We start from the raw sequence: 70,672 nt of genomic DNA, 5'->3' as shown, positions 1-70,672 counted from the left end.
GCAAGAGTGCTTGCCTTGTATATATGAAGCCCTGGGTTTGATTCCTCAGCACCACATATATATAGAAAAAGGCCAGAAGTGGCGCTGTGGCTCAAGTGGCAGAGTGCTAGCCTTGAGCAAAAAGAAGCCAGGGGCAGTGCCCAGACCCTGAGTTGAAGCCCCAGGACTGGCAAAAAACAAACCATTTACACATCTAATATAGGTTTATAAAGCAGGAGAAATAGCTTCTCAGACCAAAGTGCTATTAGCAACTATATTCAGGAGGCTGTTGAGATTTCATAATCTAAAACTTTTTAACTATCATTGTCATTATTATTATCACTTTCTTTTTAAAGCACAGTCATTGCTTCTCCGACTGGGGAACTCTAGATATCTTCCTATAGTGTCAATTTTTTCCCCTAAATATTTGGAAAGAGGTTTCATTATTTTTTATAATCTTAAAAAGTACTATTTTTTTGTATCCACAAGCAAAATCAGAGTGCTTTTAAAGATGAGTTTATACCCTGCCTCCTATGAGGGGATTTCAGTAGTATCCTCGATGTATGAAACATCAGCCGTGATGTCTGAGGGTGTGGCCAGGTCTGTACTGACAGTGAACATCAATTCAGAACCTTGGCTCATTCTCTTGAGTTCCAGCTTTGGAAATAATGTAATTCTTTGCTTCCTGTCTACACTGATGAGGAAGCATGTCAAGGATAAGACTTTTGGACTGATTTTTAATTTTACATTGTTTAACAACTACAGGGATGTTGCAATCAAAGAAGCTTACTGATTTACAACTAAAAATACAGAACATATGTTAAAAAAAAAAAACCCAACACCTGGAATTCATGAAGCCAAAGATTAGAACTCAACCCACTAAAAGTATTGCAAACAGTAATTAGGAGTGATTTTATTTTTTCACTATCCTACACTATCCCTGTTCTTTATCACCCTTTTACTTGAACTGGTAAGTATATGGTATCTTTCTTAGTCATTCATTACATTATTTTCTCTGGATCCCAAACCCAATAAGGGATTCTTTCTTGACACCAAAGAGATCCTTTCAGTAATGTCATATGCGGATAAATACAAACTGCCCAGCAACAAGAATGGCTTGTCAAATAGAAAGTCAATGGCCATTCTTTGGTTAAATAACACCTATAAAGAATAAAATGAAGTTACCAATGAAATTATATGAGTCAAATTTACAAAACATTTTTTTGAACAAAGGTTCAATTTCATAAGGCCATACAAGGAAAATTTGGTCTATAAATTCAGTTGTCATCTAATATTTAATAACTAAATATAGTTAAATATGACTTCAAATAAAAGATGATCCTAGGTAGTTGAAGGACTATTCCCATGAATCCCACAATTTGATGAGACCATCCCAACCACATGTGATAACCTTTGAAGTTTCATGTGGATGCCATACTGGACCTATGCACAACTTGTCATGAGCTTTAAAATGACTGTGCAGTTTTGTGGTCTTCCAGTCCCAGATATATAATTTTTCATTTCTATCTCCTGAAATCACATAGCTTATGCCTGGTGGAAAGTCTACCTGACAAGCATAGCCTGCAACCATATGGCCCTTAAAATTTTTTCTTCTTATTTAACCTGAATCCGTTCTGTGCTCTGAAAATTAAGATTTGGTTGTCCATTGATTGGCATGATAACTATTTTTCATTTGGAGACAAAGTCACTACGGGCATGGAATGCATGCTGGGTTCTGCTAAGTACTTGAAATCCACAGGGATATCCCACTCCCAAACTCTAAGGCTCTTATCATCAGATGTGCTCACAAACCTCCTATTCTCATCCACAAAAACAATGGTGTTGACGGTTCTCAAATGCCGATCATATTCCTGCACAATTTTTTCCACTTTGAATGTCCCATTGTACAATCTTTTTATCAGACATCCCAGCCACAAAGAGATTTTGCTTATCTTCATCAATTGAATTTGACACAATAGGGCACTTTTCGGTTTGTAAATCTTGACAAACATTGTCCTGTCTCCTTGTCCCAGAGTTTAAGATACCTGTCATAGGCTGAACTAAGAAACTGTGTTCCTGCAGTGATGAAGCAGATGTCTCTAACAACTTTTCTGTGACCAATAAATGTTCACAGACAGCGCCAGTCTTCATAAACTTCCCATAGCTTAATTTTACAGTCCTTGGAACAAGACAGCAGTAAATGGCCAGAGAGAGGAAACAATCTGACTGCATTGACTCCCTTTGTGTGTCCAGACCACACATGAATTTGTTTTTTGGGAAGGTAACACTCTTCAGGTAGTAAGGATGACCATAGATTAACACCAGCATCTTGAGGTACATGAAGGTAGGACCTGCCTTGATACTCATACATTTCTTTAACATGTAGGATTGTTTTCCCCTCCCCAGGTTTCTCATCTTGCCTTTTTTCTGCCTCTTTGCTGTAATTTCATCCAATTCTTTTTGTTCTTCTTCTGAAGGTTTATCTCCATCTTTTTCATCCATGTATTTTGCCCATGGTCCCAAGAAACCATCAATATTAGATGCATCATTTTCTTTGAACTTTTTCCTCTTTTCTGTTTTCTTCTGGCCAGTTTCAAAGACAGTTAAACCTTGATTTTTTTCAGCCTCTTCTACAGAGCCAATATATTTAGCAGACACTTGGTGATTATCTAATGAAGGGTCTAATGCAAAACCATATGTAGCAAAAGTTCTTCTTTACTATTCGAACATGAAATCATTGATGTGAGCTGGTTCAGCATATCCAGACAGCATATTTCTAGGGGCAGCCATTTGCTGTGTTTTAAAGGGATTTTCTGGTCCAAACTCAGGAGCAAGCATGGTCTCATAGGTAGGATTATATTGAACTTCTTTCACAGCAGGGTTAAGGTGAACTCCAGTCTCCAAATCTTCCTTAACTGCCACCTCTGGAGCTGAGTCCACTACCACTGCCAGAGAAGGCTTGGGTGAATGAGATTTAGTCAGGTGCATGAGGGACTTGGTGGCTGGCAGCAGACACCTACCGCCTTAACTGTCTTGAGTCTGACTCAGACCCCGAGCCTGAACCACAGGAAGCGACTAAAGCTGCCACGGCAGCAGACATGATGGTGACTGTACCTCCACTCGTGCGTTTTTAAAATAAACTATTAATATGATTTTTTTAAGTAAATAGGTCTTTAGACACTGAGCCAGGAAAAGCGGGACACAGCCCGAGGCCCAGGATGCATTTGTTTCTTTTTCATCTTCCATTACAACTGATGTGGTTTGTTTGCTGCTGGAGACAGGATCTCCCTGTGCAGCCCAGGTTGGCCTCAGACTCTGAATCCGAATCCTTCCCTCTGAGCCTTTTGAGCATGGGGATTACAGACATGTGCTAATGTAATGACCTGGGAAGCAAGAAAATCTCCTGAGGCATGGTTAAAGATGACAAATGAGTTTTATTAGTCGGTCTGCAACTGCCTTGCCCCAGGCTACCCCGGAACTAGGAGCAGCTGCAGCCTCCAAGGGGGCTGAGGGATTTTTTTGTTTGTTTCCTTTCCACAGGCTTCTCCTTTTTCTTTTTACCTTTCCACAGCTTCTCCTTCCGCAGGCCTCTTGTTCTCCACAGACCTCGCGGATTTCCACAGGCCTCGATTCTCTGCAGGCCTGGGACTCAGGCCTCTCTGCCCCGTGGGCTCGGGGCTCGGGCCTCTCCAGTAAGTAGGCCCATGGACTCAGCCCTCTCCACTCCGCAGGCCCATGGACTCAGGCCTCTCTGCACTGCAGACCTCAGCTGGGGCAGATCCCCTTCCACACCGGCTACCCCAGCATGGGTGGGGTGGGGGAGTGGTAGTGACAGCATAGGGAGGGACTTCCTGGTGGGACTTCTGGCCCCTCAGGTTATCACTCTACATCTCCCAGCTTAACCATGGTGGGTGCCAAGTGTGTGTATAACATGTGCTGTGTGCCCAGGTATATCTGATTACTGTCCCCAGGAGCACCAGGTGCCCGAGGGAAGCCCAACAGCCTTCCTGGGCCCCTGCCCACTCCATCAATGGCTTTGAGCTGTCAGTAGAGGCTGGAGGAGGAGGTAGGTGGTGAGGCCTGGCTGAGGGGAGCTGCTGGCAAGTCACGGAGCGATGGCCTTTAGAAAAGGCCAGTGGTTCTTTGAGTATATGGATGTTTGTAGGAGACAATGAGAGATAGACCCAGAGACAGACAGGGAGATGGAAGGAGGCACAGGGAGACTGAGAGAGCTCACACAAAGGAACTGAGTTGAAACCTGGTGGCTCTGCCATGGGTTCCGGCTGTGGTGTGATTCACTGGCCAGGCAAGCCCGGGAGCATGGAGGGGATGGTGCACACAGATCTGAAGTGTACAAGCAAACCAGGACCCAAGACAAGCCCCTTCCAAAGACAGGAGGATAGGCCATCATCCTAGAAGAAGGGAAAGGAGAAAGGTTGAGGGAGAGGGACCTGGAGGAGATGCCTGGAAAGGAGGTGGCCCGTCAGTTTGCTTTCGTGGTTTGGAAACGCTGCTGATCTTCCCAACAGACTTATTTCCAAGAAGCCCAGCCGCTTCCTGCACACTGGGGCTGTGGGTGTCTTGCTTGGTTTCCAGCCGGGCTCTAAGCCCAGGACCCACCGCCAGCCCTGGATGATGTGTGGTCCCTTTCCCTGCCCGCCCAGATTAACCACCCATGCATGGCCTCCTTCGTAGGAGGAACTTCCAACTTGGCAACAGCCTCCCTGGCCCCTAGACACCTCCATATCTGCCCTAAACCTGTCCTCAGCTCTGAGGCAGGGCCTCAACCAACACCCCAGTTTTGGGATCCGAGAGGGGCCTGGCCCACTGTGGGGAGGGCTCAGAGTCACCGTGGCATGAGAAAGTTGTCACTGACGTCAGCAAGAGCACACACACATGCATGCACACAAACACACAATATACACATTCAGGCAAATGGGTACACATGGGAGCATACACACATGCATGCATACACAATGCATATGCATGTGTGCGTTCACGTGCATACATATGCATGCACACAAATATGCACACACATACATGCACACATGTGAATATCTGGACTGTGCATAGGATGGCAGTGTGCTGGTAACTGCATCATGTAGAGCCCAAGGAATCCCCCACCATCCCAGACAGAAAAGCTGTGCCTCAAGTTGGCATAGTCTGAAGGAAATCTGAAAGGAGGAACTTGTCAAAGACAAAATACAGAACATTCGGGCAACCTGGAAGATTCTTGGTGCTTGGTAGGAAGTCTGAAGTCAACATTCAGAGAAGCGCATGGGAGCACAGCTCACATGTCTGCCTGCGGGACAGGTGCTCAGTCCATGCCATGGGATGTGATTCAGCCTGGTGCTGGCCAATCACAAGGCTGAGATCCGAGGATGGGGGTTCAAAGCCAGCCCAGACAGGAAAGTCCCTGAGACTCTTATCTCCAATGAACTACCAAAACACTGGAAGTGACACTGTGGCTCACAGGGTAGAGCCCCAGGCTTGAGCAAAACATGCTGAGGGAAAGCGCCCAGGCCCTGAATTCAGGCCCCAGTACTGACACTAAAAAATAAGAGAAAGAGAGAGAGACAGACAGACAGACAGACAGAGACAGAGATACAGAGACAGAGACAGAGAGACAGAGACAGAGAGACAGGGAGACAGAGAGAGAGACAGAGACAGAGAGAGAAAAGATCTGCAGTAGCTTCAAAAATATAGAAATAAACAAAAATCATTTCTAAACAATATCATGATGATGATAAGAAGTAGACTCATGAAATCCAAAAAAGATAAAGAGAAAGGAAATGAAAACCACAAGAGGAGGCCTTTTTTTTTCTTTCTTTTTTGAGGGTAATGATAAGGACTGAATATTCTCCTAAATCGGAAATTAAAAGTAGAGGGCGCAGAAAGTAAGAGCAAGAGCAGAGGAGCATCAGGAGTTGTCTAGCTTGGGCTGGGTGTGCAGCACGGCCAGGTGTCTAGCATGGCCAGATGTCCACTGCTGTCCAAGTGTGATTTCACTAATATCCACAACAACAAGCCCTAAGTGGGCAATGGCTGTGCTCAGCCACTTTTGAGGTCCTGGCGAGGGTTTCCAAGCACCGAGTTCTGTCTGTCGGTGGTTTCCCAGCGCCAAGACTCCACGTCCATCAGGGATGATGGACAGTAGGCAATCTCCCATCGAGGGCCTCCCGCCAGTCCCGGCTGGCCAGCCCAGAAGGATTTGCTAACCAAACACAAGTGCACTCAACCACACAAAAAGAAATATTTGTTCTCGAGATAACCAGAATGTCACGGGGGACTCAAGTGTCATCAAGGGCACTTAGGAGAAAAAAATGGTCCAAGTGAGAAAACAGAAGTGCATTACCTGAACAAAACTGCTTATGGATGACTTAGTGAGGGCAGGGGGGAGATATTTACCAAACAGAGGAACAACTCAACCACGCCCTGCTCCGTGCTGTGCTGGGCTTCAGGATTTGAGTCTAAGTGGAATGGAGCAGGCCCTGCTTGGGGGTGACTTTCTAGAAAAGCATTTTTAAAACCTGTGAGAGTATATGTCTACCTGACCTAGAGAAGAGATAGAAAAACAGGACGTAAGATATCACAAGAAATGTACACACTGCCCTACTATGTAACTGTACCCTTTTTGCACAACACCTTGTCAAAAAAATTGTGTTCAATTAATAAACAAATAATTTTTTTTGTTTTTTTTGTTTTTGTTTTTGGCCAGTCCTGGGGCTTGGACTCAGGGCCTGAGCACTGTCCCTGGCTTCTTTTTGCTCAAGGCTAGCACTCTGCCACTTGAGCCACAGCGCCGCTTCTGGCCATTTTCTGTATATGTGGTGCTGGGGAATCGAACCCAGGGCCTCATGTATATGAGGCAGGCACTCTTGCCGCTAGGCCATATCCCCAGCCCCAACAAATAAATTTTTAAAAAAATAAAAATAATAATAAGGGCTGGGGATATAGCCTAGTGGCAAGAGTGCCTGCCTCGGATACACGAGGCCCTAGGTTCGATTCCCTAGCACCACATATACAGAAAACGGCCAGAAGCGGCGCTGTGGCTCAAGTGGCAGAGTGCTAGCCTTGAGCGGGAAGAAGCCAGGGACAGTGCTCAGGCCCTGAGGTCCAAGGCCCAGGACTGGCCAAAAAATAAAAATAAAAATAAATTAAAAAAAAAATAATAATAATAAAAAAAAAACCTGTGAGAGGTTTGAAGTGTCTCTTCTGTGTGTCCAAAACATCTGTCTGAGATATTTCTCCACAAAGTTAAATTCTGGGCCCCTGTAACCATGTGCTCACTCAGAGGTGTTTGTGTCCTGTAACCATGTGCTCACTCAGGGGTGTTTGTGTGTGTGTATGTGTACATGTGTGCGTGTTTGTGCAACTGTTAAATGTGAAGCAAATTAGCAACTGTGGCAAACTTCATTTGAATGACTTGTGATAAACTGTGTGTGTGTGTGTGTGTGTGTGTGTGTGTGTGTGTGTGTATGGTTGTGGGGTTTGAACTCAGGGCCTGGGTGCTGTCTCTGAGCTCTTTTGCTTAAGGCTAGCAAGCTATCATTTTGAACCACAGCCCTACTTCCAGTTTTTAAGTAGTTAGAAATAAGAGTCTCACAGGGACTTTTCTGCCTGGACTGGCTGTGATCCTCTGAGCTCAGCCTCCTGAGTAGCTAGGATGGCAAGCATAAGCCACTTGTGCTGGGCTGTGATAAACCCTTATCAAATGATTTATCACCTCATCCATTCCTTCCATTGGGGCAGTCCCTAAGTACCAAAACCAAGATGTATTTTTCTTTTTCTTTTCTTTTCTTCTTCTGTTGACTGGTGCTCTACTACTTGAGCCACAGCTCTACTTCTGGTTTTCCGGTGATTAACTGGAGATCAGAGTCTCACAGACTTTCCTGCCCCGGCCAGCTTTGAACCTTGATCCTCTCAGCCTCCTGGGCTTAAAGGTGTGAGCCACCGGATCCTGGCATAGTTTCTTCTCCAGTTCATTCCCTGGATAAAGTACTTGAAATTGCTTTTTTGAGATAGGGTCTCACTCTATAGCTCTGGGCTGGCCTGAAACTCACAATTTTCCTGCCTCCACTTCCAGAGTTCTGGGATTACAGGTGTGCACCACTGTGCCCCGGTCAGAGGGCATTTAAATTGTGATAAAATAAGCCTTTCTAATCCACCACTGGGGAGAGGCAGGCAAAGCCACACTGTTGTGCAATCACCAGCACCAACCATCCAGCTCCAGATTTTCTTTCTTTCTTTTTTTTGCTTGCAAAACTGAAAAGAAAGAATCTGTTCCTATGGAGGAGTCATTCCTCTTTTCTGCCCTCAGGCCCCAAAACCCATCCTTCTACTTTCTGTACCTCTGCCTCCAGGTACCGGTACCTCACACAAGTAGAACCACATAGTTCCTTTCACCTCACTTAGCATACCGTCTCCAAGTCCCTCTTGGCGGCACTATGTCAGGATCTCTGCCCTTTTTAGGGCTGTGTAATTTTCTGTTGTCTGGACTGACACAGATGGCCCATCCATTTGCTTGGGGATGGACACAGGGCCCCTCCACCTTGGAACAACGCTGCTGTGTTTCCTCCGGTCTTCCCCGCCATTCTTTCTGGGATCCATCCAGAAGCTGCCATGCTGTGCACTACTTGAGTGCTAGTATTTGTATAATTTTTTCCTCTTTTTTTAGACTTATTAATTCCATAGAATTCAAATATGCCCGAAAGGAAGTACTCTGCCAAAGTTAGACTTCACTCTGGAAGAAAGAACTGCAGGCGTTTCAAAATGTAGAAATAAATAAAATATTATTGCTCAGAATCGTGCTGATAAGAAGCAGCAGCGTGAACTCCAAAAAGATAAAGAGAGAGGAAATGAAAACCACCACAGGAGACATTTTGGAGGGGGGGGGGCGCCGAGAGGGGCACTAATGATAAGAACCAAGATTCTTCCAAATAGGAAATTAAAAGCACACTGTTAATGCATCCTTGGGCACACGTTCTTTTCTGTGTCTTCCTTTGCACCAAGGAAGGTTGTGAGGCATGGAATGTGTCTAGCCCCTTGCCGGCCAGGGGCAATTCTCAGCAACTCCCATTGCTTCTGCCCCTCCTGAGCCAGCCAAGCATGAGCTGGGCCACAGCCTTGATTTCCTTGCCATGAAAGAGAAACGGGGTGTCCAAGCAGAAATGGATGGAGGATGAACTGAGCACACACTTGTGAGAAGCCCCAGGGCTCACAAGATAATAATAATAGTAATAATAATAATATCTCAACATTGTCAACCACAGGGGAACAAAGACCAAGGCTTTCCTTACACTGACTGATGTCCTGGCCAGCCCTCCCCACCCCTCCTCCCTTCCCATCAGCCCAGCAGATAGCTAGCCCATAGCTAGTTCACCTGTAAGGCCTGGAACATTCCAGTAAATGCCCCCATGACCTCTCTGTTCCCTTGGCAACTGAGAAGCTGCTGGAGAAGGAACAAAGCAGGGCTAGGCTGAGAGAAGGGGAGAAGCCTCATGCCTTCCTCTCCAACCAAGCCCTCACCTCCCATACCCACCCCACAGCCTCCCCTCCCATCAGACTTCCATGTAGGAAGTGTGGCTGGGGACAGGGAGCCAGGCAGCCATGTTTTCATGGTGAGCACTCCCTGTTGTATCAGTGAGGAAATTCAGGGTTAGAGGCACAGGAGTGAAAAATGTCCTCACAGCAATGGGGACACAGCTGTAGTTCCACAGACATGGCTGCTCAGGGCATAGTGATCAAACAGGGGCCAGAGGGCCATGGAAGGTGCTAGAAACAAGCACTCAACTCATTCCAAAACCAGGGCTGAGGATTCTTACCCCACAGCATGGGAGAGGGCCCAGCTGGGCCAAACCGGGTGTCCTGTCCCACGTCTCCAGAGTATGGGCTGGCTATGCTGTTCCTCAAGGGTCAGCTCCCTCCCTCTCTTCCTCCCTCCCTCCTGCTCTGAATTCACGGGGCCTGTGAGCACAGAGGGGCCTCCAGCTGGGCCCCAGCTAGCAGGTCATCACTCAGGGAGACTCCGTGATGGGCAGAGGCCGTAGGGCTATGCTTGGCATCTGGAGGATGACCACTCGTTCTCTGAATTGATTCGCTTTTCTTCAGGGCCTGCATGCCAGCCTCGTCCTCTCTCCCATGCATGCTGGGCCCTGCCGTGGAGCACGTGCCTCCCCCTACACCACCACCGGGAATAGGAAACGCGGATCGGTGGGCTCTCAAAAAGCTGAACATCGGGTGTGAAAGAAATCCACTGCTACTAAGACTCGTTGGGGGAACTGCCAAGCACACGGACTCACACCTGCAATCCCCACCACGAGAGAGGCCATAGGCGGGAGGACCAAGGTCCAAGGTCAGCCCAAGGTGAAAATGGAGACTTAGCCCACAAATATCAAAAGGAAAAGGGCTTGGTTCAAGCCTGGAAATGGTGAGACCTCGAGTTCAAACCCTGCTGCCCCTCTTCACACACATACACACACACACACACACACACACAAAATCTAGTGCATAATTTAGTAAAAACATTGCAGCAAGCAGGCTCAAAGAAAGACTGATACTAAACACAGAGGGTACAAATGGGTCAAAAAAATTTAAATAGGGATGCAGGCCAAGGCTATGCTGCGTGCATGCGCACCCCCATCTGCACATGCAGGAAGTAAGCAGCAAGAAGTAGACGGAGCCTGGGGCTCCAAGACTGGGTGCCTGACCCATGCCAGCCAAGAAGAGTGGCCACAGCCAACGGAGACCCTCAGAACCAGAGGAACGCGCACCATGTGACACGCACAGGGCACAAAGGACACACACAATGAGACACACGTGTCATACACAGAATGTACCCCCACACACATATGTGATGCTCACAACACACACAGCAGTGTCCCTCACCCCCACCTGGGGCAGCTAGGACTTTTGGGGAAGACTTTGGACAAGCATGGAACTACCTATACACACCCTACTCCAATTTTTTTTTTTTTTTTGCCAGTCCTGGGGCTTGAACTCAGGGCCTGGGCACTGTCCTTGAGCTTCTTTTGTTCAAGGTTAGCACTCTACCACTAAGCCACATTCCCAGCCCTCCAACTCCCATTTTTGAGTCAAAACAGTTCAACAGGCCCATCCATCCACCCGCCCATCCACCCATCCATCCATCCATCCATCCATCCATCCAGCCAGCCAGCCAGCTTTATCGCAGAAATCCAATGCAAGCCACGGACCCAATTTAACATTCTGTAATGGTTGCACCAAGAAACACAAAAGGAAACGGATGGCTTTAGCAATTCATTTCATGAAACCCAGCATATGTATATAAGGTGTGTTTTTGTTTGTGTTTCTCCCCTCACGTTGTGGCACGTTTTAAGGACTCGCTGGCCACAGGGGGCTGGCAGCCAGCAGTTCAGTTGGGGGGAATGGGGAGCCCCGTGGGACCACACAGCCCTCCCACCCCCCACCCTACCCCAGCCCACTGCCCCCAAGGTTGTCTTGTTAAAATAAACCCCATATCTATTCTGAATTAAAGAGAAGCGTTTAAGATTAAAGTATTTTCTACACAGAGCCAACTGGCCTTGAATTGAAAAAAAAAAAAAAAGCTGAGCTAATTTTTTCTGGCATTTTTCTCCATTGCTTCATGTGGAATCTGTTAGCACAATCCTCTGGGGCCTGCACACATTCCGCGACTCCATGAGCCTGTCCTTCCAGGCCCTCCCGCACCCTGTCCCATCGAGGCTCTCCCAGCCCAGAAGTCTCTGGAACCTGCCCCCAGAAAGGAGGCCCAAGAGCAAGAAAGCTGGTGGGAGGACTTTCTCACTCGAGGGGAATGGGACAGAATGGCTGAATCCATGAATGAGTTCACTTAGGAGACTAAGAACAAGCTAGCAAATGGGTTGGTTCCAACGGCTTTGCTGTTCTAGCCACTTGAGAAAATTGGAAACTACTTGTCTTGCTTTCAAATAAAGACAAAGCTAATGTTTAACAATTTTTTTTGTTGTTAACAAGCCACAAACGAAGTTTCCAACACTCCCAGTCTTTGTGACCCAAAGCAGAAGAAACAAAAGGGAGGTCTCTCCTCTCCGTTCCCTTCTTCCCTTCCCTGATCTGATTTCTATGTTCCCTTCCTTCCTTTCCTTTCCTTGTTTGCCTTGCCTTGCATCTGCTTTCCTTCCTTCCTTCCTTCCTTCCTTCCTTCCTTCCTTCCTTCCTTCCTTCCTTCCTCCTTCCTTCCTTCTCTCCTTCCTCTCCCTCCCTCCCTCCCTCCCTCCCGCCCACCCGCCTGCCCTCCCTTCCTTCTTTTCCTCCTTCCTTTTCTCTCTCTTTCTCCCTTTCGTCCTTTGTTTGGATATGTACTCATTTTGGGGGGTAGGGGCACTGGGATTTGAATTCAGGTTCTCACATCTGGTACACGGGTGACTTCGCAGACCTTCTGTCAGGACATGGCTCTTTTTTTCCTCCTTTTACAAGGTCTTAATGAATTTCATGATGGCAATTCTGTATTTGCGTGCGATTCATCCCTGCTGCCCTCTCTTTTCCTCTTTCACCTTGCCATGGGTTCCTTTCCTAGAATGGATTTATCAGCACAAAACTTTACTGGAAATCCAGAAGCATCATCAGAATTAAAACAATGCTGTGCTTTCCTGTACTAGACTGTACAGTGACCCCCAAATTCATATCCTTATGAAATTCAGAAAGGAGCCCCACTTGGGATGAGCATGGTGGTACATGCCTATAATCCTAGTTACGTTGGATGAGTAGGCAGAAGGCTCACCTTCGGCAAAACCCAAGATCCTATCCAAAATAACTGAAGCAGGAAAGGGCTGGGGGTGTGGCTCAAGTGGTAGAGCACCTGTCTAGTGAGTACAAGCCCCGAGTTCAATCACCAGGACCAAAAAGAAAGGATGAGCTGGGGCCTGCCTGTCATCCTAGCCATTCAGGAGGTTGAGAGCTGAGGAGTGCAGTTCAAAGCCAGCCCAGGCAGGAAAGTCTGTGAGAATATCTCTAATTAACCAGCAAAAACCTATGCCCAGGGGTGTGGTTCAAGCAGGGGAGTGTCAAAGAAAACAACAACCTAGGCCCTGGGTGCAAGCCCCAGTACTGGTACAAAAAGAAAGGAAGAGAGAGAGGGAGGGAGGGAGGAAGGGACAGGGGAGGGAAGAAGGAAGGAAGGAAGGAAGGAAGGAAAGAAGGAAGGAAGGAAGAAAGGGAGACCCAGTGACATCTGGTAGCTAGAGGAGGTGATTTGCAAGTCTCTGTCCATTTACCCAAGAACAAAGCAAAACCAAACAGACTGCCATGGACACAGGAGGGGGTACCCTGCCAGGGGCAAGGAGTGGAAGGGTCGTTCTTTACCAGGTTTCCTCTTTACCTTCGTGGACAAACCACAACCTGGCAATGAACTGAGGACGGTCAGGCCTAGCACAGTGAGAAATAAGAGCAAATGCTGCTTTTGATTCTTCCCCGCCCCCCCAAAAAAAATAAAGAAGAAAATAAGGTTCCTGTAAGCAGAAAGGAGTCGCTGAGGTATGCCGTACAGATGTAAATCTGTCTCTCTCAGGAGGTGGCTACCTCCCAGGGCTGACCCTTCTCCTGCTCTAGTGCATGGCTCTCTCCGAGGGGAGTCCAGCTCTTTAGCCCAGGGAAGATTCCCCTGGGGGGCTTGAGGTGCCCCGTATGCCTCGAGAATTGGGTTGTGCGTTCCCATCTCCACTTCATTGTCCTCCTCTGAGCGAGCCTACCCTTGGTGGTGGGGGGATGGGAGGGGAGGCGGGCACAGCAGGAGGATAGGAAGGGTGCCTCCTGCCTGGCAGGGGGCTCCTAGCACCAAAGGCACCATGGGACCATGGGACAGAGGATGGAACTCCATTCCTGGTGCCCAGCATTGTTGAGCTCCCCAGATGAGTGAGGCCTTTCCCACACCGTCAGTGACTCATGAGCAGCCAAAGTCCGGGTGCAGTGGCTCATACCTGTAATCCCAGTATGCGGTACATGACGTGGGATGTCAATCCTTGGGGGAGGAGAAAAAGTCAAGACTGTGTCCAAAAACAAATAATTAGCACAAAAAGGCCCCAAGGACGCGGTTCCAGGAGCAAGGTGCAAGGGTCGGAGTGCAAACTCAGATACTGGCCATAAAACCAGGGAAGAAAAGATCAGCTGGAAAATTTCTAGAAAGGGTTCAGTTTTAATTCATCCTGAGGAGCATTAATGAAGGTTTGCAGAGTCCTGTTCCATCCTGCCCCAGGAGGAGGCCCATTGCTGTTGTCCAAACATCCCATGCCCCTTCCTCTCAGAGGGTAGCCAGGGCCAAGCTGGGACCGCAGAGCTTGCGCCACCCACCGCCTGATTTGGTGCAGAAACAGATCAAAGCTTGGGGTGCGAGTGGCATGGAGCCGGGTGACAAGATAGCAGGGGGATCTGGGGGGAGTTCGGGGTGAGCCTGGAGTCTGCCGAGGACTCCTGGAACTCACAGAAGCAGCTTCCTAGCTCAGTGCAGAGACAATGAGGAAGGCAGCCCTCGGGCCACATGTGTGTGCTGGCTCCCGAATCATCCAGGGGCCTCCGCCGCATAATCAAAGGCCGTAGCTTGCCACGCGCCCCAAGACCCATCACTCCTCCCTGAGACCTCTGTCTCCCCTCCTGCCTCCTTCCTGGGCTCTTCCACGCCCAGGCCTTGCATGAGTTGCTTGATCACTCACCATGCCATGCCATGCCACATGCCACACACCACATGCTGGCTGCGTCCACTGGCAGAGCGGGCACCCAGGGCTTTGTGGGAAGTGGCAGCATTTGGGCAGGAACCCAAGGCACAGTGGGAACAAGAGAGGCCAAGATGGGACCCATGCTACCAGAGGGTGTTACATATGTTATATTTGCATTTTTAAATCCTTTTCTGTCAGTCGCAGGGCTTGAACTCAGTCAGGGCCTAAGCACTGTCCCTGAGCTTTTTACCCAAGGCTGGTGCTCTATCTCTTGAGCCACAGCCACTTACAGCTTTTTCTGAATGGTTTATTGGAGATAAGAGTCTCACAGACTTTCCTGCACAGGCTGGCTTCAAACCACAATCCCTAAGCATCAGCCTCCTGAGTAGCTAGGATGACAGGTGTAAGCCCCTGCCTCCTAGCTCCAACCATTTTTTTTTTTTTTGCACCATGTTCGTTTTCCAGTGGGTCACTTTGGGCCAGGCTTGGACCCTAACCTTGCACACTTCTTGCATGGGAAGGGGTGGGGGATGAGGAGGCTCTTCTGTGTACCATACTTGGTTTGTTTGCCGAGGTGAGGATATCCTAATTCTTCCCCTAGCTTGGCCCTGAACCCTGATCTTGGCCTTCTGAGTCGCCAGGATTATGGGCATAAGCCGTCAGACCCGGGGTGCCCAGTGTTTTCCAAGTTCAAGTCCATGCCATTTGCATGGCCCTCCCCAACATGTCACAACTCTGCCCCATGCTCCTCTCCAATTGTGAGGATGTGTTTGCTACTGGTCCTGCAGAGCCAAATGCCCACCATTTTACAGGACCACCACACAGAGGACCAATCCTTAATCCCCTCCAGTATGGGTGACAGGCGTGCCAACTCCACCCTCACCAACCCCAGCATTCATAACCATTTTAACCTGGAGTCAGAGCCACAAGTGGTGTGGCTCATGCCTGCCATCCTAGCTACTCAGGAGGCTGAGATATGAGGATCCAGATTCGAAGCCAGCCGGGGCAGGAAAGTGCAGGAGACTCTTATCTACATTAAGCTGTTAGAAAAGCTGGAGGTGGAGCTGAGACCCAAGTGGTAGAACATTAACCTTGAGTGAAAGAGCTCAGGGACACCGAGGGTCCATCTGCAGGTGAAGCCCCACGGTGTGGACAACCACACTGCCCTCCCTGACCACCCAAGGGCTCAGCCTCTCTCTGTGTCTCTGTGGCCTTTCCTCTTCCTAGCCTCAGGGCACTGACCTGGTCAGTGGCACGGATCTCTGCAGATCCGGTGCCATCGAAACAGGATGTGACAAGATGGCAGCCCCAGAGGGTGGCGGTGCGCCGGGCGTGCGGGGCCAGGCATGAGGTGTGCCAGGCTGCTGGAGCTGGGGGTGAAAGCCTCCCATCCATCTGGAACCTGGTGGTGGTGAACACTGACCACATTGTGCTCCTTCCCAGAAGCCGCCCCGTTGCCGGGCGACCCGGCAGTGTATATAGGACTTGGCAGCTGGCCCGGCCTTGGAGCTCAGAGGAAAATTCCAGGGTGGGATTCGAGCAGGGAGCGGGGCGCACAGCATGTTAACCCCTTCCTCCAGCCCCTCTGAGGGGAGGTGACCCTGGCCAAGGGCTCTGGCCTCCGGCCATCCACAGCTCTCCTGGCCAAGTGCATGATGGGGATGTAGAAGTCCTGAGCCTCGAGACAACCTTAGGGTTTCTGGAACTTTCTGAGCCAGGCTTTGGGTTTCCAGGGCTTCGGGACAGGATCTCCACGCGGGGATGCTGTAGTGTGGAGGTTGCTGGTTTGCCTCCTCCTGGTGCAGAGGACGTGTGAGGGGAAGAGGGGTGGCAGCAGCAGTGGTTGGCTCCTGTGGACCAGCCAGGGTGCGGAGGAGTTGCAGGGGGAGCAGGGAGGGCAGGGGGAGCAGGGGGAGCCACCAGACCTTCCCTCCCTCACTTCCCCAGGCTCGCTGACAGTGCTCATCCTCCCTTGGAGCCAGGTTCAATGTCCACCTGTCAGAGAGGCCCGGACTCCAGTGGGGACCCAGCCGTGGAGGCCACAGGTTGCCATGCATCACCCCTCATCACCTGGCTACAGCATCCCCTGGCTACAGCCCTCCCCGCACATTCTGCACAGCAGCTACGTCCGGGCCTCTGTGGCTGGCCCCTGGACCAGCTGACCCCCAACACTCTGGGCTCTTCCAAGATCCACCCCAACTCCACATGCCCACTAAGGAAATTGCCAGTCCAGAGACGCATCCAACCCATGCCTGCACGCTGGGCACAAATCTAACACAGTGTGTGGTGGGGACAGGACTACCAGGGAGGTCAAGCACGGGAGTCCGTGGTGACTCAGCTCAACCCCAGTCTCAGTCCCATCACAGGGGTTCTCTCCCGTCTAAGTGTCAAATGCTTAATACTGGTGGATGTCAGGGTTCTCACGCTCTTCTGCAACCCATACATCTGTTTCCTTTTAAGTGATTATTATTATTTTATTGCTATTATAAAGGTGATGTACAGAGGTGGTTACAGTTCCACAAGTCAGATAATAGGTACATTTCATCTTTGCACTCTCCCAGTTTTTCCCTCCCACCCCCTATACAACAAGTTGTATAGTCTTATGATTTTTTTCGTGATTTGAAGCTAACCCAGGCATTTATGATTACTTTTTTCCTATTCTATTAACTTCTTTCTTTTAAAAAAATTTTTTGTTGTCAAGGTGATGTACAGAGGGGTTACAGTCACTACCTTACGTGGTAAGTCTTGCGATTATTTGAATTCATTACTTTGGCCAGGCACCGGTGCCTCATGCCTGCCATCCTAGCTACTCAGGAGGCTGAGATCTGAGGATCCAGGCTCAAAGCCAGTCCAGGCAGAAAAGTCCCTATGAGACTCTTATCTCCAATAAACCACTCAAAAACCAGAAGGGGTGCTATGGCTCAAAGTGGTAGAACGCTAGCCTTGAGCACAAAGAGGTGCAGAACAGCACCCAGACCCTGAGTTCAAGCCACACAACTGACCCCCCCCCCGGTTTTTTTCATTACTTTGGCAGTCCTGGGGTTTGAACCTGGATCCTCGAGATTACAGTCCACTGAGCCACGTTTCCAGCCCTGAGTTTCGCTTCTAGTTTTTGAAATAGGGTCTTGGGTCCTTCCCAAACATGTGCCTTGGGCACTGTCCTGACTAAGCTATCCTCAAACTTCAAATATCCCAATCAACAACCCCCCCCCCCCGCGTCCCTGCCCCAACCAGATAGCTAGGATTACAGGCATGAACTGCTGGTGTCTGGCTGAACTGGTTTTGTAGGAGACAGAGCTCATGCGGGCTCTGCGGGTGAACACTGTTTTTCTTTTTACTACATTGAAGGACACATCAGTGGAGGAACCCAGTGCATCTCAATCAGTGTGGATGAACACAATTTAATCTCTGACACACAGTCCAGTGTGCTGGGCAGGCAGGCCCCGGGGCCCACAGTGGGCACAGAGGCCCTCAGCTCCAGCCTGGGCCAGCCGCCCATGGTGGGCAGGCTCATCCTCGTCCATGGGCACAGTGGGACCCTCGATTCCTTTTGGCTTTGGGGTCCAGTTTTTGGTGCACACAGACGGAACGTGGGGGCTTCTTGCTTTGTGAAGGAGCCCTCAGCAAGCCCGGTTTCTCTCCTCCGCTCCCAGCCTTTCCTTCCCCACCTGACATCTCACATACATTCGTGGCATTCATGCCTTTGGCTGGCAGGCTTGTGGCCATGAGTCCTACCCATGGTTTTGTTTTCTTTCCCCCCAGTCATTTTAGACTTGAGTCTTAATGCCGTGTGCATGTGTACGTGTGTGTGTGTGTGTGTGTGTGTGTGTGTGCATATGCATGGGCTTGTGTGCTTTAAACACCGGTGTTCAAATGCACAGCAGGACAGGGGAGGAGCCCCTCCTCCCCTCAGCCTCCTGGGCTTCTTTTGCTGGAATTCCACAAGAGCTGCTGAGTGGGAGAAGAGCCCTGCATTCTGTTTCTTTTATGCGCGGGGATCCACGAGGGACCTACGTGGGGCTGAGACACCTTTACACCTTAGACAGCACAGGTCTGTGACTTGGCTACAGCACCTGGGGTCCCCAGGCCGGGCAGCCGAGGCCTGATGTCAGCAGAGGCCACTGAGGCCTCAGCGGGCATGTACCGGGGCTGCTGTGACCCGGTCCCTGTGTCTGGAGTCACGGCTCCTCCTGGCCTTGGGGTTCCTGGCGTCTGGGGTCATGACTCCCCTTGCCTTGATATGGAGGGATGTTCCCTTCCTCAGGAATGTTTATGGCAGTGATAGCTCGTAGGAGGCCCAGGCCTGAGGGCCCTCCTGACGCCCAGTGACCCAGCCGTGGGGGCGCCAGGTCATCTACACACAGAGCGATGGAATCTGATGTGGCATGTCTTCAGCTTTTCCACCTTTGTACTTAAAATCTTTTTTCATTTTGTAAGCCTGGTGCTGACAGCTCACTCCTGTAATCCCAGCTACTTACTCAGGAGGCTGCAATCTGAAGCTTTCAATACAAAGCCAGCCTGGGCAGGAAAATGTATGAGACTCTTATCTCCAAAGGAACCATCAAAAAGCCAGATGTAGGGCTGTGGATCAAGTAGTAGAGCACCAAGCTTGATTGAAAAAAAGCTCAGGGATAGAGCCCAGGACCAGTACACAAAAATGTCAGATTCAGTGCATCAGCTGGTCATAGTGGCTCACGCCTATAATCCCAGCTCCTGGGGAGGCAGAGATGGGGAAGAAGATGGTTTAAGGCCTGCCCACCCTCCTCCCCCCCATAAAAAAAAGGTTAGGGCAATTCCTAAAATTCCAAAAGTTAGGGCATATACTTGTAACCCTGGCTACATGGGAACTTTAAACAGGAGACTCCCAAACCAAAGCCAGCACCAGGCAAAAAAAAGGTCAGAAAACAGAGGACGAAGCATTGTGGGCCACATTGTATGTGTGATTCTTTGACTTGATGAATGCATACTGAACGTGGAAGGACATTTTCTGCCTCCCTCCTGGACAATAAGGACACCAGGAGACACCCAGCTAAGCCCAGCCTGCTGGGGCCTGGGCAGCAGAGGCTGGGGCCCCTCAGCCCTGGCGCTGTCGGGGAGTGGGGGGGTAAACAGGTGCTGGTGAAGGCCCTGAGAAAGGCCCTGGGTCCTCAATCCTCCCTCTCACCCTGGGCTGGGGTGCAGGTCTGTGGGACCCCCAGAATCCTGGTTCAAAGGTCACAGCTCTGAGCCCTTCAGACCCCTGATTGATCTGGGAGCCTCCAGGCCTCTGGCCTGCACCGACTCCCCTGGGAGGCCGCTGGCAGCCAGGCCAGACTTGGGGACTCCAGGAGCCTCTTTGCCTTAATCCCTCCAGCTGCCAGAGGAGGCCCCGGCGGGGGGCAGGAAGCAGCGAGCTCCCCTGACCCTCCTCCCTCCACCCTGGGTGGAGGGGTGTGGGGCACAAGGGAAGGGGTGGGGGGGCGCAGGGTGCCAGAGCCCCTTGCTGAGGGGCCCCCTTTGGAGCCTGGTTTCCATGCCAGGACACCTCAGGAACGCCGCTGGCCAGGAATGGCAGCTCCCAGGTCGTGAAGGAACAAGTCAATGTCACTAGTTAAATAAAACACGGCAAGACAGACCAGACAGGTTTCCTGGGGGCCTGGGATTCTGCAACAAGGGGCTAGCCTCCTGTGCAGGGTGGGCAAGTTGAGGCAGTGGTCCCTGGAGGGCACCCCACCCAAGTCTCCACGCACCCGTGGGTGGACACCCAGGCCGGTGGGCCCAGTGCCCCCGGGGCACCAATAAACATGGCTGTTCCTCTAGTTTTGAGGGGCCCTACGATGATCCCCACCTTGGCTGTGTGTGGGGTTTGGGGAGCCCCATCTGGCTATGTGCAGGGCCGCCCATGGAGGACAAGGGCCCCTTGTTTGCACCCAAGTGGATGTGGAACGGGAAATCTTCATTGTACAAGCCACAAGCCAGGCGAAGAAAGCCAAATGCCACGTGTTTTCTCTCACGTGTCTGTGGACTCTGGCCTGAGCACGAACGGTGGGAATGCTCAATAGGTCCCATTGAGGCCCACCTACCAGTGTGAGGGGAAGGTGAGGAACATGAGTGGGGGACCGGGACACCTAGCAAAATGGCTACAAGAAGGCCGAGGAGGGATGGGTATCCAGGGCGGGTCTGATGGGGTGCATGGCTTCCATGCATGGTGTATATAGCATGTACAGTGGACGGAGGCTAATATACTCTGGTAAGAAGGACAGCAATGATCTGGGTGCACACAGGAGAGAAAGCTGGTGATACTCAAATTTTACTTAACGCAAGGATCCACTCATTCTCCTTCAAGTGGTTTTGTATCTGGCTGGGATGTAGGAGGTGTCCCATGCAGGAAAGTACCATCAATGAGGATCTGAGTGAGAGTCCCTCATTTTGAAGCCAGCACAGTGAGGTAGTGACAGGATGGATGTGGTCCCAGAGCACAGAAAGAAAAGCCAAACGTGGGGCAGACTTCAAACCTAGCTTCAGGGCTCCACAGTGAGCAGAGTCCAGAGGCCATCAGTCCCCAAATGCTAGGGGAAGGGGGCAAAGCAAGGGCCCTGAGTTCAAACCCCAGTACTGCCAAAAGGAGGGAAGGAGGGAAAGGAGGGAGGGGAGGGAAGGCGTTGCCCAGAAACTGCCCAGTGGGGCCTACCAAAATGCCCACCAGGGCTGGGGATATAGCCTAGTGGCAAGAGTGCCTGCCTCGGATACATGAGGCCCTAGGTTCGGTTCCCCAGCACCACATATACAGAAAACGGCCAGAAGCGGCGCTGTGGCTCAAGTGGCAGAGTGCTAGCCTTGAGCGGGAAGAAGCCAGGGACAGTGCTCAGGCCCTGAGTCCAAGGCCCAGGACTGGCCAAAAAAAAAAAAAAAAATGCCCACCAACGTTGAGGGCCTAGAAAGGTGCTGGCCAGTCCTAAGGCAGGGGTGTTGTGGTGGGATTCTGCTCTTGCAAAGACCCCCTCCCCCAAAGCTACATGTACAGAATGTTCCAGACTGCATGCAGAGGAGGGGGAGAAGAGGGAGAAGAGGGACCGTTGCAAAACTAGGGGTGAAGAGGAACAGAGGTCCCAGGTAGGGAGGAGCCGCTGGACACAGATCTCCAGAGGGGCCTCTAGCACCACATGGCTGAGCCGGGGCCTGAGCCGGGGCCTGAGCCGGGGCCTGAGCCGGGGCCTGGCCTGCGCGGAAGCATGCGTGGATGGAAATGGTTATCAGTTGCTGGGCAGACATCTCGGGGCTGGCGGGGGAGGGAGGGATGGGGGACCCAGTTCGCTGAGCCAGCAGATGTGTCCTGGATCACATGACAGCTGGGAGGTGGGGGCTGAGGCGGGAAGCAGCTGGGGTAACTCAGGCGGCCCCTAATCCCCACAGGTGTTGCTGCTTGGAGAGGCCTGGTCATCGGTCATCAGGCAGGGCAGGGCCAGCTACCTTCTGCTTCTCTGCCACAGGAGATTGCTTCCCTCTCCTCCTGACTGTAGGAACTAGGCATCCATTGTGGCGACTTCAAAAATCACAGAAAACACAACAGGGGGGAGGAAAATGAAAGTCACCCACACATAGAACCCCCCCCCCCAAATCCGGCCCCACCAGAGACAAACCAGAAACACCATGGAGTTTTCTTTCCGTCCATGTGTTTGTTTGTTTGTTTCAATGCAGACCAATTCCTAAAAGCCTGAAACGGAGAGGCAGTGATTGGTACATTTCTCGCACTCGTTTTTAATCAAATGCGGATTCTGGGGAAAGCACTATTTCATTCAGTTACCTGGAACACAGCAGAGAGGGAAAAAACCCAAAACACACCAAAATCTTGTTTTTTGTGGGCTTCATGTTAGGCCGACATTCACATTTGCCACCCGCTTTCCTTGCAACACCATTCTCTCAGTGCCACTCTATGCTCACAGACCACCTGCAACGGTAGCTCAAAAATCTCCCTTCGCAAAATACATAAAATGCATGCTATGCCCCCCCCACCCACCCAGGGGCTCTGCCGTGAGTTTGTTTCTTCCTTGGTTACACAGAAGAACTGGCACGAGACGGACCTTTCCCCACCAACTGAGTTTGCAGTCCTGCCGGGCTGGGTTCCCAGTTCACGGTCTGGAGGGGCTGACATGGGTTTTTCATTTTAGAAAGGTCACGAGAAGTGGATTAAGAGTATGGATGCCAGAGGGGCCAAGATAACTCCCAGGGAAGTCGGGCCCAGCTCTTGGTAGCCCTCACCATCTTGGAAGCGATGAGGTCAAGTCTGATGAAGGAGCTATTTCAGGAGGCAGAATTGGCAGGTGAATGATGGGAGGTGCTGGGTGGGACAAGGACAGCACCCAGGGTCCTGCCCTGGGCCCCTGGGAAGAAACATAGCAGGGTGTGTATTGAGGCGGAGGGGTGGGCAGGGACTGCACCACCAGGACCCAGGTTCAATGTGGGTTAAGGAGTTCTAGAAGGAAAAAAGCCAAGTTGTTGGTGTTGGTGGGTCCTTCATTAAATCCTGAAAGCAAGGCTGGCTGTAGAGTTTGCAAGACTCCCCGCCAAGTCAGAATGGTTCCTAAGATGCTCAGAAAGAAATGTACACCTGAGGAACTTGAGATTATTTTTTTTGAAACCACGATTCTCCTTTCATTCACAGTGACCCTGCTGATATTTTCCTTCTCTAAGTGCCACGGAGTTTCCTTAGCCACAGGTCATGGGCTGAGCTACACGACTTGCACAGGTGGAGAGGCCCTGCGCCCCCATCTGGCTCTCCTCCCGAAGGGGCAAACCGGGGCCTCCTGCCCTGAGCTAGGAGGGAAGGGCAGGGAGCCAGGCACTTCCCGCCCTCCAGGAGCGGCCAGCCAACCCCAGCTGGATGGCCAGCTCCCCAAGGCCTGGCATCTCAAGACCCAGGGTGAGCAAGAGTCTGCCGGAGCCAGCCCTATCACCTCCACACCGTCCCCTCTCTGGTCTGCCCAACCTCACCTGGCCTCACTCCCTTCCCTTTTCATTTATAAACACAGAACTGGAGGCCCAGCCCTTCTGTAAAATAGAAAGTAAGGAACAGTCATTCTACTGGTGGGATGATTCGTCCAGCGGAACTGTTTTGAACACATCATTCCACACTCTCCATGTATGATCAACCCCTAGTAATCACTGCAGGCATTTTGGGTGTACACAAGGGTCCCTTGATGTGCACACACAGTGTCATATGACTACAGCATCCTGCATACTCACAGGCCCCCACCCCTGCATTGCCACCCTGGGCGGCACACGCAGGCCCAGAACACTCAAATGTGTCCACAACACACAAGTATTGCCTCTGTGTGCAGACACTTGCCACGGGATCCAGGGCCTACAACACAATCCAGGATGATGAGATCCTTAATCACAGGGGACAAGACCCCATTCTTTCCCTAACAAAGTTAGCCCCCAGGTCCCAGAGATCTAGTTGTGGACCTAGCCTTAGGTCTGGCATATGCCAGTCCCTCCTGAGACAGAAAGAGCCAACTTGGCCCCGAGGGCAGGAAGCACTAGGAGCCCATCATCCCCCTCCCACTTGCCCTTTGGCCCTGCCCAAAGGACCAGGTCCCCCAGAAGGAAGAGCTGGAGGCGCAAGGGAATAGGTGGGAACTATTCTGGAACACAGACTCATGCACCTACTTCAACCTTCTCCAGTTTTCCATCCTGTCCACCCAGAATGACAGGGGGGCTCGGGGTGGGGGTGGGAGATGGACGCAGTGATGTTTTCCTGGAGTACATCCATCACAACATCAAAATAAATATTAATAAATTAAAAAAAAAAACAGGCCTCCGTGAGTCTCATCCAGGGTGGAAGACTGAAGGGAGGGAGACAGGAAAGAGGGAGCAGGAAAGCTGGCACAGAGGCTGGTGCACCTGGCTCCACCTTCACAAGCACCCTGAGAAACCCACAGCTGGCGGCCCTGACTCCAACGATGCCCAGAATGTGGCTCTGGTGCAGACATAATCCGTTATGATGGGGTCCTGCTGGAGTAAGGAGGTCCCAACACAATGAGATTGGTGTTGTCGTGGAGACATTGCAATACAGACACGGATGCGTGGAGATGGAGGCCCCGGTCACCATAATGGCCGAGGGGTGCTGAGTAGCATGACACATTTGGTGCTGCCTGGGAGAGATTCTCCCACTCAGCCCTTAGAATGTCTACCGTGTGACCCCAGCACTGGGCTGTCTGTCCATATCCTTCTTCCTAGGAAAGAGTGCATGCATCCCAGGGGGAAACCTTCGCAGCCTCTCACCTCGCTGTGCAACCCCAGGGTGGAGAAAATCCACCCAGCACCTGTTTCTGTGTAGCCCAGGAGCTAGAATTGTTTTTATTTTCACATGGTCAAGAGCAAACAAGAAGAGACTATTGCATGGCATGTGGCAACGATGCAAAATCTAACTTCATCCACCCCCACCCTCAAAGTAGAATATAGCTGGGTTCGGTATTCAGCTAAATAATGTCCAGAGTAGACTTTTTTTTTTTTTTGCATAAAACAACAGGAGTCCTTTAGTTACAACAGGAACTATATGACAAAGGATATGTTTACTATCTGGTGGGTTTTGTTTAAATGCAAGCCTGATGGCTATTACAAAAATGAAACTCAAATATCAATACAGCCTCTCCTCCACACAGCACCACAACTGGCATCATGATGTAAGTTCAAATATATTTTCCTGTTATCAAATATGATGTCAAGACGTACCCCATCTCCCCAACCTTGAAGGTAGGCATCTTCATAGAGGTCTCCATCCTGGCTCATAGACTCCTGTCCTTCGTTGCTCTGACCATATCTTGACAAACTTTTCATTTGCAAAAACTCACCTAGAGAAGGTGTCAGAGAATGTTTGAATAGGTTGATTCGAACAACTTCTTTTATTTTATTTTGGGAGCTGGTGTTTGAACTCAAGGTCTAAAGCATACTACGTATGCACCTCACCTGACCTATAAGCCCCAACCTTGATGTAAGCATTTTGAATTCGGGAAGCCAATCTGCAGTGAATCATGTGGACAGGTCATAAACACTTGATTGTGGCCTTGGAGGAAACATTCCTCTACCCACCATTTATTTTCATTCCATGCTAAGAAAGCTTTATGTTCCTTTCAAAGTGGTGTTTTTTTTTAATCCATCATCTTCCAGTCTCTACAAAGAATTTCTTCTCATTTGCCCACTCTGCACACCACTGATAACAACATGGACTGATATTTATTGAGAGCTTACTACATGCTGAGAAGGTTACCTGTGTTGTTTGATATGGGCATCACAGGGTTTAACCCTCTTCCTTTCTTCCATAATAGGCAGGAAAGGTGGTGACAGGCCAGACACAGTTCAGAGCAGCTGAGCATCACCCCTCACCCAGCTTCCGAGGGAAAACATCGCAGGTAAGTCCCTGGCTTGCTTACCTCATGTCATGGCCCATCTCCGTACCCATCACCCTGGGTCTGGGAACAGAATGGGCCAATGAGGCTTGGGTCAGGTGCCAGCTAGCTCCTTAGAGGAAAGATGGCCCCTGGGATAAAAAGCACAGTGAAGCAGCAGAGGGCAGGAAAAGTGGACTACTAATACTAATTATTATTGTTATTAGGTTCAGGGATATAAATGAACTCAGCTCTACCTCTGTCACTTTCATTTATTGATTGAGACCAATGAGTCCTCCTCCTTTTTTATTTTTTATTTATTTACTTATTTTGGCCAGTCCTGGGCCTTGAACTCAGGGCCTGAGCACTGTCCCTGGCTTCCTTTTGCTCAAGGCTAGCACTCTGCCACTTGAGCCACAGCGCCACTTCTGGCCGTTTTCTATATATGTGGTGCTGGGGAATCGAACCCAGGGCTTCATGTATCTCACGAGGCAAGCGCTCTTGCCACTAGGCCATATTCCCAGCCCACCTCCTTTTTTATTTAAGACAACTTGAATGGTTTTTTTGTGTGTGTGTTTGTTTTAGGTCATAGGGCTTGAACTCTGGGCCTGGGCACTGTCCCTGAGCTCTTCAGCTCCAGGCTAGCAGTCTGCCACTTTGAGCCACAGCACCACTTCTAGTTTTTCTGGTGGTTAATTGGAGATAAGAGTCTCACAGGGACTTCTCTGCCCAGGCTGGTCTTGGACCGTGATCCTCACATCTCAGCCTCTTGAATCATTAGGATGACAGGCATGAGCCACCAGCACCCAGCCGTTTTTCCTCTTTCCACTGAAACCTACATCTCCATGAGAACAGATGTCAGGGCTGCTTTGTTCCCCAGTGCGGTCCACTTGCCTGCAACAGCGCCCAGCACTAACACACAGAGCCCCTTCCTGCTCGTTACCGCTTGAATCAGAGACTAAAGGAATGCGTGAAGCAGTCAGTTGGAAAACTTTTGCCGTGACTCATCCCTAGAACTGACAGTGGCCACAGAGGAAAGGAATGGAGAGGATGCTGCGGGGCCCACAGAGTGGCCTTGCAGATGGGCCGACTTTTTGTAATCCTGTGGAGACCTCAACCTCACCTACAGACAGATTCAACACACACAAATTCTTGCGCAAACTAGGGAGGAGGAAGGAATGGGTGGCGTCTCCCATTCCCCAGCCCAGCCCAGCTCAGCCAGGTCGTACTTGGTAGTGGCCGATGCAGGCAGGCAGGTGGCATCGGCATTGGCATCGGGGCTCTTGGCCTCTTCCAGCATCAAGGCTGAGTCTGTAACCATGGAAACCACAGCTGGAGTGGGGAAGGGGAAGAAGAAAAGCACAGGAGTGGGCAGAGATAGAAATCCTACAGCTCTGGAGACCTAGCCAGGAGCCAAAAATCCCACCAGTACACACACCATCAGTGCTCAAGAAGTATTTGGGGTGGGGGGTGTGCGTGTGTGCATTTAATGGAAATGTAAGAGAAAAAAAATAAATGAATGATCACCACAAAGAGAGTTTCTGCTAAGAGGAAACACAACACAACCTTGTCAATCCTCTCTAATCCTGGTCTCCTGGCCGGCCTTCTCTATGATGGGAGGTGCTTATTTACACATTTCAGGTGTTGTTTTCTTTCCTCCTTCAGTTCCTCCTTGCCTTCCTCATTGCTGGAGAGTGCCAGACAGAATACAGGACTGTGAGGGGCATCCAGAGGGGACCCGTTTAATAATAAAACAACAACAAAACCCCCATAATTGCTTATCTGAAATTCAAGTTTAGCCCTGTCATCCCATATTTTTTGTGTGTGGTGTGTTTTTAAAAATCTGACAGCATTGATCTCCTATTAGGCTATCCTGTAGCAAATGCAAAGCTTGTTTATCAAGTAATAGATCTATTGGATAGCTCCATGAACTGTAACTCCCGAAGAAGGGTGCCCCTTCAGACTCCCTCCCCTCTGGTCAGGAAGCCACCCGCAGGTGAAGGGGATTCGGCCCTCACAAGTGCCAGTGTACACCACACCCTAAGGCTCCCCTTCCAGCAACACAACCCCAATAACAACCAAATAACACAACCCATTCAACATATAATTAAATGGCCTTCAAACTTTCCCTGAAAGGCCCATGGTCACATAGCCTAGATCACCATGTAAAAATACTGTGGGCAAAGACACAATTTACATTTCACCCAGCCTGATCCTAGGCCCCTGGGAACAGCTGAGGTGTGCCCATGGCTCCTGGATCTGTTTCCAGATTGGCTTCCTGGGGGGGTGCTGGTGTCACGTGGCCAAGGTGCTACACCTACCCCTTAGTAAAGGAGATGAGACTGAAGGCACCTGGGCCACGATGCTTAGAATGAGACCTCAAGTCGAGGGAATCATCTCCTTACTTTGCCAAGGAACCAGCCACTGATCACAGTAATGGGCAGATACAAAGCCAGGCCTGGCTGGGCCTATACCGGAAGTTGGGGCTGATGCCTACACAAAGGCCGTCGGCCCTGCCCTACCTCAAGCCCTTGTGAGAACTGGCCAGGTGGGTGAGCTTGGTGGGCCTTCTCTACCCTGGGGAAAGCTGGGCCTTCTCTACCTTGGGGAGACCTGGGCCTTCCCTTCTTCTAGGAGACCCCTCTGAGTCAGCCATTTCTGGGACTTGATCATGATTAAGTCAGAGAGACTCTCTTTTGCCAAGCACTCCCCACCCCAGCACCCTCACCTCAAACCACATGCAAGGACCCAGACAGCACCCCTCAGGGGTTGTAAAAGAGCAGAGCTTCTTCCAAGAGCAGGTGACACCTGGGTGCCCCCCACCTGGCTCACCTTTTTCTACGCTGGATGTTCTTAGAATGTGATATTTCCCAAAGGTTAGCATCAGAACTACAGCCTTAGCAATCATCTGCTGGGTTTTGAGTGGCTCTTTGAGATACAGCTCATGTGTGCACCATGCCCAGAGTGCAGGCCAAGCACTTCTAACATGTTTGTGGAGTAGTGCGGTCCCCTCCTCTACCATTCCCCCCAGCCCTTTTGTGGGAGGTGTTCCCTTCTAGCCCCAGGCAACACTAATTAGGTCTCTTTAGATTTCACTTCTCTGAACTTTTCATGTAAAGGGAATCTCAGGATTTGTCTAATGCTTTTGAAGTTCGTCCACATTGTAGCATTTTTCTGGAGTTTGGGCTCACCTTTTTTTTTGTGTGTGTGTGGTGGTCCTGGGGCTTGAACTTAGGCCCTGGGCAATGTCTGTGAGTTTTGTTTTTTAACTCAGGGCTTGTGTGCTACCACTTAAACTACAGCTTCACTTCCAGCTTTTTTTTTTTTTTTTTTTTTTTTGCCTGTCCTGGGGCTTGAACTCAGGGCCTGAGCACTGTCCCTGGCTTCTTTTAGCTCAAGGCTAGCACTCTACTACTTGAGCCACAGTGCCATATCTGGCTTTTTCTGTTTATGCAGTGCTGAGGAATTGAGCCCAGGGCTTCATGAGTGCAAGGCAAGCACTCTACCGCTAAGCCACATTCCCAGCCCAATTTCCAGTTTTTGATTGTTAATTGGAGACAAGAATTTCACAGATTCAAGAATTTCACTGGGCTGCCTTTGAACTGTTGATCCTCAAATCTCAGCTTCCTGAGTAGCTATGATTACAGGTGTGAACCTCCAGCACCTGGCTTTGGTCATATCTCTTTTAAAGGAAGGTAATTTTGGTTGGGAACAGGCTGTTGTAAGTTTAGGTGAACTCTGCAGACTGCTGACTTTGGAAGGTATAGGTATGCCTCCCCTTCCCCCAGCCTCCACACCTGTCTCTCCCTATTTCTCATTTCCCTAGATTAAATGTGTTTTGAGTTCTCAGATATTGAAATCTCCTGAGGATGCTGGTTTTGTGGCTTGGCGTGGCCTTGGGTCCAAACCCTTTGGTTTGTTAGTTGAGTGACTGCACAAACCTTCAAGTTTGGGGACCTGGGTTCATTTACCCTTGCTCCTACAATGAACACATTTTTGCAAAGGGAGTGTTCACAACAGTGTCTGACATGGCCACAAAGGTGCCAGCCTCACAGGGATCCTTGATTTGGGGAAAAGAAAAGAATGATTTAAAGTAAGGAATGAAAGCGACTGTAGCCTTCTAAGCTAGACTACTACAGTCTGCCAGGATGCCTGTTTTTATGACCTGAGTCAACCTGTGGCATGTCACTGCTTCTTGGGAGTCAGCAGGGCGTTTATGACCCGCCGCCCCTCCCCCCCAAGCACCAGGATGGATTTTTTTTTGCTAGTTTTGGAACTTACATTTTGTCCGGAAACGATACATTTCCTGAATATCCGCAGGTTTATTAGATTAAAATGGAACGGGTATGGTGTAAAGAGCGGAAACACGGCTGGAGAGACCTGAGCGCCTACGCTGCGGGCGCGTGGGAAGTCATCTTCGCCTCCTAAGGCCCCCCGGCCTCACCCACAGAGCAGGAGGGGCATCGAGGGCCTAACAGAGCCAGCAGCCCCCATCTTCAGGGCAGCCAGAGGGTGAAGTGGAAATTGCTCTTCCTTTGCCCCAGCACCTGGCAGCAGTGTGAGAAAAGCTCTGTCAACCCCTTTGTTATTTTCATGACGTGGAGGTCTTTCCAATTAAAACAGCTCAGGGCTTGCAAACTTCTGAACCAGCTCATGGAAACCGACTGGAAGCCTCCACGGTTTCCAGGCCCTGGGACACCTGCCGGAAAAGGAAAGAGGACTCATTCCTTGAAAGCCGGAAGCAGGTTTCCATTCCTGCCCCCATCACCCTTGAAAGCCACACCTTCTCTTTCTCTCCCCACGCCTTTTGTTTTTTAGCTAGGATGACAGGCGTGAGTCCCAGGCACCCAGCTTCAATGTGTTTTTAATTGAGTAGTGAGGAATGAAGGGGTCCGCAAACACTCTCTGTAAAAAGCCCAGTAGCTTTTTTTTTTTTTTTTTTTACTGTTTTAAGGTTTTGTGACTCCAAGGTATCTGTGAAGATCACTCAGTTCTGTTCTTGTCCTAGGAGAAGCCAGCGCCAGAAGTCCAACTCTGTGCAGTCAAACCTTGTCTGTGAACATTGGCTTTTGGATGGAGTTTGAGTTTTCTCATGTCTTTTGATTTCCTCCAGCCACTTAATCACATTTTGAGTCACCATTTTGCACATGGGGCTGTAAAAACACAGACCATGGGTCAGAAGGGGATGGTCAGGCTGTAAGCTTAGTGACCCTTGCTATAAAGTTTCTCAACTGTGGCTAGTGTTGGGATCTGGAGTCAGAAAGATCTGGGTCTGAATCTTGGTTTTGAGATTTGCTGACTGGGTGTGTTTGAGCACCTTACACATCCATCACTCTGGGCCTTACCTTCTTATTTTACAAACATACAGTAAGCATCTCCCTGCCCAGTGGTTAGCTCGATAAAGTTTCTCTGAAGGGACTTGTATAGTACAGGAGGCTAGCAAGCCATCTAACTGCTTATTCTATCATGTTCTTATTCTTAATTATTGTTGTTATTGCTTTTGATGTGAGTACTAGAGCTTGAACTCAGGGCTTTGAGCTCTGGCTTGCCTTTTTCACTAATGGCTTATGCTCTAGCACCCATTTGAACTATATAACTCCAGTTCTGGGTTTTTGATGATGAAGTAGAGGTAAGAATCTCATGGACTTTCCTGCCCCAGGCAGGCTGGCATTAAATCATGATCCTCAGATCTCAGCCTCCCAAGTAGCTAGGAGGACAGGCGTGAGCTGCCAGTGCCTGGCTCATAATGTTTCTTGAAAATAGGGTAGGCACTAGAGAGTGGATCTAAATGAACTGGGTTTTAATCCTGGCCAATTACTAGCCATGTGACCTTGGGCCAGTCAATCGTCTCATCCGTGTGTCTCCTCATCTGTTAAACAGGAATTGTTAAATGGTCTCTTTCTTAGACTGTTATCCTGAATATTTAATAAGCTAAAGTGCTTAGAAACATTCCTGGCACATGCATCTCTTCAATTAAAACTAGCTGTTCCTGTTTCAAAATGAGGTATATTTGGGGCTACAAAAAAAATGCTTTGCCTGAAGTGTTAATAAACCTTACAAAGCCACGAGGGCTACTCATGTTTAGACACCTGAGAAAGCTGTGGGTAAATGGCAATGTAAATGGCAAGGGCTCCAAGTTCTTTTTTGGAGGAAAACACTCTTGACATTTGCCAAGTCTTCTTCTCTTCTTTCCTTTCAAGAATGATCCATTTCATTATGACTTTCAAATTGAAGAGACTAGCAATGCACTTGGTGGCTGAGGGCTTTGGCATCTGGAAGGTTTGGGTTTGATTCGGAGTGCCATTGACCACACCAGCCTGGGACCCAGGGATAGACACAAGTGACATCAGGGCCCTTCTCTCCCCAGCATTCATAGAGGGTGGCAGCGGCCGTCTTCATAAATATCGTTATGATCACTACACACATCTTACATAAGATGTCATGCACCAGACCTGGCCTTACACGTTGTAAAAGATTTTATAAGTGATCAGTAGTAGTAGTAGTAGTAGTAGTAGTAGTAGTAGTATGCCCCAGGGCACTCTCAAAGTCAAGAAAAGACCCATGTGAGATCAAAAGCCATTGGCTGAGTTCTTAAATGTCAGAATTTCCCTCAGTCCCGGGTTTGAAATGCTTAATAATGTTGTAGGAATTGTGTGTTCTTAGGAGGTGGCTTTTATGAACCTGTTAGTCATTGGTGGAAAAGAAGAAAGCAAAGCTACCTGGGACCATCTTAGAAAGCTTTTAGCCTCATAGGCAGGGGGACCAAATCTGAAGCCTGTCTTTCCCAGCTAGTGACAGATTCTGGCCTGAGTTGTTTAGGACTTGTCGTTAACAAACACACTGGTTTCAGATTCATCAAGGTTATTGGGTGAATGTATCCAGATTTTTTTTCTTTTTCTTTTTTTGCCACCCCTCCAGGTTTGAACTCAGGGCCTGGGTGCTGTCCCTGATCTTTTGTGCTCAAAGCTAGTGCTCTACACCTTGAGCCACAGTTCTATATTTGGCTTTTTTTTTGGGGGGGGGTGCTTAATTGGAGATAAGAGTCTTATGGACTTTCCTGCCTAGGGCCAGCTGGCTACAAACCCCAATCGCAGCCTCCTAGTAGCTAGGATTACAGTCATCAGCCACTACTGCCCAGTCCATATATTTACTTTAATTAAATTTTTGTTAGTTTTGCCATTTTGGGGGCTTGAACTCAGTGCCTGGGCACTGTTCTTGAGCTTCTTTTGCTCAAGGCTAGCACTCTACCACTTGAGCCACAGCACCACTTCTAGCTTTTTCTGTTTATGTGGTACTGAGGAATTGAACCCAGGGCTTTGTGCATGCCAGGCAAGCACTCTACAACTAAGCCATACCCCCAGCCCCAGATATCTACTTTTAATAGCAACTTTATCACGGTGTCATTCACTTATGTACAACTTGCCATGTAAAGTATACAACTCAGTAGCATTTAGAGATGTTATATCACTGTAAATAATTTAAGAACTTTTCATTACCTTACAAAAGAAATCCTGGCCAGGTGCTGGTGACTGAAGCCTGCAATCCTAGCTACTCAGGTGGCTGAGATCTGAGATCATGGTTCAAAGCCAGCCTGGGCAGAAAAGTCCCTGTGAGACTCTTGTCTCCAGTTAACCACCAGAAAACTAGAAGTGGAGCTATATATGGCTCAAGTGATAGGGTGCTAGCCTTAAGCTCAGGCTTAAGCTCAGGCCCAGGCTATGAGTTCAGGCCCCAAGATAGACAAAAAAGGAAGGAAGGAAGGAGGAAGGAAGGAAGGAAGGAAGGAAGGAAGGAGGAGGGGAGGGAGGGAGGGAGGGAGGGAGGGAGGGAGGGAGGAAGGAAGGAAGGAGGAAGGAAGGAAGGAAGGAAGGAAGGAAGGAAGGAAGGAAGGAAGGAAAGAAGGAAGGAACTCATTTTCTTTATTTCCCTATTCCCTGTCTGCAGGTAGCCATTAAATCTAGTTTGTGTCCATTGATTTGCTTATTCTGGACATTTCATGTAAATAGAATAAGATGGAATAATAATATATAGACTTTAGTGATTGTTTTTTTTCACTTCCAAGTTCATCTGTGCCATATTTTTTATTGTCACGTAATATTCTATTGTGTGGCTGTACCACTTTTATTTATCTCATTGTAGCTATCCATTTGGGGGCTGTTAAGAAGCCTGCTGTGATGAGCACTCCCTTGCATATGTTCCTGTTGACATATGTTTGCATGTCACCTAGGAGTAGAAATGCTCGGTCAGGTGGCAGCACTTATGTTTAACCTTTTGAAGAACTGCGAGAACTATTTTCCAAGCACCACCAGATCTTTTTTTAAAACACTTACCCCAGAGCTTGGCACTGAGTGAGTGCCTGGTGCACGATATTTATTCTCGTAGCATGGTTTCATTGTAAGAAATATGTTCTCGAAAGCCACTTTTCTAATTTTATTAAATGAACTGGCAAGCTTTCCTGTCTGTTTCAATGCCCAGGAACGATTTGTGTAGACTAAGAATAATTTGTTCTTGGGCATTTGAAGGATATTTCCAATCACACTGAGATTTCAAGTAATTCCGGCTTCCCTAAAAATCTGCATGTGTTCATGTTTTCCCAGTTTTCCTAGCACAGAACAATGTCTTCCACAGGGCAAAGGGCCTGACCTCCCGAGTCCTTGCCAGGGACACAGCTCTGTGTGGACAGGGTCCTGACTCGGAGCACGATGAATACCAGTTCAAATCCATCCATACTTGGTACAGTGCCAGCACACAAGTGCTGCATAAATGCCGAGTTTTATCTTGTGGATTCTATACACTGGGATGGGACTCAGAGTCTGATGGGTGCTACAGAAGCTGCTCCCCCTACAAGGCAGTGTATACATTATTATATATATTTTTATTTTTCTTTGAGACAGGGTCTCACATAGCAGCCAGGGCTGGCTTCAACTTGACCTCCTGCTGAGTCAGCTAAGGTTAGCTAAGTGCTGAGGTTACAGTAATGTACCACCACACCCAACTTTTTTGCTTTAATTATTTTTTTATTTTTCCAGTAGTATGAGGGCTTAAAGTTAGAGCCTCACCCTTGCTTTGCCTGTTTGGTTAGTGTTCTGCCACTTAAGCTACACCTCCAGGCTTGTTTTCTGCTGGTTATTTAATTAATTTGTGGGTGTTTTTTTTGCCAGTCCTGGGGCTTGAATTCAGTGCCTGGGTGCTGTCCCCGAGTTTCTTTTGTCAAGGCTAGTACTCTACCACTTGAGCCACAGTGCTTCTTCCAGCTTTTTCTGTGTATATGGTACTGAGGAATCAAACCCAGGGCTTCATGCATGCTAGGCAAGCGCTCTACCACTAAGCCTCATTCCTAGCCCTCTGCTGGTTATTTTAGAGATGGAGTCTCACGGACTGTTCTGTCCAAGTTGGCCTTGAACCACACTCCTCCATATCTCAGCCTCCCTCTGGAGTATCTAGGGATCACAGGTGTGAGCCAATCAGTGGCCGGTTTGTCTTGCTTTAATTCCTAATAGGCAATGATGTTGTTTAGGAAAAGTATACAGTGAAAATTCCCTGCACATGTCCCATCTCCCAGCCATCAGAGTCCCTCCTACAGACAATTGGCGTGGATGTTTCTCCAAACTGGTTCCACGCATAAAGAAGCAAGTGTGAATATTACAGGTTTCTTTTCATTCAATATACAGTCTGTTGTGATTACTGTTCAGCACCTTGGATCTTCATGTAGCACTCTATCTCGGAGATTATTCCCTGTGAGTGAGTTTTCCATCTCATTCTGGTAACCTTATAATGCATGTGCCATATTTTATCCTCTTGCTGACTATTTTGATCACCCCCTAGGATTTTTTTTAAGTCTATTTTTCTTATCTGCAGCTGTTTTTCTGCCTTCTGACTCATGTCTTACTTTTGTCTTCGTGATTGTCTTTCCCCTACTCTCTTTAGATTTATCTGTGGTGCAATATGATAGGAATGTATTTTTCTCCTGGGCCAGATCTGTGTTGTGGAAGCCAGATTCCTTTGCTTATTCCAGGTCAGGTTGGTCGGTGGTGTCCTGAGGCAGTGGCATGTGGTGAGTTCCTTGTGACATTCCTCAGAAGACCTGGGTGAGACCTCAGAGCTGGTCCCCCTGGAAGCAATCCCTGCAGTGTGCAAGAGGTTGTGGTTGCCTGAGATCTTCCGTCTATAACCATCTACAGACCCCCACAAACCTTGCTTTCACCTCCCTCCTCTCCAGCCCTTTTCTTATGCCCTTCTTGGCTACCCAGGTCCTGTGGTCCCTCCTGCCTCACAGCCAAGTGCCCCTGTACCCAGGCCTTGGCAGGGGGGGTCTTCCTCGCCACCTGGACCCTGCTCAGTGGTAGATGTTTCAAGTGAAAAAGGTATCTCTCCTCATGATTAGTGTTGGCAATTTTGAGTTATTTGTGTAGTTGTTGGATTTAACAAATGCCAGATATCAAAAGATAGTTTCTTCTTCTTTCTTTCTTTCTTTCTTTCTTTTTTTCTTTTAAGAACTGAGAACCCTAAACATATTCCTCAATGCCACCAGTAGACATACAGTACAGAACTGGAGCCCAGGGAAGTATGTAGGGTGCACTCCAAGGGGCCCTTGGAGGCAAATGTAGAGCCTTAAATGCATGTGTTAGAAATTAAGAAAGAGCTGGATGCTGGTGTCTCACACCTACAATCCTAGCTACTCAGGAGGCTGAGATCTGATGGTCGTTCTAAGGCAGCCCAGGCAGAAAAGTCCCTGTGAGACTCTTATGTCCAATGAACCACTCAAAAACTGGAAGTGGCTGTGTGGCTCAAACTGTTAGAGCACTAGCCTTGAGTGCAAAGAAACTCAGGGACAGTGCCCAAGCACTGAGTTCAATACCACCAACAGACAAAAACAAAATTAAGAAAGAATTGTTTTAAAAATGAGATAAACGTGCAGCCAAAGAAGCTAGGAACACCAACTCCAAGAGGTAGGAAGGAAAGAATAAATTAAACAGAAAAGAAGGAAAGAAAAGCAACCATGTGCTCAACACACTAAGAATTCACTTTAAAAAGACATCATCAAAGTTATCAAATCTTTAGCAAAACTAAAGCAAGACATAATCCTTGCTGGAGAAAAGATCATACACAATGGGATAGAAATCCAATTTTTTAAGAGGCTAGTGTAACCTTGATGCCCAAACCAAACACAAATGATGTATTTTTTAAAAGTAAAATGTAACTCTGGTATCCAGCTGCATGATTGGGAGAGAAAGGAGGGCTTAGGATTGAAAACATGTTTCAAGATCAGAAAATCGACCCTAACTCACCACCTTATCAGATAATGTGGGATAACAAAACGTCTTCTCCTTAGATGAAGAGAAGTATTGACATAAAGTTAAACTTATTAAGTAACACACTCTTAATTAGAACTAAAGACAAATTTCTAATTTCTTCAATAAAGACGCTTTGCAAAAACAAACAAACAAAAAAAAGGCCTGCAATGAGCATTTGGAATTAATGGCATAGACAACAGGATTCCCCTCCCAGGTTCAATGTTTGTTCTAAACACCACAGAAGTACAACTGTTATGCAGAGCTTTAAAATACTGTCATTCATGAAGGCATTATCATGATTTAAAAAAAAATCCAAGAAAATCTATAGCAAATTATTAGAACTAATAAGCCAAGCCAGCAAATAAGCATATAAAAAGCAGCAACTTATTCTTCTCAAATACTCATAACCCATAACTCCTAACCAAGTCAGGTCATCAGAAAATCACAGAGAAACTCAAATGGGAATACTTCAAAAATAAAAAAACCCACTTCTGTCCTGCCCCTCAAAACTGCTGGTATCACGGGAAATAAGGAATGCTGAGAGATGTCTGGGCCCAGGAGGGAAGAGATGCAATCACTAGGTGCAATGTCCTGTTCTAGATGGAACCTTGATAGGCGGAGGACATAGGCAACACCTAAGCAGAATATGCACTTTAATACTTCTGTCATACTATTCACTTCTTGTGAGATTCTGCAAGATGTGCACAGCTAGCTGAGGAATCTTGCCACCTTTTTAATGGTCATTAAATCTGAAATTGCCTTTAAAAGTAGACGATTAGAGGTTATGATGGCTACAATAAACAGAAACGATGGTGGGGGGGAATCTCTCCTAAATTTAAATAGCAACTTTTTTGGAAGGGGGGTGGATTTACATTACATTGTTGTTGTCTGTGGGATTCAATACCAACTGACCCAGACTTTGTCAGAGGGGGAAAGTCTTGGTAGCATGATGCCCTGCGTTCTTTCTCAATGACTCTCTGGATTTAGTTAAAAGCCTTAATAGAGATCTCAGTGGGCAATTCCACCAAACTTGACAAGTGGATCTAAATTAGGTGATTGAAAGCTACAAAGAGTCAGACACTTGAGGGGGAAACAAATCAAAACAAAAACAAGGCAAAGCAGTTCCACCTCTGGAGGCCCGGATACAGGCCCTGTGAAGTGGTGGTAGTGATTGTGGGTGTGTTAATGCAGGGAGATGAGCAAAGGGACCCCCGGGACAGACCCAAAAGCTCACAAAAGAGGCCACTTGCAGACAGAAATATGGTGTCGCCTCGGGGGGAGGGGGGGTGTTACATCCCCACCACAGGACAGAAACGAAGATATACATGAAAAACTGAAATTTAGGATTATTGGAATTTGTATGACCTCGGTGTGGGGAGGGCTTTACTTAAGTAAGGCATGAAATGCAGAGTCCTGAAGGGAAAGACAAAAACATTTTAAAGCACCATGATAAAAATATATGTCCAAGGCAAAAATATAACCGCGCCCCTTGGCGGTGCTGAGGGTAGAGGGCAGGAGGTAATTCATGCTGGACCCTGACATCATTTTGGCCTTTCCAGCTCATGCCGGTGCGACGTGGGGAATGTCAGAGGGAGGAGTGGAAGGAGGTTATCTGGGGAGGATTATCAGGGGAAGGGAAAATATGGGACACATGTGGGGTGTGTCTTGGATGTAAAGTCAGCAAACTGATGTAGCTGGAATGGAATAAACGAGCAAACACAATTGTGAGAATTTTGCCTCCAGCAACTGGTGTTGTTCACAGAAATGGAGGAAGGGGAAATGAATGTTTGTCTTAAATGTTTGAGTTGCTCGTTAGACATCTAAGCGATGGATCCAGCTTGATTCATGGATGGCTGCCTGCATTCTGTGGTAGAGGAGGATCAGAATCAGAAAGTGTTGGCAGAAAGGTGACATTTGAGCATGCCCCTGGGTGAGGAGGTGAGGCTGCCTTAGGAGAGGAAGTTCATGGTTGAGGCCGGAGCAGCCAGCATTTATTGCACACAGGAAGAACAGGAAATGATAGAGAGGCTAATGGTTTTGGGTTTTTTTTTGCGGGAGGCGGGGGGAGGTTGTGGGGAGGACCCAGGACCACGAAGCATTCCCCCAAGCATGAGAAAAATAGTGCGGGGTTTTGTTTGTAAAGGTTTTAATTCAGATGCTGACTACCAGCACCAGGAAGAGATGTTTCCTAGTCACTGAAGGAATTGTGGAATTGTCAGATTTCAGGGAGCCACACCAGCCAGGCCAGCATTTTATGTTAGCTGAAAAGAACATGCATGCAGTCAGGGTCTGGAGTTGGTGACAGTGGGCTGACCAGCGGCTGTGTGTTGGGGACAGGTGTGTGTGTGTGGGGGGGGGGGGAGCCACAAGAGTTCAGAGAGCTTCACTGGGAAATGAATGATCCAGGACCCAGAAACTGGCGTTGTAGACAGATGTCTTTCAGGAAACCCAGGGATCCTGTCTGTCCCTAAAACATGTGAAAAATCACCTCCTCCAAACCCTTCAGGAGACCTGAGGATTCTTGGGAGCTCCAAAACCAAAAATCTTTCTGCAGAATCCAACTCAAAAGCTCTCTGTGCCGGGTCCAATCTCCATTGTTTTCGCAGCTTCCTGGGCAGGCAAAACCTAATGAATGGCCAGATTTGAAAAATCTTTGACCTGAGCTAGACGCACATTCACCTCCAGTGCCCATGCAGCTTATTTTGAAGGTGTGTTTGTTCACATAATAAGCACAGGGTTTCCATTCATATTTTATTTTTAAGTGTCATGGCTGGCTGAAGAGGGACGTTGGAATGTCTAGTGAGTATAAAATGCATATCCCACCCTGAGCTGAGACTTCTCAACATAGCAAGGACCCACTTGACAACTCATTTCTAATTATAAATATAAATTTTAATTTGGGATATGACATTATGTGTGCTCCTAGGTAAACTGCTTTTAAAAAAAGATCCATGTCTCATGAATTTTTCCCCTTTAAAATTAAAATCATAACTGCGATTTTATGTGCCTGATAAAAATGTCATATCGTTTTAATTTTTAATTGGCTACATAAATATTGCAGCATATGGATTTTTTTTTTCCAGAACACAATCTGGTTCTCTTCTTCAGAGTACATTTTTTCTGATGATGACCAGGAAATTACATCCCAGGAATCTTCCCGCAGTGCAATCTTTTGCACGGCTTTGCTAATTTTCTCCGTTGTTGTCTTTTTTTTGTTGTTGTTGTTGTTAAGTTCCTTGATAGAGGAATAGGATGGATCAAAGTGAACTTTAGTGAACTTTTACTAATTCATCGATTTCTTTTTTATGAGCAGAGAAGAAATCTGTATTTCTGCCGAGGATATTCACAGTAGAGGTTGGAGACGGGGAAGAAAACCCTTCCCTCGCCCTGTTCTCTCCTCCTTCCACTCCCCGAGGTAATCCATCAACAAGTTCATGCACAGCCACATTCGTATTTATTCTTCACGGACGAATATAGGAGAAAACACCCACCCGTTCGTGTCTACAAACTCTGGCATCTACCTCTATTTCCCTGAGGACACCTGGGGTCTGCGGCTGACCTTGTCCTCTCGCTTCCGTGCCATTTTGTCGGTGGCTCTGCAGCGTTCGGGCGGTGTAAGGTGCGCGTGGGAGTCGGTGGACCGCACTCCAGCTGCGCGCAGCACCGCCCGCTCCGGAGCCACCCGCGCTCTGGCTCGGACCTTCAAGGTCTGCATTTCTTTATGCAGTCGGGATGGGGTTTAGGGTTTTTTGTGGTTGCTTTTTTTTTCTTACCTCCTCTCCCTTGGTAGATCGACCAGCCATTTGTATATTTTCCTTACAACTTGTCAATGTTGCCCCTTTACCATTAAAAAAAAAAAAAATCAAATGCCTGGCTTGGTTAGTTCTCACTGGTTTCCAAGAGCTCTTCATTTATTAAGGGATAGATGAAATAGCCACACATATCTGCTTTCGCGTGTCCTAGGAGGGAAAGTCTTGTCTTCCACCATGCTGTTGTCTTTAGGCATCAATGCATATTTTATATATATATACATATATACATAATTTTTATTTCTTGCGGAATGTTCATTTTTCATCTGGACAAATGTACGTGCCTCTCATTTATTAATTTCTGCACCGTGTAGGCACTCGGGTGTCATTACAGTAGGCATTTCTCCATCGCGTCCCAGTTTCTCCGGGGCTTCTCACCCCTCACCCCCTTGTCCTCCCCCGCACCCCTCCCCAGCTCCGGACCCTGCCTCGGGGCCCCCCGGCTCGGGCTCCGCTGACGTCAACCCCGGCCTCCGCGCCAAGCGGTTGACATGGCAACCAAGGCCTGATTGGCACTGTCTGGGGGGCCAGGCGAGGGTCTGGGGGGGCGGGGAGGCTGCTGATTGGCCGGTGCTGAGGCCCCGCCTCTGCAGAGGAGCCTGACAAGAGGCGTCTCGCAGCGCTCGCCGCAGTCGCCGGAGCCACGGGGAGGACGAGGCCGGAGCCGCAGGAGGACAGGGACGAGGCGGGAACGCGGACCGGACGACGATGTCCACCCTGAGCTGGTGGCGCCGCCGGGCGCCTGGTGCGGTGCGGCTGCACTAGACGGCAGCGTGCCGCGGGGAGGTGAGTCGGCTGCCCGCCCGCCGGCCGGCGCTTGCCCTCGGTCTCTGCCCGCTGTGCGCGGCAGGGTCCCGGGCGTGCGCTGCGGGGCTGGGGCGACCGCACGGCACACACACCACACACCGGGGCGCTACGCGGCCGCGTTGCCGCAGGGATGCAGCCAAGCGAGGCCAGAGCGGTGAGATGAGGCCCCATATGGGGTTGTCGCGGCTTCACTGCCGCGGAGACCCATGTCCTCCCTCTCCCGTGCCAGAATGTCGCGGCCACCTTGCCGCGGAGAGCCCCGTGTCCTCCCTCTCCCGTGTCAGTATGTCGTGGCCTCATTGCCGCGTTGCCCCGTGTCCTCTCCCCCCCAATGTCGGGGTATCGCCCCCTGTGGGCCTCCTCCTTTCCCCTGTCCTGGTGTGGGCGGGACGGGGCGGCCGCTGGACGGCTGGGTTTCCCATCACCACGAGTCCAGGTAGCCGGACACTAGGCGCTGTCCCCGAGGGTACTGTCACCCAGGTGCATCCCTACGGCGCCCTCCCAAAGCTGCCCCCTCCCCTCGGCAGGGCCTGGGGGTGGTGGGGATGCAGTATCCTGGCCCTAAGGGTGTCATACTGGCCAGAACCCCATCGCCCGCCCCTGCGCCTCAGCGCCACCTCTGGGGGCGGAGCTGTTTTTGCCGCAGTGGCGGTGGGTGGGGCCGAGGCTGCAGTGGGGCCGGGCCAGGGCTGTCTGTCAAACTCCGCCCAGTCTACAGCACTTGGCTGGCAGCCACAGGGCTGCTGTGCAGGAACCGCCCTGATTGGCTGTCCGTGGGAAGGGGTAGGGCCAGGGCTGTTCGTCAAGCTCCGCCCAGTCTGCGGCTCTTGGCCGGTAGCCATGAGGTTGTGCGCAGGCGCTGCCCTGATTGGCTATCCGTGGGCGGGGCCAGACCGTGTGACTGCGGCGCTGACAGCCAGGGGCGGTCTCATCAGGTACCGCCTGCCCAGCGCCATATTGGTGGCGCTTGCGGCACAGGTGCGGCCCGGGCTGGCTGGCGCTTTAGTTGCCTGTAGCCATGGCAGCAAGAGGATGTTGTGTGATGCTGCCCCCTGCGTTCTTTCTTTGCTGGCCAGGCAGCAGAAGGGCCTCACGGATTGTCATTTGCGGCTTCTGATGGAGCTGAGCATGGTTCCGCGGAGGCCCCTCAGCTGCAAAAACGGCTGCCACGGCATTCTCGTCTGTAAATGGTTATTCAGGTTGTGAAGTCCCTGGCTACAAGACCTTACCCTGCCATTGTCTATCTCTTGAGCCATATAGTGCATCTGAATGCATTTGGTAGGGTGCTAGACTGGGAGTAGCTGAGACGTGTTCCAGGCCGGGGACGAGAGGCGGGGGAGGGCTGAATAGGGGGCTCCAAGAGTGACAGGAGGAGCAGCAGCAGGGCCCGCCCACCCTGGGCGCTCTGGCGGTGAATGACTGTAGGGCTGGATGGGCAGGAGGAGGGCGGGGCTCCCATCCGAGGCCAGCAGGCGCTGAGTCCCACCCACCCTGGCCATGCAGTCAGTGCTGGCCCCAGAGGCCACCTGACGTACACTGCACAGAGGCAATCACGAATGACAGTGGAGAAGCTGCCATCTGAGTGAACGGGCCAGAGCCCCGCCTACCTTAGTGACATCTTTGCACGGGGGTGGGGGGGTAGTGGAAGAGAAGTGACGTACAGCTCAGATGATAACTGAATGGTAGCTCTAAGGGATGGTGAGAGGGTGGGGCTCCCATTCTGAGGGATAGGCCTCGAGCCCCGCCCACCCGGTTTCATCTTTGCTGTTCCCGGTACGGAACTATATGAATGACAGTGCCTACAGAGGGGCAGGCCTGGGGGGCGGGTCTCCCTTAATGTTTAGCGATAGGACCATAAGCCCCACCCACCCTAGCGCCATCTTTGCAGTTCTTCGTAAGGAACTGTTTGAATGACAGTGTCCACAGAGGGGCGGGGCCATATGAATGACAGTGCCTACAGGGAGGCAGGGGGGGAAGGGGGGCGGGTCTTCCTGATGTTGAGCCATAGGCTCACAAGCCCCGCCCACCCTGGCGCCATCTTTGTTGTACGGAGCAATATGAATGAATGACAGGGCCTTCAGAGGGGCGGGGCCGGGGCCGCCCTTATGTTGAGTGAGAGGCCCACGAGCTCCGCCCACGCTGGCACCATCTTTACTGAACAGAACTCTATGAATGACAGTGCCTACAGAAGGGCCGGCCTGGGGGCGGGGCTTACTTATGGTGAGCGGTAGGCTCACAAGCCCCGCCCACCCAGCGCCATCTTTGCTGGGGGTGCAATTGAAATTCAACCTGTAGACTCGATAGAGGGCGGGCTGGGGGTGGGGCTGGCCCAGTGCATCCTAGCGCTAGCTTTGCTGGCCACCCGCAGTTGCCACGTGGAGTGACAGGCTGCCAGGGCAGGGAGGTTCGGCTAGCGCTGAGACCTGGGCTGAGTCCTTGAGTGTGGAGTGCGGCAGCTGAGGCTGGAGGGCGAGGCGAGGCCGCCATTGGTGGCTGGTGGGCCTGCTGGTTGTCCTGGGGTAGGGGTGGGGGGTCGGCGGCAGCCAGGGTGCCGCCGCCATATTGCCGCCCTGTAAACGTGGCTGCTGGCGCCCCGCCTTCACGAGGGGCGCCGCCCCCAGGACAGACTGTTTGGTGGTGGGGGTTATAGGTTTGGGGAATTGACCCTATATGTGCAACTCGGGATCCCACAGCAAGTTGGGGTCCAATCTGTGCGGCTCCAGATTCAAAGATCTGGGATGAAGGGGCTCGAGCAAGGGGTCGGGTCCAGATTCACAGAGCTAAGAGACTTAAGGGAGAATTCAGGAGCTGTGCTGAGGACTTAAGACTTGTGGTCTTCGTGATCTAGAGGACATGGCAACGTTAGAAATTTTACCTAAAATCCTACACTGTGGGAACTGGATCCCTAGGAAGACCCTGGGAGGGGCGGGGGCTGGACACTGGGAGAAGGCTGAGTTTGACCGTGTGCCACTCACCTGGGGGAGGGAGTCGAGGGCGCAGCTGTCACTCTAAGAGGGGGCGGGAGGACGCTGCTGTCAGTCCAGGGAAGGGGTCGGGAGGATGCAGCTTCAGTCTAGGGGAGGAGGCGGGAGAATGAAGCCATCAGTCTAGAGGAGGGATGGGAGGGTGGGTGCAGCTGTCAGTCTAGGGGAAGAGGCGGGAGGATTCAGCTGCTGTTAGTCTAGGGGAGGGGGCGGGAGGATTCAGCTGTCAGTCTAGGAAGGGGGCGGGAGGATAGGGAAGGGGGCGGGAGAATTCAGCTTCAGTCTAGGGAAGGGGCGGGAGGATTTAGCTTCAGTCTAGGGGAGGAGGCGGGAGAATGAAGCCATCAGTCTAGGGGAAGGGGCGGGAGGATGCAGCTGCTGTCAGTCTAGGGAAGGGGGCGGGAGCATGCTGCTTCAGTCTTGGGGAGGGGCGGGAGGATTCAGCTGTCATCTAGAGAAAGGGGCGGGAAGATGCAGCTTCAGTCTAGGGGAGGGGGTGTGGCTCTGAGCTGCGGGCCCCGCCCAGGCCTGGGCGGAGATCCGTATGTGCTGAACCACTAGAGGGCTGCAGAGCTGCAGAAAGAAGCCGAGGGGCTTGGGGCTAGGGAGGGGGAAGGGGAGCGGGAGAGGCCTAGCTGCAAGTGGGGACCCCTAGTCGTGTCTCTGCTAAGGGAAAATTTAAGCCCCTTTTCAATTTTTTGAGGCGTGGAAAGTAATGCACAGGAGCCGCACTTCCTACATAGTGCTAACTAAAGTATACACTTGCGAATGACAGACAATAGCGATGACAGCGGTTGATGTCTATGGAGCATCAAGATGGGTCCAAACTTCCTAAATACACAAACTACTTAACCTTCCCCAAATGCATTCACCTGACCCCTGAAAAAAAGAGTCATAATTATTAGACTATGTCCCCCAAGAACCTCCAGTGGGCTGACCATGTGCTCTGAGGTTAGTGGGATTTGAACAGTCCACTGGGAGAATGTCGACAGTCACTAAAGTACAGCTCCTGTAATGAAAAGGCTTCCGGTCCTGTGTCTAGCATGGCCCTTGGGGAGCAGTGCCCACAGCCCCCCTCCATCTTGAGGGGGAAGCAGCTCTTTCCAGTCTCCTTTGACCTTTGTTCAGGAGATGGAGATGAGCCGGAGGAGTGTGGTGACCACAACAAGCCTGGCTGGTGCCTCACATTCTCCTTTCCTTCCACAGCTCTGCCTTCTTGATCTTCAACCTTTTTGACCTTGACTTTTCCCCTTCTTGATATTGATCTCACCCTTCCTGATCTTCACCCTTCTTGGAGACCGACTGGCAAGAGGAGGAGGGACTTTGTCCCAACGCTAGGTGGCTGGGTCCAGGTGAGTTGCCTACACTTCTCACAGTGCCACACCACCTTTAGAGCAACCACTGCCCTTTTTTGCTTTAACACTGCCTTACTGAATACCTGTTGCAGATGGCTGCAAGAGCACCATAGGTGCTACGATCACACTGACCTGCCTGGTGACCAAGTGTTCACTAGAGAGAGACTTCTTGGCTGCACTCTACCCTTGCTAGTGTCCCACATCTCTTCTAACTCAGATACCCTCAGCCCTCTCTTTTTCGCTTATTGGGTGATTTAAGAAGCATTGAGATGTTCAGCTGATCTGCTGGTATTGACCAAGTGCATAGTTTGTGCCAGGTATTGGGAACATAGTCCCCCATGGGAAAGGAAGTATTTTCGAATGCACACCATCTTAGGGGCAGATATCGTGCAGAAAACACAATTGTGTGATGCCTTTGAAAGAGTTTTTGGTAGGGGCAGCTAACTTAATCTTGGAGAGGCCACCTAAGACTGCCCCAAAGTATTTGGGGACCTTGGAGGTAAGCCCTGAACACTTGTGAATGGTGATTGTAAGGGAACAGGGGGGTGGATATGTTCCTGAGGGATGCAGAAAGAAGAGCCATGGGAAGAGCTTGGTGACATCTGACTGAGACGAGGAAAGGTATGTTTCTTTATTCATTGTGAAACGCCCTCAAATTGATGATATGAAAAGTTTGTTTGTGGTAAAAGCAACATGACAGTCACATGTGAGTTTTGAAAAGATCATCTGGCTGCAAGATACAGGAGGCAAGCGGCCCGATGGGTACAGGGAGGGCACCCTGGGGCTCAGCGAGAGATGATGGTTTGGCTTGGGGTCACCACACTGGGTGAAGTAGAGTGTGCTGAGGAGGGAAACGTCAGATCTACTCCGGTGCATGTTTGTTGACTGATCCAGTGAGTCACATGGGAAGTGAGAAAAATAGTCCAGATCTTTTATTTATTCAGTCTCCTGGGAGGTGTTGATACCCAGCCAGACTTTGGCCCTCTAGGAGTGAGGGTATAACCTCTGCCCTCAGTGTCCACTACATGGAATATGGACACTGGGAGGCTTTTTTTTTTTATAATTCTTTTTTTTTTTTTTTTTTTTTTTTTGCCAGTCCTGGGCCTTGGACTCAGGGCCTGAGCACTGTCCCTGGCTTCTCTTTGCTCAAGGCTAGCACTCTGCCACTTGAGTCACAGCGCCACTTCTGGCCATTTATGTATATGTGGTGCTGGGGAATCGAACCCAGGGCTTCAAGTATAAGAGGCAAGCGCTCTTGCCACTAGGCCATATCCCCAGCCTGGGAGGCTTTTTATAACATGGAAATACTTCATTCTTAGTTTATTTGGGAAGTTAATCCTTAAATTATGTCAGTGTTTTAGATTTCTTCCCTGAGGTATTTTTATCTTCCTATACTATTTCCTTTCTTTCTTTGCCAGTCTGGGGCTTGAACTCAGGGCCTGAGCACTACTGTCCCTGGCTTCTTTTTGCTCAAAGCTAGCACTCTACCACTTGAGCCACAGTGCCACGTCCGGCTTTTTCTATATATATGGTGCTGAGGAATCGAACCCAGGACTTCATGTATGCAAGGCAAGCACTCTACCACTTGGCCATCTTCCCAGCCCCTATACTATTTTCTTTTAACATGTGCTGATTTTCTATCTGACTTTTGAAGATCATAGATCAGTTTTCACCAAATGCTTCAAACACATGCCTATTAGAGAGTGAAATGCATGTCTATGAGGACATATAAATCTTATAAGAGAGAGATACTCTTATCTCTTCCTTTCCCCAACTTGGCTAGAACTCCATTGAATAATGTCCAATAATATCAGCCTTAAGACTTTCCTTTATAGGACCAGAGGCATGGCTTAATTGATAGAACTTAGTAAAGACCTGAGTTCAAATCCCAGTAGAGTCAGTAAAAGCATTCATTTCTGCCTTCATGAATAAATTTGGTCCATGAATTATTAGTGTTACCTTTGTTTTGAGTTTTAAAATTACTCTACTTTGGGCTGGGGATATAGCCTAGTGGCAAGAGTGCCTGCCTCGGATACACGAGGCCCTGGGTTCGATTCCCCAGCACCACATATATGGAAAACGGCCAGAAGCGGCGCTGTGGCTCAAGTGGCAGAGTGCTAGCCTTGAGCGGGAAGAAGCCAGGGACAGTGCTCAGGCCCTGAGTCCAAGGCCCAGGACTGGCCAAAAAATAAATAAATAAAATTACTCTACTTTGATAAAGAGAACTGGAAACCTTCTTCCTCAGTTCTGGGTTGGTCATGTGGCATGGAAATGGCTTTTTCTGAAGATGGGTAAGGCCAGACCCCACCACTGTCCTCAGTCCTGGACATGTGGGAGATGATTCTTTAACATTCTTTTTATATTTCTTCCATTTTTTTCTTAGTGCGTGTATCTCTTTCTTTAAAACGTTTGCAGGTGCCTGAGTTTTTATTTATTTATTTATTTATTTATTTATTTATTTTTTTATTAATTGGACATAAATTTTTTTACAAGGTGATGTGCAAAGAGGGTGAGGGTGCAGTTACATAGTAGGGCAGTGTGTACATTTCTTATGATATCTTACAACCTGTTTTTCTATCCCTTGTCTAGGTCAGGTTGACATATATGCAATATACAATGTTTCAAGAACATATACAGTATTCACAGACTTGGTCTCTACTGTCTCTCCGTCTCCCTTTGTTAACAGTCATATATCAGGGAGATCATGCCCCTTTGTTTTCTGTGTTCTAGGCTTGTCTCACTCAACATTATTTGTTCGAGTTCCGACCATTTCCCTGCAAATAACAATATTTCACCATTCCTAATCGCTATGTAGTATTCCATTGTGTATAAGTACCATATTTTTTGGATCCATTCGTCTGTGGAGGGGCATCTGGGTTGTTTCCATATTTTAGCTATTGTGAATTGTGGTGCCTGAGTTTTGAATTGGTTCCTGAGGGTAGCCATTTGGTCTGACGTTCCAGGAAAGATTCTATTCCCAGACAGGTGACTGTACACCTGAGGGCATCTCTGCCAGACAGGAGGGTCAGAGCACACTCTGGAGTGTGGAGGCCACAGAGCAGGATCTGAGGGTTCACACCCAACTGTCTTCCTCCTGGGTGGAGGTCTCTGCTCATGACATTGACCACATCCTCGTTTAAAATGCTGCTTCTATTCTCTGCTGCGTGCTGCACTGTTCCAGCCCTGTCACAGTTCCCCCCCCACACACAGTGGAAGCCCTGAGAGATGAGGGGTTCAGGCACAAAGGGGAGCAGGTGGAGGTAATTTTGTGCCCCAGAATATTCCTGTGGAATTTCAATAGGAAAGGTAATTTCCTGGGGGTAACAAAGGTGAGCCCAAAGTATTCTGTTTCCCCAGAAACAACCTATCCTGCTGCTGGCAAACACTGATACGGTCTGTGGACATTTGAACCTAGTTTGTAGTATGCCTCATCAGGGTGAATGTCCTGCTTGGTGATAGACATGAACACTGGGGAGTGCAGCAGTAGGGAAACTCCCTGCTGCTATTACTGTTTGTTTGTTTGTTTGTTTGTTTTTGCCAGTCCTGGGTCTTGGACTCAGGGCCTGAGCACTGTCCCTGGCTTCCTTTTGCTCAAGGCTAGCACTCCGCCACATGAGCCACAGTGCCACTTCTGGCCATTTTCTGTATATGTGGTGCTGGGGAATCGAACCCAGGGCCTCATGTATATGAGGCAGGCACTCTTGCCACTAGGCCATATCCCCAGCCCTGCTATTACTGTTGAGTTCAACAAATAACCCCAAATAAATAGACCCTTGGGAGGGGCTTCCAGCCTCCCCGTAAGCCTGAACAGGCCAGGGCAGTGAAGATGAGGCTGTGCTTTACTTCCCACCTGGTGGCCATCAGCCCCTTGTACTGCTCAGTGCTTGCTCAATACTGCTCAGTGGACCAGTGCAGAGGAGGAGCTGAATTTTCAGTTGATTGCATTTTAATTGCAATCACAGCCTAGGGGCGGGGCCAAGACACTGCACAAGTCTGAAGGAATGGTCCTGCCAGGAGAAAAGAGGACCTTTGAGGTCACAGCACTCATGGCTGTCCATCCTTTGCATCTGGATTCTGCTTTCCAGTAGTGTGTCAATGGAATAAATGGCAGGACTCGCTCGCACTCTCCATGGCTTTCCTTCTCTTTTAGCTGCAAAAAGCCTTGCATCCACTTTTAGTAGTGGAACATGTTCCACGTTCTTTACGCTGGGCAGGGAAGCCATGAAGTTCCTTAGCTTACTGAAGCATCACGGTTCTAAACAGAATGTGGGTGCCATCGTACCCCTTCTGCAGATTTCCTAGGCAGCCTTCAGTGTACTGGCAGAGTACCCCAGCCCAGGTTTGTGTGGTCTGTGTAGCCCTCTGTGCAGAGGCCATCCTTGAGGTGTGTGTGTGTGTGTGTGTGTGTGTGTGTGTGTGTGTGTGTGTAATGGGAAGCCTCTTATCCCAGAGTCTGTGGGCAGCCCGGGCTGGGCCAGGCCAGTCCTCAACCTGTGGGACATGTGTGTATCTCCTTACGATCCACAGGTCCCTGAGTACTGACTGTCACAGGCTGCCGCGTCTTTTCCTGTTGACTCATGTTTGGTTCCTCCAGTGAGGACCTTACTTAGAGAAATGCTGCCTCCAAATCACTTGCCTAACACCAAACCTGAGAAGTATTGGGCCCCCAATCTCTATGAGCTAGACAGTGACATGACCAATGAGCCGGATGCTGTCCTAGAAGGCCCTGCAGCCTGTGAATTGTCTCATCAGAGGTTTCGGAACTTACCCTATATGGATTTTGTTGGTCCTCAGAGGACCCTGGTCATACTCAGAAAATTCTGCCTCAATTGGTTGCAGCCAGAGATTCACACCAAGGAGGAGATCGTTGAGCTCCTGGTCCTTGAGCAGTACCTGACTATCATTCCGGAAAAGCTCAAGCCTTGGGTACGAGCTAGACAGCCAGACAGCTGTGAGGAGCTGGTTGCCCTGCTGGAGAATTACAGGATGTACCAGCGCGAAGGTGAGATACTCCACTAACAGAGTGCACTCACCAGGGCACCGTGGTCCTGCACATGGCCGACCTGGGCTAAGCTGGCTCCATTGTGATGAGGGGCGGGGACATCCTGCATATTGCAGGATGTGAAGACTCAGGCAGGGCCTTCCTCCCACTGGACATGGTCTCTAAATAGGTCTCAAATGGCCCCATGTATGTCTCACAATGTGTCCAAAAGGCCCCTGAGGGACAGACTGTCCCTGACTGAGAACTACACTTGAGCAGAAAGAAAAGAGACGTTTACCTTGAAAGGAGTGGAATTGGTAGAGAACCTGGATGGTGGCAGCCATGTTCTCTTCGGTGGCCAGAGTGGTGGGCTTGGAGCAGAGAAACAAGGTCCCATCTCCCTGTGAAGGGAGGAGTTGGGGAGGGAGGGAAACTGGACTGAGGGCAGAGTGGAGAGGATGCAGCATTAAGCTGCTGTCTGCTCTCCTCAGACGACACCAACAGTGACGAAGACATGAGGTGGAACCGAGGAGGAACCCCTCCAGTCCGACCGGTCCCTTCCTTCAGCAGTGAGTAGGCCAGTCACCTGCCCCAGCACACCCCACCCCAGGACACCCCACCACAGGGCCATCTCCAAGTGCGACCTGGGGCGGCCCCTATGTGAACAACTCTCCATGGACGGCATCCCAGAGGTCTGAGGGGAAAATAAGTGAAAGGCCACGTTTTATGTCACAATAGACACTGGTAGATGCGTGCTTTCACACAGTCAGGTGTTTATAGCTGCTGGCCTCTGCTTCAGGGTATGCCCCAGTTTCCTGGGACTGTTTGTGGAAGGAACTTCCATGGGATGTCCCAGAGAAGGACACATGTTTCCCTTCCTTGGGTCTGGTTCTTTGCAATAGAATAATGTGCACTTTATGGTCAGCAGCCTGAGGCAGACATAGAGGGCCTCAGATCCCTCTCCAGATTTGGACTTGACCCTTATGAACTGGGAGAACAGACGGGGGGGGGGGCAGGGAGGGGCAGCAAAGAGAATAGGCTTCAAGTCTGAGCAGGGGAGAGTATGGCCCTCAGATTTAGATCCATCTTCCCAAAAAAGGAGTAAGGCTGGTGCCCCCTTCTGGAGGAGAGTACAACCAGCTGTGTCAATGCACCCCACTAACCACTGGGCAATCTGACCCCCCACTAGGTGACCGGGACCGGGAGTGGGAGCGGGAGCGGGAGCGGGACCGCGACCAGGACTGGGACCGCAGAGGCAGAAGCAGGGAAGTGGAGCCTCGAGACCGTTGGTCATACAGCAGGAGCCCCAGGAGCAGTAAGTCCATGGCTTGTGCCCTCAGTGCGTCCTGTGCACTGCACCTCTATGACACAGCACCTGTGCTGTGTACACAGATTCGGGGGGAGAAGTCTTTACTGCTCAATCCAGACAGTGTTCCAGGTCCTCAAAGTTTAGTCCAAGGATCTAACTTCTTAATCCTCAGTGGTGCCATCTTGGCAGTTTGTGCCATAGATACCAGCTCCCCTGTGCTGCTGTGTGCTCCACATTTTTCTTAATTAGGCAGTGGGGCATCCTAAAATTATGATGAAGAGAAGGCCTTGAAGACTCCCATCTAGTGATATTCATGGTGCCCGGGTGACTCTCCCAGGCTGCGCCTCTGGTCCCTGGTGAGAAAACCAATAAATAGGCCCAGTTACTGGGGGGGGGGGGGGGTGGGGAGCAAGGCTGGTAGGGAGCGAGGCTGGTGGGTGCTATGCTGGACCCAAGAAGGTCAGGTATGACCCCACTCGGCTCTGAGATGAGGAACCAGAAGCCAAGGCCTTACCTCCATGCAGGAACACCCAGATTCCTGCTATCCACACCCGCCAAACCCAAGCCCTGCTGACCAGCCTGGGCCTCCACTGCTCGTGACAGATGCCTCTTGTCTTCCCAGGGCTGCCTCAGCGTGACCTTTCCCTGCCTGTGATGGCGAGGGCAAGTTACCAAATGGAAAGAGAGGAAGACAGGGTCTCCATGGATTATGAGTCTCGATCCCAGGTATGCTCAGGTTCCTCCCTTTCCAGAAGGCTCTCTTCATTTCTCCAGACATGTGTTCATCTGCCCCCTAGAGGCCCACTTGTGGCCGGGAGCCCCCGCTCAGCCCCATGGGGCACCTAGGTCCCTTCCCACAGGTGGTCAGTGGCCGGGTCTCTGCAGCCTGTCTCCCCATGCCCCCAAGCATGTGGCACTTGGTAGCTGGGGAGCAGGGTGACACAGAACGCAGAGCCGAGAAAGGTATGCCTTGCAGAGCAGCCTGGCCAGAGAGGAAAGACTGTGGAGCTGAAGAGAACCGGGCTCAAACCTGGCTCTGCCACCTGCTACTGTCTAGGCCTGGGCTGCTTACCAGCTATGCCAAACCTTAGTTTCCTCATCTGTAAAATGAGTGTGGTGACTGCTTCTAGGCCCTTGTGAGACTTGGTGAGATTCACATGCACACACATGCACACACACACATGCACGCACACATACACACACAGTGCCTACTATGCTGCCCAGCACATAGAGGCACACTGTGTTAATGGCTGTGTAGTCATTGGTCAATAGGTTGGTGAAGGGATTTGAGCTAGATATTGAGGAAGTGTGAAAGGAGAGCCTAGGACTGCAGCCTTCCTCCTCTTCAGCAAAGTGCCTGCCCCTCAGCAGAACATGGGAAGGCCCTGAGAAGAGCCCAAGATGGGATCCCTGCCACAGTTTTCCAGGTGTAGGAACAGCTGCCATGCAGAGCTGTGTGTGACTGTTCAGTGTGGTGTCCTGGACACAGCATAGAACACTAACAAGAACTCAAGGACTGGTTTGGATGGAAGGAACAAATCTTAGAGGCAGGAGACTTGACCTGGGGGGCGGGGGGAGGAGTGTGGAGTGACTCCACTGGAGGCTGCAGTGAGGAATCCCCAGGGACTAGGGAGATGCAGCAAGTAACCCTCAGGGACCAGGGAGAGGCTGCGAGGGACCCCTGAAGATCAGAGAGAGGCAGCTAGGGACCCCCGAGGACCAGGGAGGTACAGCGAGGGACCCCCGAGGACCAGGGAGAAGCAGCGAGGGACCCCCAGGGACCAGGGAGATGCAGCTAGGGACCCCCAACGACCATGGAGATGCAGCTCGGGACCCCCGAGGACCAGGGAGTCGCAGCTAGGGACCCCTGAGGATTATGGAGATACAGCTAGAGACCCCCGGGGAGCAGGAAGATACAGCAAGTGACCCCTGAGGACCAGGGAGGTACAGTGAGGGACCCCCTGGGGATCAGGGAAGGGCAGCTCAGACCCCCAAGGATCAGGGAGGTGCATGAGGGACCTCCAAGGACCAGGGAGAGGTCAGGCAAAGGCCTGGATGCAGGAACTGTGAAAACTAGTCAGCTGCCCAGAGGGGAAGAAGTGGGAGATGACTGGAGGCACCGTGGGGTCTGGTAGGCGGTATATGTAGACTTTGTCTAGTTTTGTTTTTAAACCTCTTGACAGTGTGTGAAGAGTCTGGGAGCCACTGGTTCTGCTGACTGAGGTAGAGGCAGGAACAGCAGGTGGCACACATTGTTTTAAAGGTGTACGGCCAACAGTTCTCTCCTCTGTTAGCCTGCTTCATTGTGGGTACGTGTAGGATTTGTGTACAGGTCAGGCCCATGGTAGCATTCTCAGCCTCTCCTCTAGTCAGCCTCACTTGCAGCTCACGGCCTCAAGGTGCCATTGTGGATGACAGACAGCGTAAGCAGCAGCCTCAGGACTGCCACTGCCACCGGCTAACTTTACATTAGAACACCCTTTTTGTTTTATAGGAGCAAGGTAGTTGAGAAAGTAGTACACATTAATTTTTATTCAAATCAGGCAACTAGATAAGTATGAGAAATAACCCATCTGCCATTGGACTCTGGGCCCCAGGGATGGTGGTGCTCTAGATCCTCGCCCTTCCTAAGGCGTGGACGTGTCTTCTGCCACCCTCCAAGCCTCGAGCCCTGGCTTCCCCAGCCACCCCAGGCCCTTCTAGGCACATACTTGCTTCCGTGTTAAGCAAGGGCCAAGGTCCATTCCCAGACTTGACTAGGACTAGGACAGAATTCCTGCCCTCAAGAAGCCTTGCTGTGTGGTGAGGGACATGGGCACCTGAGAAAACAAGCCAGCCTTAGGAAGGGCAGTGTGCTAGTTCTGCCGTGTCTCCAGAACTGTGTAATTTCTTTTGTAACCATGATAAAGGTTTCCTGAAGCTCTGCTTCATTTCTCTGCCTCAGTTTTGTCCGCTGTCAAGGTCTAGGCATGAGTGGTCCCGCAAATGAGGCCCCTGATTACACAGGTGGCCTGAGCTCTTTCTTAGGCAGATGTGCCTTGGACTTTGCAGAGCCCATCCTTCATTTTGCATCCTCCATGTTGCTGTGGTGTCCATGCCTCTTCCTGGTAGTGAAATGATAGAAAATCAAGCATCAGAACAAACGAATTTTCTTTCCATCCCTCTTCTAAATGTTTAATCAAACACGCCACATTGCAGAAACCCCTCACAGCAGTATTGCAAGGTGCATAGGCGCTCTCCCTCCATTTCACAGTGAGGAACCTGAGGGCCTGCAAGACTGCTGTGTCTAAGGCTGTGTCCGCTCGCACGTGGCGCAGTCCTCCCCGGAGCCTGTGGTTCTCTCCAGCTCCACACTGTGGACCCCACGCAGCATCTCCCTCTTCTAGTATTCCTTCACACCTCAGGGCCAGCCTCCCTGGAGCTGCACCTCCACAGAGCAGTGCAGTTCCTGTGCAGCCCCCGGCCACAGTAAATGGTCTTCTGATCCATGCAGGGGACTTTTAAATCTCTTTGGAGAAATACCTATTAAGACAGAATTGGCAGCTGTAAAATGAAAGTCTATGATGCATGCAGTTATCCCATGCCTCGTGGAAGGCCTCGCACTGGAAACCTCCATTTGGCCATGCTGTGGAGTGGAGGAACGGGATGGACCAGACACCTGCCTGGCACGACTCTGCTCCATGAGTGCCCCACGCATGTCCGTACTTGGCCTGCTCACGCTTTCCTGCCAGTCCCCTTCCATGCACACGGAACCCTCACCTGCCGCCCGGAGCCCTTGTCAAAGCCTTTGCTCCCTGCTCAGGACCACCCTGAACTGTCCTTCCACAAAACCCATTGATTATCTGTACCCCAATTTACTGTTTACTGTTCTCTAATTGTTTCATGAGTGTTTTCTCTCCAACCAAATTATAAGCTGCATGAGGGCAAGGAATATGTGTCATGCGTCTTTGGGATCTGCCTCAGAGTGTAGCACCAAGGTAGGTACAACGTAGGCCCCTAGTCACACTTGGATCACTCAGACCCCACTACCGTGAGCACTTCCTCTATGACTTCATGTATGTAGCCCCTGTCGCCATCCTTGTTTTTCTGGCCGTCCATGGGACAGACGCTCATTGAGAGCTCTGTGTTTGCTGTTGCAGGATGCTGAGTCATACCGGAGTGTCATGGAGGCCCACGAGGACAGGAAGTCTCAGAACCCGATCCACGACAACATGGAGAACTACAGGAAGCTGCTGTCACTGGGTGAGTGGCCGCTCCGCTGCTTGCAGGCACTGGTGTCCCAGCTACAGGAGCACATTGTCCCTTTGTCCCAGGTGGTGGCAGGACGAGTCCATGTTATTAATGCACCAGACTTTACAGATACTAAAATGCCTAGGTGATCAGGTTGTTATTTTTTTTTTTTTTTAAGAAACCTGTCTGGCTTTGGTTGATGAATACATCATCTCTGAGTCTAGGTGAAAGAGGCAAATAGCTATAGCCACAGAGTTGATACATTTTTTAGAGTAAGGAAAGCAGAGATTTTTAAAGCACATTTAGGATGGGATCTTTTGTTCTGTGTAGACTCTTCCAGAAGGTATCTAGCCCCATTGGAACAAGCACTTGGGTGTGCAGGGCTATGGTTGGGGCCAGGTAGGGCTCTCGTGCTAAGGTAGATAAGGAATATGGGGGAAGAAGAGAAGGAGGGGGTTAGGAAAAGGAGCAGGAGAAGGACGCAGCAGCTTGCATAGTGGCATATTTCTATAATTTCAGTATTCATGGGGCTGAGACAGGAAGACTGTAAGTTTGAGGCCAACCCAAGTCCATATTGAAACCTTGTCTCAGAAACATTAAAAAAATAAAAAGAAAGGGAAAAAAAGAAGAAGAAAATAGGAATACCATAGAGGCCATTGAAAAAGAGGTAGCTGAAGGAGAAGACTAAAGGAGATGCCCTCAGTACGTAGATTTCTGGGGACTTTGTTGGAATTGAATGTATCATTAAGGGAAAGGATTAAAATGCAGAGTGGAATGGAATAAAGAACAGATAGTGGGAAAATGGGACATGAAAGGCATCCAAAGAATGCCACTTCCTATTTAATGCCTCAGAGAAAGATCAGAGAAGGACAAGCACGAGTCCATCCTACAGTCAAATTTGAACTATTGTATTGTTCTTGTGAGCAGGGGTACAGCTTGCTGAAGATGACCGCCACTCCCACATGACACAAGGCCACTCCTCCAGAACCAAGCGAAGTGCCTACCCAAGCACCAGCCGAGGTAAGTGCCCAGGGTGTCCCACAGAGGCGCCCTGAGGCCTTGAGACACATACAGCGCGTTCACACCTGACATTCCTACATTTCCAAGACAAGTCCACTGTCATCATGTACAAGTATGGAGGTCTAGGGCATATTTACATTTGGGGTTTCTTTCCAGGTCTGAAAATTATGCCTGAAGCCAAAAAGCCAAGTCATCGTCGGGGAATCTGTGAAGACGAATCTTCTCATGGAGTGATCATGGAGAAATTCATCAAGGATGTGTCCCGTGGCTCCAGATCCGGAAGAGCCCGGGAGCCGAGTGATCGGCTACAGAGGCTCCCCAGAGTGTCAGGCGACCACTGGAGAGATGTCTCATTAAACCGGAGGGAGCCAATGCTCCCTCAGAGGGGTTATGAGGGGAGTGCATTTAGAGGAGGCTTCAGGTTCAACTCTAACCTTGTCTCTAGAAGGAGGGTTCTGGAAAGGAAAAGGCGCTATCATTTTGACACAGATGCGAAGGGTTTGGCTCATGAGCATAAGGGCAGTGCCAGGAAGAAGCCTTTTGAGTGTGGCAGTGAGATGAGGAGGGCTTCCAGCACCAGCACAAGCAGCCTGGGCTCAGCTTCCTCTTCTGAGCCGCAGCCAGGTGATCTGGGGGCGACAGCCTATGTGTGTGATGAGTGTGGGAGGTCCTTCACCGTCATATCAGAGTTCGTGGAACACCAGATCATGCATACCAGGGAGAATCTCTATGAGTATGGCGAGTCCTTTGCTGACAACTCAACTCCCAGTGAGGATCCAGGCCGTCAGAGTGGAGGGAAACGCTTTGAGTGCAAAGAGTGTGGGGAAGTCTTCAGTAAGAGTGCTGCCCTCGCAGAGCACCGCAGAATTCATGCCAGAGAGTACCTGGCCGAGTGTAAGGACCAGGACAGTGAGGAGGCTCCCATGCCCAGCCCGACCTTCAGTGAGCTTCAGAAGATGTATGGCAAAGAGAAATTTTACGAGTGCCGTGTGTGTAAGGAAACCTTCCTTCACAGTTCTGCCCTCGTTGAGCACCAGAAGATCCATGAGGGAATGAGCTGCGGTGAAGACAAGGCCAATGAGTATGACCATGAGCCTGAGCGCAGGGCAGCCTTCGTGCCCAGTGCAGCCCTGAGAGAATTTCAGAAAATGTATGGCAAAAACAAGATCTACGAGTGCAAGGTGTGTGGGGACTCCTTCCTCCATAGCTCCTCTCTGAAAGAGCACCTCAAAATCCATGCCAGGGGAAACCCATTTGAAAACAAGGGCCAGGGATGTGAGGGAGCCTTTATGCCTAGCCCCTCCCTTAAAAGGCGTCAGAAAACTTACGCTAAGGAGAAGTTCTTTGATGTTAAAGATGGCCGGGATCCCTTCATGCAAAGTGCAGACCTCAGTGAGCATCAGAAAATTCATTCTCGGAAGAACTTCTTCGATGGCCGTGGATATGAGAAGTCTGCTATGCATAGCATGCCCTTCACTGAATCTCAGAAGAGTCACACCATCACAAGACCACCTGAGGATGAGGAAGATGAAAAGGCCTTCACCATCAGTTCTAACCCTGATGAAGCCCAGACACCTCCCACAATGGAAAATGCCTACGAGGGGAAGTTCTGTGAGAAGTCTGATAGTCACTGCTCAGGCCCTGTGGAGGCTCAGAAAAGTCAGGGTGCAGCCGGGTTCAGCAAACCCAAAGTGCCTACAGGGCCTGCTATGCAGAGCTCAGAGGTCCCCAACCACATGAGAGCCCGTTTTGGAGGAAATTTCTCTGCAGGAAAGGAATACCTGGCGTCCATTACTCGTAGCCTGGCTATTCCCAAATCTCTGAAACGTTACTACGTTAACAAAGAAGCTGGCAGTGATGAGAAGGGAGAGTCCTCCACTTACCTCTCAGACCTTCACAACAAGCGCCGGAAGATTCCTGCCAGAGAGAGCCCTTATGATGGGGATAACAATGATTACAAGGATGCCATCATGCCAAGCACATCCTATGCAGAGCCTAGAAGAAGCCTTGCTGGAGACAGAGCTGCTGAATTTAAACAAGATGGTGTCTTTTCAGTCCCCACCACTAGTGTCCGTGGTCACCAGAAGGCTCGTGCCAAGAAGAAGTACCTTGAGCAGAGGGCCAATGAGGCCACTGTCAGTCATTCCCTACCTTTTGGTGAGCTGCCTATAGTTCGCCCTAGGGAGAAGCTGTATGAATGCCAGGAGTGTGGCGAGACCTTTGCTCGTAGCTCCGACCTCATTGAGCACCAGAAGATTCATGACAGAGAAAAGCCCTCTGGAAGTGGGCACTACGAGCAATCTGTCAATTACAGCATGGCCCCTACTGGTCCTCAGACAAGTTATACCCAAGAGCAGTATGCTGAAGAACAAGTACGTGACAAACCCAACAAATCTGCTACTGACAACAGCCTCCCTGAGCAAGAGGAAAACTGCACCCAAGAGAAGACTCCTGGGGAAGAAACCCACATTGAGGAAACCCAAGGTCAGACCCAGGATCAGAAGATGGAGGGTCAGGAGACCCACAGCGAAGAGACCCAGGATCAGAAGATGGATGGTCAAGAGATCCAGGATCAGAAGATGGATGTTCAAGAGACCCAGGGTCAGGAGATGGATGGTCAGGGGACCCAGGATCAGAAGATGGATGGTCAAGAGATCCAGGATCAGGAGATGGATAGTCAGGAGACCCAGGATCAGAAGATGGATGGTCAGGAGATCCAGGATCAGAAGATGGATGTTCAGGAGACCCAGGGTCAGGAGATGGATGGTCAGGAGACCGAGGGTCAGGAGATGGATGGTCAGGAGATCCAAGGTCAGAAGATAGATGGTCAGGAGACCCAGGGTCAGGCGGTGGATGGTCAGGAGATCCAGGGTCAGGAGTTGGATGGTCAGGAGATCCACGGTCAGGCCATGGATGGTCAGGAGTTCCAGGGTCAGGAGAGTCAGTATCAGGAGACCCATGGCGAAGACACCTGTGATCAGGAGATCAACAGTGAGGAGAGCCAGGGTCAGGAGATGGAAGGTCAGGAAAGCCAAGGTCAGGAGATGGACGATCAGGAGAGCCAGGATCAGGAGACAGGTGAGGATACTATCAGTCAGGTGTCGAGTTCTGATGAGCAGAAGGACGATCCCGAAGACACCATCTACGAATGCCAGGAGTGTGGACTGGGCTTCGTGTACCTCACAGACCTCACCAGCCATCAGGACATCCACAGCAGGAAGTGCCTGGTCGACGGCCGAGAATACGCGTACTCCGATGTCCACATGCATTCCCTCAGTGAGTACCAGAAAGAGTGCGGTGGAGAGCAGCTCTTTGAGTGCTCCAAGTGTGGCGAGTCCTTTATCCATAGCTCCTTCCTGTTTGAGCATCAGAGAGTCCATGAGCAAGACCAGTTGTATTCCATGAAGGGATGTGACGATGGTTTTATTTGCCTCTTGCCAGTGAAGCCGAGGAGGAACCGAGCGGCCGAGAGGAATCCTGCTGTGGCTGGGGCGGCCATCCGATGCCTCCAGTGCGGGCAAGGCTTCATCCACAGCTCAGCCCTCAACGAGCACATGCGGCACCACAGGGATGATGAGTACCTGGAGCAGACGGAGGTGGCTGAGGAGATCTTCATCCAGACCCTGGCCCTCACCGAGTTCCAGGGCAGCGAGGCCGAGGAGAAGCTCTTCGAATGCACCATCTGTGGAGAATGCTTCTTTACCGCCAAGCAGCTGGGGGACCACCACACCAAGGTCCACAAGGATGAGCCCTACGAGTACGGGGCTTCCTTCACCCATGCCTCGTTCCTCACCGAGCCCCTCCGACGCCCCGGGCCCTTCTATGAGTGCCGGGACTGTGGGCAGGCCTTCATGCATGACACCATCCTCACCAAGCACACCATGTTTGACCCCGATGAGGAAGAAGAGGAAGAGGAGGAGGAGGAAGAAGAAGAAGCCGCCACCGCCCAGGAGGTTGAAGTCAACGTCCTCATCCCACGAGAAGTCCTGTGCATCCAGGGGTCAAACGTAGAAGCTGCAGAGCCGGAGGTGGAGGCGGCTGAGCCAGAGGTAGAGGCCGCGGAGCCGGAGGTGGAGGCCGCTGAGCCAGATGGAGAAGCAGAAGGGCCGGTGGGAGAGGCGGCAGAGGCAGATGGGGAGGCGGAGCAGCCCAATGGAGAGGCCGAGTACCCCTATGGGGATGCCGACGAGCCAGATGGTGCCGGCATCGAAGACCCAGAAGAAAGAGCGGAGGAGCCGGAGGGGGATGCCGACGAGCCTGATGGGGCAGGAATAGAAGACCCTGAGGAGGAGGTCGAGGAGGAGATCCAGGTGGAGGAGCCCTACTACAACTGCCAGGAGTGCACCGAGACCTTCTCGTCCTTGGCGGCCTTCGGGGAGCACCTGCGAGCCCACGCCAGCCTGGTCCTGCCCGAGCCCGCTGATGCCCCAGGCGAGGGCGCCGGCCCCAGCGCAGCCCACCAGGCCGACCACCAGTACTTCAGCTGTGACGTCTGCGGCCAGCTCTTCAATGACCTGCTGTCCCTTGCCAGACACCAGAACACCCACACCGGCTGAGCAGAAAGGTGCCAAGCCTCTCACCCAGAACTGGACCGTGCCAAACCACAGAGAACAGAACCTACTCAAGCACCAAGAAGAAACAACCTTAGGATGTGTACACCTGACTTAGCATAGACAACCCAGACTGTACTGTGAAGCCTCCTTCCGTCCTAGCTGCTTCCTGCTGCCCGCCGCAGCTGGGGGAGAGGTGGCACCTACATAGCTCAACCTCACCCTCTACCTGAGGAGCCGGACTGTCACTCTTGTCCCCGGAGGGACATTTCCTGCCATGTATATAAATGAGCAAACCGTAGCCAAATGGGGATCACATTTATTTGGATTTAATGTGATAAACGGTCACAGTTTACTGGGCAGAGGTACCTTTCCTGGTTCTCTGATTTTTTTTTTCTTTTTTGGAGGAGGAAGAGAGCAACAAATTAGAATATATTTGTAAGTGTCTTAGATCCTGAAAAAAATTTACTGTGCTTGAACTGAACCCCACTAGTTTATCTTTTTGAGTATTGACTGTGTTTGATTCCTTAACTCTTTAATTGTCTTGTGTGGTGTAGACACGGGAGATTTAGAGTCTCTTCACTGAGAGAGAAGTGACTTCAGCTTCCTCCAGCAGCCGTGTTGTCTGCACCTGAACTTGTACCTGAAACCCGGTGCCGTGTGCATTTCCAATGCACAGACGGCCTTCGTTACCCAGGCCACCTGTAGCCACATTGTATGTACCTTGCTGTGGTTCTCACGCAAAAATATTATTGTTGGGTTTTTACAAGTGTTTGTTGTTGTTTTTGTTTTTAACCAATTCAGTGTGTATTGAGTAGTGAATTGAGGCTTTTCCTTGTAAATGTTCTATCGCTGCCTTTAAAGAATGGGTTGTAACCATGGCTAGATCACAGCAGTGCCTGCGGAGCTGACCCCCCAGGAGCGGCTCCCCGCCAGCCTGGTGGCTTCAGCCCCTGGTGGCTTCATTCCATGCTGCCACAAGTCAGCTTGCCCCTGGGTGCCCAGGGGCTAACCTCTAGAGACTTTTCTATTACTAACTTAGTTCTCCTGTTCTTTACTTGTCTGAGTCTGTAACCCTGTGTCTAACTTGCATTTTAAAAAAATTTTAAAAAAAGGAAAAACACACAAAAAAAAGCTTTCTTTCTAGTTAACCCAAGCTTTCATGTTATGGACTCAGGTTCCCCAGCAGCCTTAATTTGTTTTGTTACCATCGATCCTTCTCTTTCGGCCTTCCTGCGCATTTCTGAGCTGTCAATGTAATGTCGTGCTGTCCCGCCTGATTTTTCCTCTTAATCACAAATTGGCCTCAGAGCTTGGGGTGTCCCCATGTCCTCCTCTGCTCCTTTGCTTCTTCTCCCCTCGCATAATGGCTAGATAAAGAAAAATTTTTGGCCTTGAGTTGGCTGGGGAAAAAAAAATTAAAAACTTAAAAACTTAAAAAAAAAAAGAAAAGAGAGATCTGTAGATGAAGAGTGCAGACGTGAACACACATCGTCTGACAAGGATGACACCTGCTAGGGAGATGCGTCTGGCTCTTCCTCTTCCAGATCCGCAGGTAGAGGCGTGCAGCAAGTGTGAGGCTGAGGGAATGCCAGAGTCCAGGGAGGTGGGAGAGCTGAGCTCCAGGAGCAAGAACGCCAAAGAGGGAGGTCCTCACACACGCCCCAGGCCTGGAAGGGGAAGGAGTGGGCTGGAGGGCCAGGGTGGCGAGAACGAATTGAGCAGTGTCCTGGGCAGTTTGCAAGAAGTTGAAGGTCATCTGCATAGAAAGACACAAGGTTGGAACTGACAGCCAGGAAAAGCAAGGGGCAGTGGGTGCACTGCATTGGGATGAATTTGGGGGCTCATGATGGCTGGCTTTGAGAAAAATACTTGCCAAGAAGTTAGGGTGTCCGTTTCAACTTTAAGTGGAAGTGTAGGAAGGGTATCAATGCCAAATGGCAGAAGAATGAGTCAGTAAGTGTATCCTTCAACTCTTGCAGCTGTTTGAGTGATAATCACAAAGAGTTATGTATGGATGGAAATATATTTACAGAATAGTAAGTGGAGAAAGCAGGACACAAAATTATATTTATACTACAGTTATAACTGTTTAAAAAGGTATGCTTATAGTCAAAAGCTATTGTGTTGTAGGCAAATAGTCAAGCATTATTTTCTTAACTTTCTTGAATGTTCTCTCATGGTAGTGTTATTACCAAGTTAATGGTCCTATTTCCATTGTGAACATGATTTGAACTCATTATAAATCACTTGGAAAACACAGTAAAGTGGAGGAAAAACTATCCATACCCCCACCATCCAAAGAGAGATATACTCTTCAATATCTTATCCTTGTCTCTGTGCACCTGTTTATGATTATAACTGTGTCAAAATGTGTATTCAAGATACCTGTTAAATTACTCTTGTGGAATTATGACTAAATACTTTCATCTTGATTATTTTCTCCTTTAAAATAATGTCCTGGTAACAGTGTTAATTATGAATGTCACTATTTCAAGAATCATCATATGTACCTGGAGGGGCAATTGGAAAATAGAGCAAATTTAGGAAAGAAAAAAAATGATCCATATTTCCCAACACCCAAAAGCTACTGTTAAGGTCATTGTATTTCCTCCATCTTGTATCAGTGCACAACCTTGTGACTAGAACAGTGTTAAATATGTCTACATAAAGTCTAAATGAAAAGAAATGTGGAAAATAATTAAAATTGTGTCGTGGGATTATGGTTAATTTTGTTCCAAATTTCTAATCTTTGATCTTTTGGTAATAAGCTTTATGTATGTATTTTTCCATTACAAATTTAATACACACTCATAGAAAACTGGGCAATTCAGTAAAATAGAAAGAAATCCACTCGTGATCCCAACAGTTAGAGTTACCACCTTGATCTGTGATAGGATGCATAAGCATGAAAGATGGGAAGAGATCTAGGGAAAAACCAAGAGCTAGCTGTGTGGTTATTGTGGAATTGCTCTTTGCTGTATTACTTCGGTTTCTCTGAGTGGCCTTTATCATAGTGTTTGGGTAGTTTGCTTCTATTATCATATATCTCATTATATATGCAGTATCTGTTCATTATAGAAACCTTGAAGCTGTGGCAACGTAGAAGAGAAACTCGCCATATTTTCATCATCCAAAGACTGTGGTTAACATCTTGACGTATTTTCATCTTGTCTCTGTGCACAGGCTTTTGGTTCGTTAATATGGTTGTAGTTGTTCTACCTGTAATAGTGTCACCAATAAAAATAAAGTTAAAAATAAGGCATCTCTCAGTTTTGTCTTTTGTTTAAGTGTTTGGAGTTGTTAAATATGTGTGAATGTGTATGTGGGGGAGAGTTGTTTGTCAAAATTATACATCCAAAAACTTACTGTCTCCTTAATATCCAAGAACTTAGCATTTGCTTGAGTCTAAAAAGGATGGCTTACAAATCTCATTCTGCTTTTATTTTATTTTCTGTCAGTCATGGGGCTTGAACTCGGGGCCTGAATGCTGTCCCTGAGCTCTTTTGCTCAAGAGACACTTCTGACTTTCTGGTGTTTAGTTGGAGACAAGAGTCTCATGGCCCTTCCTGCATGGGATTTTTTTTTTTTGGGGGGGGGGGTGTTTTTTAGGTAGAGTTGCCCTTCCTCCCTGAATGCAAATCTGGACCACAGTCCATTCATTTTAGGCTTTCTGTCATAGCTAGAATGACAGGCACGCACCACAGAGCCCAGCTATTGGTAGAGAAGGGGCCTCACATGTATGCCTGGACTGGACTCAAACTGTGATCCTCCAGCTCTCAGCCTCCCAAATAGCTAGGTTTACAGGTGTGAGCTACCACTGGGCCTCCACACCTAGCTTTTTCTGTTGGGATAGGGTCTCACAAACTTTTTGCCCGGATTGGCCTTGAACCAAGATCCTCCCAATCTCCCCCTTCCATGAGGTTGGAGGTGTGTGTGGCTCAGGTGATAGAGCACCAGCCCCTAGCAAGCATGAAGCTCTTGAGTTCAATTCCCCGTACCACAAAAACAAGCAATGCAATGACTTCAGCAAGGACTCCACACACAAATGAATAAAGTTTAGTTAAGAAAAATTCTATGCATGAGCCATCATGTCCAGCTCTGTCCTTTCCCTTTCCCCACTACCTCCCCATCGATTCCTTTATGCCAACTTTAGATACAGTGGCAACATGTTCTCTATTGGGCCATGGGCTACCATATACCTGGCTGGGAGGACACATGATGCTCACTATCAAGCTTTGTGAGTGGAGACGGTGTATACCACAAACATTTTCCTCAAGCCATCCTCAAAAGTCAGTCCTCATATCTCCACCTCCCAAGTAGCTGGGGTTACAACCATCAGGCACCACACCAGATAAAGGGAGAGAAGCAAAGCTGGCGTTGGAAGCTGCAATCGGGCCTCCCTGGGTGCAGGGACCCGGAGACCCCTAGTGACCCCTCAGGAGGGCATTTCAAAGCCAGAGTTCTTGACTGTGTCTTCGGAGGACGGGGAGCGGGTTAGAAACTCAATGAAGCACCAGTGGCAGAATTGTCTTCCATCACTCCAGGCCCTGATATGCAGGGAGGGCGGAGCGCACGGGCCTGGGGGATGGGGGGGCAGCATACAGCAGGCCCCACGCAGGCCTGCAGGTCCCACTCAGGCCCCAGGCCCCACGCAGGCCTGTAGGCCCCATTCAGGCCCCAGGACGCGCCCCAATCCGAAATTCCGGCGGAAGGGACCATGGATTGGTGCAGATCCCTCTGCATGCGCATTAGTCTGCGCATGCGCCCCAGGGTTTAACGGCTTTTTGTCCTCTTCTGCCATCCGTTAGTTAGGCGGGAGCATCGTTCTGGTCGCAAGACCCGGCGAGTAGTGGTGAGAAGCCCAGGAGAGGCCTGGGAGGTGGCGAGAGCCCCGGGTGAGGCCTGGGGGCACCATGGGGACAGGGTGGGTGCCCCTTGAGGCCCCCGCTGAGGCCAGGGTGGGGCCTGGACAGGACTGAGGCTCGGCTGAGTGGGGCTGAGGGGAGGCCCGGTGGGGCTGAGGCCTGGGTGGGGCTGAAGCAAAGCCTGGGCAGAGCTGGGGGCGGTTGGGGGGGGCTGAGGTGAGACCTGGGTGGGGCTGAAGCCTGGGTGGGACTGAGACCAGACCTGGGAGGGTCTGAGGCCCTAGGCAGAACTGGGGAGGCTGGGCATGGCTGAGGCCGGGAGGGTCTGAGGAGAGGCCGAGCGGGAGGGGCTGAGGCCTGGGAAGGACTAGGCCTGGGCAGGGCTGTCGCCTGGGCTGAGGGAGAAGCCTGGGAAGGGCTGAGGGGCAGGGCTGAGGAGAGGCCTGGGCGGGACTGATGGGCGGGCCTAATGCCAGGCTGGGTGAGGGTTTATGGGCAGGGCTGAGAGGGTGGGTGGGGCTAAGGGGAGGTTGGGAGGGGCTGAGGAGGAGCTGGGTGGAGCTAAGGGGAGGCTAGGCAGGGCTTAGGGGAGGCCTGGGCTGGGCTGAGGGGCTGGGCTGAGGGGAGGTCTGGTTGGGGCTGAGGGGAGGTTTGGGCGGGGCTAAGGGGAGGCTGGGTGGGGCTCCGGAGGGCGGGGACTAAGGGAGACATGGGTGGGGCTCTGGAGGGCGGGGACTAAGGGAGACATGGGCGGAGCTAAGGGAGGCATGGGCTGGGCCGAGGGGAGGTTGGGTGGGGCTGACAGGCAGGGCTGAGGTGAGGCCTGGGCGGGGCTGATGGGCAGGGCTAATGGGAGGCTGGGTGGGGGCTGATGGGCAGGGCTGAGGGAGGCATGGGCGGGGCTGAGGGGAGGCTGGGTGGGGCTGATGGGGAGGATGGGGAGGCTTGAAGGGAGGCCCTGGGTGGGACTGAGGGGTGGCCTGGACTGGGCTGAGGGGGAGGCCTGGGTGGGGTTGATGGGCTGGGCTAGGCTGAGGGTAGGCTGGGGCAGTGCTGAAGTAAGTCCAGGCTAGTGGCCAAGGTGAAGCCAAGGTGAGGTGTGGCTCTGGGCAGATCTGGGAGAGGCTCAGACTGGTTTGTGTGAGGCCAGGACCTCTGAGATCCTCTGGAAGTGGAGGACCAGACGGCCTGGCAGTGGGACTACAGTCTGACAGATATGGAGAGGGGTGGAGGCCCGAGGCCTGCTGGGAATGGTTCAGCCATTCCAAGCATGGAGCAAGTAGGGAGCAGGTTCTGTAAGCCAGCGGCCTCTGCCTAAACCAGCCCTGCGCATGAACCAACATGGCCCATCCTACCGGCTGGGTGTCCGGTGCAGTAGGCAAGGAGACCCCAGTCCAATGTACCCCCCCCCCTTGCTCTCCCCACCGGGCCTTTACCCTCAGTCCTCCTCCCCTCTGTGTTCCCCACCCAGCCTTCTCCCCTAAGTACTCTACCCCAGGCCTTTCTCTTCACCTGGACCCCACCTCCTCTCCGGCCCTGTCCCTTCTCTTCCTCTCCATCTTCTCCAGGTCTCCTTTTGATGTTTACCATTCCTGCCCTTCCTCCTCTACCACAGATTCATCCCACCCCTCGGTGCTCCCCTCTGCCCCTCTTCCTCATCTGGACCCTACTTTCTTCTCCAACCCTGTAGCCTCACCTACCTTCAGTGCTCCCCACATCCTCTGTCATCTCACCCTGCCCTTCCTTCCTATTCCCCCCTACCTGCTGTGGTTCTCTCCCTCCCTCGGCTCAGCACTTCTTCATTCAGTCACATTCCTCCTTGATTACAACTTTGATTTCTAACGCTTTCCATTTGTTTTGCCTTTTGAAATAAACTGATCCATGTAATATACGAGGTGTTTGGGGCCTCTTTTCTTTCATTCAACTAATCATATTCTCTTTGCTTTTTAGAATTGCAGTTTATTAATATCTCTTCTATTGTGGCTTCATCTTCTTATAGTTAATAATTATTTTACTCTTTTGGATATCTTGGAAAGTACATAATTGTATCCCATTAGTGATTTTGCTATACATCTCTGTTAGCCAACAAAGTTTGTTTATTGATCATATAATACCAGTTCAGATCTTTTTACCTTTTTTTTTGCTCTTTTGGTTTGTATCAGTTCTTTACATAGTTTTATATATGTCCTATTTTTGTACTTTGTAGTACTTTATAGGATATACATGCATATATGTACATACATATAATTGCATTTTTACTCATTCTCTGTAATTGTTTGAACTCATTTGTGTTTTTAAATGAAAACAATTTCTTTGTTATCAAATTTGTTTTATTCATTATTGCTAACAGTGCAAGTATTTTTCCCTTTAGTGCTATTTCTGACATCCTTCCAACTTTGGTAAAGATTTTCCAGTCTTGAGAATAGAACCAAAACAACATCTCTGTGAGTACACAAATATCCAGGAATGTATATTTAGGCATTTGTCTGGAACAAACTAACTCTCTTTACTTCAGGCCACCTCTGTCCTGCTGGCCAAAGCAGCATGCCATTTGTAAGTGTCTGCAGGTCCTTGAGGTCTTGCTGTCCTTTTATCTCATGCTACAGCTCTGCTCATTATCTTCCAGAATACGTGTTGTGGAGCACCCTTCCATCCCATAAAGAGGGTCAAGCTGTAATGATGCTACGCACAACAGAGCTTTTAGATACTTCAACAAACCCTTGCATTGCTCAACAACGCAGTCAAGAAGAGAATCTTGAAAGCATCCATGTAGGAACCATTGAGGCTATGATAGTTTCTCATTCAAATTTTAGTCATTTTCAGTCTTGGTTAGTGCCTAGACTGTACCAAGTTGTGAACCAATTCCAGGCTTGTTGGCAGTGGTTGAGGCCAGGAATCCACATCATAGAACAGCCATCAGAGCAACTGCTCATGGAGCAGGCCCCGACCATCCTGCCAGAAGAGGTCCAGAGGTCAGAACAGCCCCAAAGCAGCAATGAGGCAAGCACTCCAGTGCCAGGCTCGACCCAGGCAAATGTGAAGACAGGTAAGTGAGGCAAGCACTCTGGTGCCAGGCTTGACACAGACATATGCAAAGACCGGTAAGGCAGGGAGAAAGCAAATGGGTTCTGATTATTGAATGTCTTTATTTTTAACTGCCTGGCATGCAGTAAGAGCTAAATAATATTTATTGACAGGAAGAAAGAACTTTATACAGTTTATTTTGCTTGATCTTGTGTGAAATGGAAGAAATTTTGAATTTGGTTTTTACCCCAATGTCTTTTTACTTTTGAGAGTATCAGCTTTGAGCCCTCTGCCATACTTACTAGCTACCCAAAACATTGGTATCAACATAAAATTAAACAATATGTACTATAAAAGTAATATATTAGTATATTAATAGAATAAGAATAGTTTTTGTAAAAATTTTTATCTT

At 50.0% G+C, this 70,672-nt stretch overlaps 1 protein-coding gene and 1 pseudogene across 4 annotated transcripts; one reads left to right on the top strand and one right to left on the bottom strand.

The window, feature by feature from the left end:
• Positions 1-917: 917 nt before the first annotated feature.
• LOC125338484 lies at positions 918-3,079 on the bottom strand (annotated as a pseudogene).
• Positions 3,080-41,774: 38,695 nt separating this feature from the next.
• Peg3 (paternally expressed 3) lies at positions 41,775-65,624 on the top strand. Of its 4 annotated transcripts, XM_048329297.1 has the most exons (9): positions 41,775-41,918; positions 46,130-46,275; positions 51,118-51,280; positions 51,751-51,828; positions 52,449-52,574; positions 53,191-53,294; positions 56,708-56,810; positions 57,726-57,818; positions 57,975-65,624. In XM_048329297.1, exons 3-9 carry the CDS (start codon positions 51,265-51,267, stop codon positions 62,372-62,374), a joined length of 4,920 nt encoding a protein of 1,639 aa, XP_048185254.1. In that variant the 5' UTR covers positions 41,775-41,918; positions 46,130-46,275; positions 51,118-51,264; the 3' UTR covers positions 62,375-65,624. The 4 variants fall into 4 exon arrangements, with proteins under 4 accessions (XP_048185254.1, XP_048185253.1, XP_048185251.1 ...); XM_048329296.1 differs by lacking the exons at positions 41,775-41,918; positions 46,130-46,275 and having other exon boundaries at positions 50,893-51,280; positions 57,975-61,094; positions 61,260-65,624; XM_048329294.1 differs by lacking the exons at positions 41,775-41,918; positions 46,130-46,275 and having other exon boundaries at positions 50,893-51,280.
• Positions 65,625-70,672: the final 5,048 nt, after the last annotated feature.

This window comes from Perognathus longimembris, chromosome 20 (assembly GCF_023159225.1).
Source record: "Perognathus longimembris pacificus isolate PPM17 chromosome 20, ASM2315922v1, whole genome shotgun sequence".
Classification (NCBI taxonomy): Eukaryota; Metazoa; Chordata; class Mammalia; order Rodentia; family Heteromyidae; genus Perognathus; species Perognathus longimembris.
This window is presented reverse-complemented; position numbering and strand designations above follow the sequence as displayed.

Coding starts and splice junctions, on each gene's coding strand:
- Peg3 (XM_048329294.1), top strand. CDS start 50,893: ATGCTGCCTCCAAATCACTTGCCTAACACCAAACCTGAGAAGTATTGG. Junction 51,829..52,448: donor ACCGGTCCCTTCCTTCAGCA/GTGAGTAGGCCA, acceptor ACCCCCCACTAG/GTGACCGGGACCGGGAGTGG. Junction 56,811..57,725: donor CAGGAAGCTGCTGTCACTGG/GTGAGTGGCCGC, acceptor TCTTGTGAGCAG/GGGTACAGCTTGCTGAAGAT.